This window comes from Cyprinodon tularosa, unplaced genomic scaffold, assembly GCF_016077235.1.
Source record: "Cyprinodon tularosa strain WSP-4 unplaced genomic scaffold, ASM1607723v1 ctg828, whole genome shotgun sequence".
In the NCBI taxonomy this organism is placed as follows: domain Eukaryota; kingdom Metazoa; phylum Chordata; class Actinopteri; order Cyprinodontiformes; family Cyprinodontidae; genus Cyprinodon; species Cyprinodon tularosa.
Genome location: NW_024039594.1, coordinates 24,541 through 96,629, shown reverse-complemented (window position 1 = coordinate 96,629; position 72,089 = coordinate 24,541). Strand labels below are relative to the sequence as shown.

Here is a 72,089-nt window from a genome sequence, read left to right as displayed (position 1 = left end):
AATTTCGATGAGCTTGTGCAAATTGTAGCCTCAGTTTCCTGTTCTTAGCTGAAAGGAGTGGCACCTGGTGTGGTCTTCTGCTGCTGTAGCCCATCTGCCTCAAAGTTCCACGTACTGTGCGTTCAGAGATGCTCTTCTGCCCACCTTGGTTGTGACGGGTGGTTATTTGAGTCACTGTTGCCCTTCTATCAGCTCCAACCAGTCTGGCCATTCTCCTCTGACCTCTGGCATCAACAAGGCATTTCCGCCCACAGAACTGCCGCTCACTGGATGTTTTTTCTTTTTCGGACCATTCTCTGTAAACCCTAGAGATGGTTGTGCGTGAAAATCCCAGTAGATCAGCAGTTTCTGAAATACTCAGACCAGCCCTTCTGGCACCAACAATCATGCCACGTTCAAAGTCACTCAAATCACCTTTCTTCCCCATACTGATGCTTGCTTTGAACTGCAGGAGATTGTCTTGACCAAGTCTACATGCCTAAATGCAAGGGCGTAGGTTTGATTTGAACTTTGGTGGGGACACTATTGGTCTGGTGTCATTGGTGCTGCAGTATGCGTGCCCTTTTTTATGCTCGATGTGAGCATCCGTACTGATAAGACGAATTCATTGTTAAAAGAGAAAAGCATCATTTTGCTACATTAATAAAAATTTTATAAGCACTACACTCATTAGATGCTGTTTATCAATGTTTGAAGTATCACCGGCTCTGATGAATGTGGAATTAGGACTGTTTTCCACTTTGTAAATGGTTTCATTTGCATGACTAATAGAGAAGGTAAATACAGTATTTTCTTTTGAAGATATACAATTGTGCAGAGTTAAACCCCACTCTTATATTTGTACCTACTATTCTCTCTCTGTATCAAGCAAAAATAATACATTCATTAAAATATTAACTTCACTATAAAAGTTGAACATCTGGGCTAGTTACTCTGTATAGCCCATTCATGTATTTTATCTAGGGCTGAAAAAATTAATCGCATTAATTGATTATTTCAATAATCATCAACTAATTTAGTGAGTGATTCATCATTAACTGGAGAATGGAGAATATAAAACATAATATAAATGTAAAATGTCCCTTTCCCCTACAGAGCAATCCAGTTAGATCAGTAATTATACCAAAATTGTAAAAATACAATATATATATATATATATATATATAAGATTAAAAAAATGTTTGTCTGTCAATATTCTCCATGCAGAATTCCCCAAGAGGAAATATTTTAGTTACACCTGGTTTATTTAGACATCACCTAAAGCACTGAAGGACAGCTGCTTCACCTACAAGCTGCCCTGCATCATTATTACTGGATATCTGTGTTTCCTATAATCATATAATGTATAAGTGCATTTTTAATAGTAAAGGATTAAATGAAACACAACCTTTTATCATTGTCCTATATTGCTTACTGTCTGACTGTTTAAATAGCTCCTTATGTCTATTTTCTTTTTTAGTGGCATCATCTACAAACACAACGCTAAGAATGAGCCGAAGTGTATTCAAATATAAAATAATTTTTAACAATTATAAAAGACAATATAACACTATCTTATCTGTAATTTAACATTATCCAAAATAAACAGCCAGATTCCAGCATTTTTACCAGACATTAATGTTTGTACTAATTTACTTATAGACTGTGTGGAAATCTATTTAAGATAAAATCAATGTTTATATTCTTCCTTTTTTTGTTCTTGTCTTTATCCTATTTCTAGAAGTATAAATAGTCAATAAAATAGAACTATTATTATGTGGAACCCTAATTGTGCTTCTTGTTGTTGTACTCTATAAGAGAAATAACACCTGCTAATAATTATACCTGAGCTTTCTCAAAGAGTCATAAAAAATGAAATCAGTAATAGCAACTAAATATAGGTAAAAAGGAAACACTCACTTTTTCTTTTTTAGTTGGCTGTGGATAAGAATCAGAAATGTTGATGGCTTACAGCCTTTATTTGCCCATTTTGTGTCTTCAGAACTCCTGGCTGACTCAGAATATTTCGCTTTATAAAAGAAAAAAAAAGGTTTTTGTTTTTTAGTGTACATGATATTCATTTTTTTTAATTGGGACTAGTTTTGTAGCCTAATATTTATTGTAGTAACCGCAGCATTCTAGTGTGAATAAATTTTCAATTTTGTGCTCCAAGCACACGCGGACTAGAAAACAGCCAATCAGAGAGAGAGAAGGCGGAACCTAAGGCAGAACAACCAATGAGAGTTGAGTTAAACAGCGCAGCAGTTCCATGCACTGCTACATTAAAGGGACAGGAGAGAGCAGGCAGAGGAGCTGCGAGAGGAAAAGAAGCCACTGCTGCAACAACTACTGCTGTAAATTATAAACATGTTGCTCACATCCAATTATTGGTCGGGACAATTAGGTCGGTTCAAAACTTTGGTAGGGACATGTCCCTATGGTCCCTATGCAAACCTACGCCCATGGATAAATGCACTGAGTTGCCGCCATGTGATTGGCTGCTTAGAAATTAAGTGTTAACGAACAGTTGGACAGGTGTACCTAATAAAGTGGCCGGTGAGTGTATGAACAATATTAATATAGGCCATAAAGTTGGGCCTGCTTTTCAGTGTTTAGTCCTGTTTTCCCCAACACTTGGTTTAGGCCAAGCTTTTACTGTGACTAACTGTATGTGCTCTCTTTCTTCCTTTTTAACATTAAAACTGGAGCCTCTATGGGGCTAATTCAATGTTACCTTTCATAACAAACAAAATATTTATGGTTCAGTGCTTCTATTTTCCTTTTGAGTGCCTGCTTCTGCCTCCCTGAACCCCCAGTCTGCCTCGGCTGAAGGTCACTTCACACTGAGCCTGGTTGATCTGGAGATTTCTTTCTTTTTAAAAGGGAGTTATCTCTCTCCACAGTCACTGCCTGTATTCTCCTTGTGTGGGATTGCTATAGAGTCAACGAAACCATGCGAGCGAATGTTTGCTGTAGTTACATGATCATCTGAAAAAAAGTGACTCCTGCATACTCAGTTAATGCAATCAACTGAGATCCTAAAGCCGGGCGTACACTGTACGATTTTTTGCTCTTTTCATGCTGATTCGAGAATTGTTCAATGGGCCGACTTTCAGCCTGATTGTACGTGGTGTAGTGTAGAGGGGTAATGAGGGGCGATCAGAAGCCAGAAGCATGGCGGGGGTGCAATGAGTGAAAACTGACAGACCGTAGTAGCCATGTTAGCTCAGCCATGTCTTTGTCCAAATACGTCGTCTCCTTTTCTTTTTAGGGCTTTCAGCACAAAATTGCCCAAATATCCAAGGCAGCGCGTTTCACTCTAGTGAGCCTCATGTTCCTCTGCTACTGGTTTGGCTTCCAGATAGACGAGTCCGAGTAGCGCCATCTCACTGCGGAGCTGAGTCCCACCTGGTTTTTAGACGTACAGTGTGAGCAGGTAGATCACATCGCACAGTTTGAAAACAAACATCGTGAGCTGAGAACTTTTAAACCCTGCAGTTTCGTCGTACAGTTTGAGCTGTAGCTGCGAGCAGCGATTGAAAAAAATCATCCAGTGTACGTCCGACTTTAGATAGAAAACTGTTAACCAGTCTGTCTGTATGATCTGACTGGATCATCTCTTTAAATACTTTGAGAGGACATGTGTGGTGAATTGGCATTTTAGAAATATACTGAATTTATTTCAATCTACCTGCCATTCGATTTACCACAATGATTATGTCAAAGTAGAGGTTTAAAAACCTTTGAATGACACTGCAATGTATAGTATAATATTTTTTTTTACATCCCAGTTCCTCCCTTTCCACCAGCTCCACTGGGCCTGGTCTCCTCCGTCCAACCAATTTTCAAACTATTTTATTACTGCCTTTTCAGCCCTGGCTTTCTTTGGCCAGCGACTCATCCCTGACCATCAGTTATGATGCTTTCGAACCACCAGACTTTATGAATCTCTTAAAAGGATCTTAAATGATTTTATGAAGCATTTCGAAGATCTTCTTTAGCTTTTTTTTTTTTTTATCCAGCCCTGATACAAAAAAATGACTGCATAAACATTAAACAAAAAGAAGAGAAAAACCACCTAGAGTAGATAAAGAGTCATGTCTTTCAGTAAGAGAGGAAAACAAAGACCTGACTCTGGATGGGAAATCATCATAAAATTGGTTGAATTTATAAAACATAAGAAATGGGGAAAACAATCCTGTTCATTTGAAAGTCTATAGTATTTAAGTTACGATGAAATTTCAAACATATTTGTTAAATTGAAAGCTATTCAAACACCTTTTTTATCACCTGAGTCTAAAAGTTTGTATTAATTCCTAAATGGACATCAAAACATAGGTTAGAGTCACCTGATTTAGGAAACATTAAATCCTGTGGAAATGACTCTATAACAATAAAGAAGCAAACAAAACTGTCTTGGTTTTGGTTCTGTTCAAGTTTTATGTTTGAGTTATTTCCATTTTTGTGTTCTAGTTGTGTTTGATTGTATTTGAGTTCTTAGATATTTCTTGTTTGTGGTCTTGTGTCTGTCCTCTTTTCTCCTAGCTCCCTTCTAGCCTCCTCTGTTCACACCTGCTCCCAATCTGCTAATTAGCCTGCTCTTTGTTTCTCTCTCCCATATATTCTCCTCCTGTTCAGTCACTCTTGGCTGGTTTGTTGTAATTTCTTTGCTCCCTTGTTGTAAGGATTCCTGGTTTTCAGTTTTGATTTCTTGATTTTGTGGATTTATGTTTAGAATTTTTGCTTTTGTTACCCTTTTTGTTAATAAATCTCCAAGTAACCTTCTTCAGCTTTTGTGTCTTCTTTTGGGTCATGTCAAAACTGCACCCCCACTTGACAAAAACCCTCATAAACACCTTGAAAGGGCTAAGAGATAAAGCAAAAACTTTGTCTATGTCAAACTGGATTTCCCCAACCTAATCAAGAGATGCTGCTTCCTTATTTTTTCCACCCCATGTATCTCTAAATTAAGTCATAAAGAGGAAGCTGTAGAGACTCAATGAGGCTAAAAGTCCAGGTTCCAGAATCATGAAGGTTTGTGCAAACCTGTTTAATACCAAAACATCTGTTATGCCTTACTATGAATCAGGAGACTATTCCAAAATGAAGGAAGACGCCCTGCGTTGCACCAGTAATTAAATAAACTGCATCAGTCCTTGATGAGAATGAAACTTTTCTCACTATATAACTCATGATCGTGAGACTCATGCTAGCTCAGCTGAGAAAGAAATCATATTTTCCATTCAGTTTTCTGATTGCCATGCAGCTAGAGCTGAATATGCTATCATAAATCTGCTTCAACATTCCCATTGTTATCTGGAGAGTACCTGCTGTGTGTTTCCTGGACGGGGCCGCCTGTGGAGCTGGTTGACAGTTGCCTTTTGTATCTATGCTTCTTTTTCTATGTCTGCTTCTGTCTCCTTGAACCCCAGTGGGCCTCAGCAGATGGCCGCTCACACTGAGCCTGGTTCTGCTGGAGGTTTCTTCCTGTTCAAAGGGAGTTTTTCCTCTCCACTGTCGCTACAAGCATGCTTAGTGTGAGGGATTGCTGAAGAGTCAATGAGTCGATGCAATCAGCTGGTTTTCCTTAGATAGAAAACTTTGAATCAATCTGACTGGATGATCTGGTTGAACTGGAAAGTGACCTGAGATGACATGATGTGAATTGGAGCTATAGAAATAAACTGAATAGAATCAGTTTATCACAGAGCTTCAGAATAAAAATACAACTGAAAGAATGGCATGACATTTCTGGCTTTCATAACTGAAACTGCCAAAAAAAGAAAATTAAAATCAATCCAATGGACTTTGTTTCCAAGTCTGAAGACGTTTCTCTTCCATCCAGGATTCAAAATGTCAGAAATAGCGTTTAGTTCCAGGTTTTATCCAGCAGCCCAACAAAGCCTGGTTTTAGTTTAGAAAACATGCAAATAGAAACGGATGAACGGGTCCCCCCCTTTGGAACGGGGGTCGTTTTGCTGCTTTGTTAGCCTGCAATGCCCCATACCTGTCTATGTCTCTGAAAGGGGGGGTCATTAGAGGGAATAGTTGGCCTGGCTGAATAGGTGAGGTCTATTGGCACTATAGAAATAAACTGAATAGAATTTGAATATTTCAAACCAATTCACCCAACAATCTGTTTAAGAAGACAGCATTGAGAAGACTATACATGATTCCAACAGTTCTTTTTGATAAAACAAGTTAAAGGATAAGGATGACTTTATTGGGCCAATGCAAAGAATCATGTACAACAATGTACTCTCTTTTACATGCTTAATGTATACGATTTCTGAATTTGGTACCGACCTTATCTAATCACATCTATATTGTTTAATTTTGTTGCATGGATAGAGCCTGCCTCACATACTCTAATTGCTGCTGATATTTGGATGTAGGGAGCAGAGCCACTCATCCATTAACTGGCCAAGCAAAGCTTGATTGACTCTGGACCTCCCCCTGAAATAGCCAGATTGGCTGTTGGCCAAGCTCCCATTTCCTGTGCGTCTGAGAGGAGCTCCAGCCACCGGGGCTAAAATGCATTTCCTGACTGTATAAAAGTTTTATTAATGACCAGGAGTGCATCAGCGGCTACGCCCGCTCCTCCGTCCTTCTCTCAGACTCTCATTCACTAGCTCATCAAGAGAGCAAAGGAAAGAGGATGGAGAGAGAATGATAGAAGGGCGAATGGTAAAGAGCCACGACATGATGCAAGCCAATAAGTCGGAATGAACAGGGTGTGTGAAAGGAGGGAAACAACATCCAATGATGGATGGGTCAGGACATAGAGCTGAGACAAAGCAGGGTCAAGACATTACAAACTACATGGAGGAGAGACAGGGAGGAGTTTTCCCAAGGTATACCGTCTGTTTTCCTACACTAAATAAATTACTCTGGAAGTTACTGAGTTCACTGATCTCCAACATATGACTTACTAAAAAGAACCTGGTGGGACTTGATTAACATTTTTAATCAAGGTATTTACAGGGTCTGTAATTATTTGATTGAAATTAATCAAAAACCATATAATTTAAAAAATAAAACCCTTTTTCAGTTCAAATATTCCTCAATATTGAATAGAAAAATGTAAAAGCGCAACTATTCAGGTTATTCCACCATGAGATTTCTTTGGTCAGTTAATGGATCAGTGGATCTGGTGTCTCTATAGAAACCTCTGATATTTATATGATTTCTGTGAGCAGTTTATTTCTGAAGCTCCAATTCACATCATGTCATCTCAGGTCACTTTCCAGTTCACCAGATCATCCAGTCAGATTGATTCAAAGTTTTCTATCTAAGGAAAACCAGCTGATTGCATCAACTCATTGACTCTTCAGCAATCCCTCACACTAAGCATGCTTGTAGCGACAGTGGAGAGGAAAAACTCCCTTTGAACAGGAAGAAACCTCCAGCAGAACCAGGCTCAGTGTGAGCGGCCATCTGCTGAGGCCCACTGGGGTTCAAGGAGACAGAAGCAGACATAGAAAAAGAAGCATAGATACAAAAGGCAACTGTATAAGGCGACCACAGAAAGTATTTTAGACCCGGTATCAAAGTAATTCAACCAGAAGCTAGAAAGTAGTCGACAAAAATAGAACATATGGGATAATAATTCCAGTTCTTTGTTCCAAGCATCCCTAACTTTAGTAACTGTCAAACTTAGACTTAGACTAGACTTTATTAATCCCTTGGGATTACTCCCTTCGGGAAATTGTATTTCCAGTAGCAGGAAAAATTGCACATACAAGAAAAAAGAGGATGTTTAGACACAGTATATACAATAGAAAAAATAGAATCAATTAAATAAGGTGTAGGAAGATGTATTGGGGGATAAGGATAGACAAATAAATACAGAGGGCTATAGCAAAAACAATGACTTAAATTAACAGTTATGTAGTGTATTGCACTTGAATGGTTGAGAAAAAAAGAGTGTCCAGATTATAAAAAACCACAGTGTAAAAAAGGACGCTGGCAACCACAGACTGGTAGAACATCCACAGCAGTTTGCTGCAGATGTTAAAAGATCGCAGCCTCCTGAGGAAGTACATCCTACTCTGTGTCTTGCCATACAGGTGGCTGGTGTGTGTTGTCCAGTCCAGTTTATTGTTCAGCCCAAGATATTTGTAGGAGTCCACAACCTCCACCTCAGCTCCCCCTAACAGAACTGGTCGTGGTTTTGGTCTGGACCTCCCAAAGTCGATGACCAGCTCCTTCGTCTTAGAAGTGTCAAAAGACAGAAGTTCATTATACATTTAGAAGTGGGTCATGATTTAACAGCTCCTCCCACTGTTGAAATGGCAGTAAGGAGGGGAAAAGAGGAAACAAAATTTTAGCGCAATGTCTAATTTGAAAGTGTGGGAAAAGATGAGAGGATGGGAGATGAAATTCTTCTGAGAGATCTGAAAATCTGCGAAAAACACCATCTTTCTACAAGTCTTTAAAACACTTCAGGCCTTTAATTCAATTCAATTCAGTGTATTTCTATAGCTCCAATTCACATCCTGTCATCTCAGGTCACTTTCCAGTTCACCAGATCATCCAGTCAGATTGATTCAAAGTTTTCTATCTAAGGAAAACCAGCTGATTGCATCGACTCATTGACTCTTCAGCAATCCCTCACACTAAGCATGCTTGTAGCGACAGTGGAGAGGAAAAACTCCCTTTGAACAGGAAGAAACCTCCAGCAGAACCAGGCTCAGTGTGAGCGGCCATCTGCTGAGGCCCACAGGGGTTCAAGGAGACAGAAGCAGACATAGAAAAAGAAGCATAGATACAAAAGGCAACTGTCAACCAGCTCCACAGGCGGCCCCGTCCAGGAAACACACAGCCAGGCAGACGAGCTCCGAGCCAGCTCCCATGTCAGAGGATGAAGAGAGCACATCCAGTTAGTCACAGTCAGAGAAACAGGACTACACTGGAAAACAGGCCAAGCTCCAACATCTAGAAACAAAGGTGTTGATGGCAGCAGCACAGCTGATATTTCTCTCCAGGATGGAGTCACAGCCAAACAGGAACAGACCAGATGAAGCTACTATGAGAAAAAGCAGAGAGAGCAGAACGTTAGAGATTGAACTAACAGATTCTGCAGAGTGGGAGAATAGAGATAGAATGAAGCAGAATGATGAAAAAGGGGTCCCTATGTCCTCCAGCAGTCTAAGCCTATAGCAGCAGAACTATAGAGATAGATCAGGATAGCTTTATTGCTAGGAAAGCTGGATCTGCACATGAAGGTTGAAATACATCTAAATATATTTTTAATCATCAGGTTTTATGATCCAAAAACTTAAAATCTTCAGTTCTCATTTGGACCTGGGCGTGTTAAAACTAAAATGAATCCACAGATCCTAGGTTTCCCTTCAACTGGATGAACTAAATCTCTCCTAAAAATAATCTGGTCTAATCGCAAGACCCATAACAACATAATAAATCTCTGTGGTTGAAAGCAACAAAATAAGGGAAGTTTATAAGAGTTGACCAATCAGAATGTAATGGAGGCGGGCTAAGAAATAAAGGTCAACTTCTTTGTATCAAGAAGGTTTCAGTCAAAATGCACCCATGCTAAAGAGGATTCTTTACAAATAACTTGCGATGTATGAGCTCTCTGTAATATAAATGGATGGGCAGCTAACTTGCAGCAATAAGCTGTCAAATGAGCAGAGGTTGTATTCAAGTGTAAAAAGAAGCAGCAGCCAAGAAACTCATTTAATAGGACAGCTGTGCTCTGCTTCTTTGCTATAGTAACTTTGCCTAATATTCACTGGATTTGATAGAAATGATCATTCTCCTCTGCTGAGCTCACAACAATCTAGAACTTTCATAATATCTAAGTTTTATTGGGAAACTCCATGAGATGCACTAATGAGTGATTTGTCTCAACAGCCAGAAGTTTTGCAAGACTCCAGCTAAGAACAGAAGTATGTAACAGAGGATAAGGTTGCAGCAGGAAAAGCTTTGCTCATCCCACAATAAAATGAGAAAGGAAAGCTTCAAATGTGTAGAGAGGAGCCTAATTACATCAAATGGATGAAAGATGAGAGCTGTCAACACTTTCCTGGCAGCGTGGGGAGGAAGAGGAAGAGCGTGAGGCAGAGCAAGTCATGATGTCTCTGACTGGGGAAACTGAAAATGCACAGATATATCACATGCAGAATATTGTAAAGTAAGAAAATGGTTTTAAGGAAATTGCACACCGCTGATAAAATTATCCTTTTTTTGTCCAATAAATATATCTCCCTCTCATTCACGCCAATAAAGCATATTGATCTCATTAGAGAACGAGTGTGAGCGAGCGCGGCCAACTCCAGTGCATAATGGGGCAGCATTGATTATGCCTGATAACTCTCGCTCTCTGATGTGGATAATGCAGTCTCCCTCTTCCTGCCTCCATGCTGCCTTTACACTCTAAAACCCCCGGGGCTCAGAGGATATTGGGTTTACTGAGAGCGAGATGCAGTCAGCAGAGAGTGTGTGTGTTTGAACATGGTGCATAAGCCACAGTGTGACATAAAGTACTCCTGGAAAGATGTAGGAAGGATGCAAAGCAACATTTGCAAGTAAAAGACCATATGAAAAAAAGTGAAGTGAAAAATTGGCAACATTAAGTAGGATGTCGAACATCTTTATTAAGGATTAAAACAGCAACGGAAATGGTTTTGTTTTGAAGAAAAACCTTAAGAGAGGACTCAGGTTGTCTCTTCCAGGGATGAAGAAGAATATAGTGAACTTTGCAAAAGCTGCCCATAGAGGTCTATATAAGAGTCCTGATTGCATCAGTCATCTGTTGAAAAGCCCATTACGTTGTCTCACAGAGCATCTCCAGCAGGTAATGGGTCTACAGGAGGCTAATCATATATGGCTAATTTATACCCAGTCAGTCAGTAAAGGCCTGGCTAAGACTACCTAGGTCACGATTTAATTTGTGTCCAGCATGTCTTTGAAGATTCTCAGTCTTCCAGGTCAAGTTTAGTTTAGGAAACTGGACGTCTCGTTCTCTAGAACACGTTTCCGTTTTCATCCAAGAGGCTTCTGTAGGTCTAACTAGTGAACTGAGCAGAAAACTTCACTCTAGTTGCCTAAACTGAACTTTTCAAGTCTGTCCTAAATGTTTTTTCAAATTGTTTGAACACCATCAACCGTGGAGGAAAAGTGCTAATTATAAAGATAAGAACAATATGAGCCTAAAACCACCATTTTTTTAGGACGCATATTCATGAATGACTTTAAACATAGGAGGAATATTAATTTAAAAATGTTAAACATACTTTAAAAGCCCTAAATTGTGCATATTTATCCATCCACCCAACCATTTTCTGTCACACTTACCCCATTTGGGGCGGGTCCACCCTTGACAGGTCTCCAGTCCATCTCAGGGCAACACAGAGATAAACAGGACCATTCACACTCACACCTAAGCAGAATTTAGACAATCCAATTAACCTAACAGTCCTTGTTTAGGACTTTGGGATGAAGCCGGAGTACCCGGAGAGAACCCACGCATGCTCAGGGAGAACATGCAAACTCCATGCAGAAAGACCCCAGGCCGGGAATCAAACTCCAGAACCTTCTTGTTGCGAGGCAGCAGTGCTACCCACTTTTCTGCTACCAATGCAAAATGTTCTTAATTGCAAATGGGAATGTTAAAATAAATGTAAAAAAAAAAAAAAAAAAAAGAATTATATAGACAAGTTATCTGCAGTGACATCTTTTGTAAAAAAAAAAAAAAAAGAAGAATTATATTGAGTGCTAAATGCCTTAAGCAAAACTTTAACCTTCAGAGGAAAATGTGATCAGAGAGATTTGCTGTACAGGGTGATCCTCTGTGTAAAGTTCTTCTCCAGGTCGTTCTCTAAGACACGTTTCTGGAATCCCAAGTTCAACCAAGGTGGCTTAGTTGCTTTCAGAGGTGGGTGCAGTACCCAGAACTCAGTACTCAGAGAGTAGACTTCAGCTTTTTTCAATTTAAGTAAAACTAAAAAGTATTCACCCAACAAATCACTGAAGTAAGTACTTGGTTAAAAGGCTTCTGAAATACTGACTAATAGATGGATAACATCCAATTTAATGTTAACAAATGATGCAATCAGACGGATGATATGTCATTTCAAAGACTAAAATACATAGAAAAAACAAAAGGAAACTAGAAAAGCACTTGGAGAACACCAGCCTCTGCAAAGCACCACTTTGTTCCCCTTTTATGACTTAGACCTGTAGCCAAAACTTTAGGATGTTCTGGATCGTTACCAAATGTTCTAAGCTTCTTTATTCACAACGCTTTCTTGTTAGATCTTCAGATCAAGACTTTGAGCGAGACAGGACTCATCTTTCCTGTGTTTCTATCTAGAATACTTCTGGACTTTTTGGAGTCTGATGCTGTAGCTGTCAATAGTCACTGGCGCCACCCTCTGGTTTATGGAGGAACTGCTTGTTCCACCAAACAATGTTAAGAATCATTTAAAAGATTCCTGCATTTGGATTAAGATGTGGCCAAAATGTAATGGATTGTTCCTTCGACTGGGGTGCAGCTTTGGTAAAAATTCCATTCAAATCTGTTTATAACTTTTCAAGTTATCCTGTACAAAGATGGACAAAAAAACAAACACACATAAGCTTAACTCAAAATATGACATCAGTGGCAGAGGTTATAAAATAAGTACAAAATAATTTAATGAAAAAACTTTTTTTAAATCTATTCTATTTCACAATAAACATGCCTTACAGTCACAATTGTATATATGTTACGAAAAAGTAAAGAACTTACACTGACAATATCTATATCTATATATATATACACATAGTTACACAAGTAAATGTAACTATTTAGCCAACTACTGACCTCTGGTTGCCTTCACATGGAATTCATTGGAAGGTTTTTTGGATTGTGCTTACTTTATTCTTTGACCTCAAAACTATTTTCCATTAAAACTTCACAAGGGTCAAAAAAGCCCCGGGTGACTTTGCTGCTTTTTCTTGTAGCATCTCTATAGCAGTGGTCTTCACAAATTGATACAAGTCTTTGGGGGTTTTACCAGGCCAGGGAGAAAGAAAAATAGTAGCATAGTTCATTTTGTTTCTGTCTAACTGACAAACGTCCAAAAGCTGATTTATTGTTGGAAAAAAGGAACAGAACTAACAAAAATAAAAAATTACATCTTTTTGATTAGATACAAATAGTTTCCACTTTCAGTCTTTAAAGTAACCCCCTGGGAGGCTGCTTCTGGACCCATCAGAGACTCACTGGAGAATATTTAAAAGTCCCCAAGTCAATTGATAGATTAGTCTTGAGTAATGGTAGAATATGAATAAAGTAATAGATTCAAAACATTTTAGTTTTTAAAAAAGAGGGGATTTTGTCATTTAAATGAGAGTAATAGAACAGTAATATGAGATATCTGTCTACATGGGGGGTGAGGTTGCTTGAGGACCCAAAAGCAAAGATGAGCGAGGCAGAGATGAGTTCTTGTAGATTTAATTTAAACTGAGACAAACGTCTAAAACACAAAATAATGGGAACCAAAGAACCTGTAAACATCAGGGAAAACTCAGGTGGAAAACCAGAGATTTGGAAGCAACTAACAGTCAACAAGGAACCAGCACTGAGTGACTGCAGAGGGAGAGTATATATGGGAGACAGAACAAAGACTGCGGTAATCAGCTAATATGGAGCAGGTGTGGATGGAAGAGACTAGAAGGGAGCTAAGGGGAAATGAGACAGGCACAAGGGGGCAACAGTGAGTAACTACAGACTGGCTTAAATATAACAGAAAATGGAAAATAAAGCAAAGATCAACAAAACAGAATTACTGAGATAATGAAAACTGAAAATTAAAAACTCAAAGTCCCAAAAGGGGAGAATCGTGACAATATCTAGGCATTAAAAACACTACAATACTTTTTGCCATGGCAAAGACAATCTCAAGGAGGTTATTTTGGTTCCAAATGGGGAAAAGAAATTATGACATATTAGTGTCAAGTGACGTGGGTGAGTGGGGTTTTATTTGAATTACTTTGAACTCCAGGCCAGCTTCACCGTACCGAGCAACATCATGAGCCTGGATAGTTGCTGAAATAAGCTTCTCTGCAGGGAGGCTAGGTACTAACTTTGGAGATACGGTGAGGAGCTTGGCAGTGTTGTGGTCAAGGCCACCTAACCCGAGACAGAGTCAAGACCAAGACCAGCGCCAGTATGTGACAAAAAAATGTGAAACATGATCAAAATCACAAAAATTAAAACATTAAAAACACCTAGATATTTAACACACAGAACTGGACTAAACATTAAGATCTTTATTTAGTACTTCTGTGTAGTTATCACAGAATTTCAAACAATGAATCAAAGTCGATCAAAATAGTATTTTCTCTGCCGTTCATGAACAGTACATACATTTATGTTGTTTTTAAATGTGCTATTTTAAAACAATGTGAAAAATTCTGTAAAATGTGTAAAACTGAAAAAACTAATTTCTCTTGTTTCTCCCTCATATACAGATTAAAGCTATATTATATAACTTTTCTTAAATAAATCTATATCTGTCACCAAGTTGTGAAAATATGTTATGAGACAGATAATTTGTTGAAAAAATAAATTGCATTTACGAATGAGACAGGTTATTGCTTGGATTTGAATCCAAGCATCCAATAAAAAGAAGATTAGCATTATTTCCACAGTTGTGGTCTTGACCGGTCTTGAAATAAAATGCCGAGTCCTCAGCGCCCGAGACAGAGACAAGACCGAGACCAAATGCGGTCAAGTCCGAGACGAGACCATCAAAAAATGGCCTCGAGACCTAGACCGATCTGGAGTACCACAACACTGGAGCTTGGCCATCTGGGAGAGGCTCTAAGTAGAACTGCTTCTCCTTCACATAGAGAGGAGACTTCTTTTTCCGATGTACTATAACCACAATTATATTAAAAGTGCGAACATTATATTTAAATGCACTGTATCTATATGATTGCTGATGCTACATAAAAACATTGAACTGAGTTACATATGCTAACATCCCTAGAAACGATCACTAAACATTGGAGGAACCCTATTCAGATGTAAAACAAGGATGTTTGGGAATGTGGAACAAAATTTAATGAATTAGTTTTGGAACATTTTATTACGGTTTTCTGTCATATGAGCGTACGCGGTCAGACAGGCATACACATAGTCAATACCCGATTATCCCTTTAGTTTTTCCCATTAGTTTTGTATGCAAAATAAACTACCTTAACTGGTGTGTATTCCTTTAGTCATGTACAAAAAAAGGATTTAATTACTTACTTTTTGGGGGGGTTTTTTAAGCATATGATGATCTGACCTTAAATTGTTGGTTTTGTTGTACATGACTAAAGGGATACACGCCTGTTCAGGTAGTTTAAAGTTTACTTTTCGTACAAAACTAAAGGGATAAACACAAATCGGGCATTTTGTGCATGCGTATTGACTATGGATATGTTGGTCTGACAGAACAAATTGATCTTAATTTTCATACTCTAAATTTGAAAATTGCTCATGTTCTCAGTTGTTTTTTAATGACCACATTTTTGTCCGCTGAAATATTTTACATGTCATTCATGAGAAAATGATGCTCCTTCAGTTTTTTTGTTATATCTTCTTTCTTTGATGGTTTTTCTGTCTGTAGCCACGTGGGCTTTGAGAATATTCACCAGAGTCAAAATGGTTGACATGCAGCCAACTGAGCAGAGCCCTACAGAGCTGCATGACCTCATTCTCTGTCTCTTCGCTCCATCAGCTTCACTCAATGAGATGAGAGCGAGCTGCCTCCCTCCCTCTGCTGGACAAACTGGAGCAGTTGGTTTTATTTTTTGGTTGTTTGTTTATTTGTTTCTAGAGCATTTAAATGGATGTAAAGAGGCTAAATCTCCACTGTGCATCTACAAAATATTTACCCCAATTTCTATGTTCACTCTGTTCCTGGAGAACAAATACTTCCACCTAGATCTCTTTACTTTGATTCTCGATTAATCCTTGACTGTTTGTAGGATTTTACTGGTTTTTTTTTGTCAAAAATGCATCTTAAATTATTATTTTTGCTCCAACCACTGTTGTCTGCGTGCATACATGGTTGTGTGTCTTGTCTTTTGATGGATTGATAAACTAGCCAACATTTTCCTCAACCTTTTTAACACCATGAACCTCCAAAAAACAAACTTTTAAAAGTTACAAAAAATTATAACTTGTGGGACTTTTTATAAATTTTTTTGCTCATCGTCATGCTTATAATGTGGTGAACACGGTGGTACACACTAGTGCAGAATAAAAAATAAAAAGATATATAAACACGCTGAATTTGCAGTCATTGAAAAAATATGTAATTTTACCTTACATGTCAAAGCAAAGTAGACCTTTTATCCCCTTTGGGACACAGGAGAGATGAAAAATGAATACAGATGGTGCAGTTCTGGCACATTTGGGTAAAGATCCAATCTGCATAAATATGATTAAACTACTTTTGTTCCAATCTGTTGCAGTTTTAGAGAAGATGTTTTTTTTAATAGAACTGGAGGGTTTTACTTGGAGGATTTTCAAGGTAAGTTTTATTGAAAGAATATTGAAAAATAATTTGAGGCAAAGTTAAAAAATGTAGCTTTAAAAAATATCTATGTCTTAAAAAAAAGTTTGCATTAGACAGAATAACTGATAAGGTGTTTTAGGTTATTTTTATTATTATTTTTTTGTTAAGTAATTTTAGGCAGACATTTTTTCTGAAACCCGTAAAGGCTTAACCTCTTAACCCTTTAAAGCCCGATCCAAGAATAAAACAAAACAGAAAATTACTTTTTTTTGGTTTGAATTCCTTATTTGCCCTTTTAACAAAATATGTAAAAAGAAAAAACAGAAATACATTTTTGATATTAATAATTTTTACTATGCGATAAGTCAAGATTATTTTTTGTGTAGTCTTCTACTGGCTGTTTTCAGGTATATCTGATTGTGTACAATAGGATTTTGAGCAAAGTTTTTACCATTAAATTATGCAAAAGGTGTCAGACGCAAAACATTTCAGAAACTGTATGTATCAAATATGATACATTTGGCTTTTTGGGTTAATAAGGGTGGTTTGGTTTTTTTGGGGGGGTCTTAAATCAGATAGAACCAATATTCATATATGTTTCATATTTGATTTTAATGAACTGTTTAACTTCTGATTTACAAGAAGCATTAAAGTTAAATGTTTCTTTGGGAATGAAATATTCTCAATTAAAAGATTTTGGGGGCAAATGAGTGAAAAAAAAAAAAAAAAGACAAGCAACCAAGAAACAAGAAGACATCTTGCAAAGATATATTATTTTTAATAATCTGATTTTAGTCATGACATTTCTCAGCATAAAGAACAGAAGCTGCTCAGCCTCCCTTTGGCCTTTAGCTCTCTATAAAAAATAAAGACATTTAAAGTTAAGAGTTCTCATTTAGCTTGTTAGCTAGAGCCGGTTAGCTTAGCTTAGCATACAGAAAAATAAAATACAGAATTGGGTTTTTTAACTATACTGTGATAACATGGAACTTAGGACAATTCTGTTATTTTTAGCCTGAATAAGCTGATTTTGTAGACTTTTTAAAGCTAGCCTAACATTAGCTCGCTAACATGGCTAGCAAACATTAAGGATTCCCATGAGAACTAAATCTATCTTAAGGCTTTGTGTCCATTGGATAAATCTTCTCTTACTTTTTTTGTTTATGTAAAAATGTTAAGCGAAAAGTATTTTAACTCTGTGAACAGAAACTTTAGTGTGAATTTATAAAACTACTGGACATAAAAACTCCTGTTTCTTTACACCATTTTAACATGGAAGTTAGGACAATCTGGTTGTTAATCATTATTTTAAAAACACTAATTTTTTAAAAACAAAATGTAGTCTGATAATCTGATTATTAGTATTTTCCCATAGTTATTCAGATCAGGAAAAAAAAACGTACAGAGCTTAAAACCTTTTCTTAGAGTTTCCATGAGGTGAAGATCTAATTTGTGTTGCTAAGAGGGTCGAACCACGCGCCAAAGCGCCTTTATGGCCCTGAACACAGAGGGGAAACATCTGGAAATGCTCCAACAGTCTACATTGTTGGAGCATTTCCACCAGTTTAACTGGCTACGATTCTAGACGGGTTATATCTATAATCTAACGTTCATTACTGTAAATGACACCAAAGTTGGTCTAAGACTAAATATCCTCTTTCTTTAATCTCCTTTTTCAGGTTGAAGCTAGATTATTAATAAAACAAAAAAATGCTAAAGCTCCTAATTATTTATTTTTCAGAATATACTCTAGTCTTTATCAGTAGTAATTAGTATTAATATTAGTATTACTCTTTTCCAGGACATTTAAATAAAGTTTCAATTCTGTACAGAAATCCCTCCTCTACATGTATTGTTTAATTATAATCACTAACTGAAAAGGAGAAACATTAGAAATAACAGAACTTTAAAGAGTATAAATTACACAAGTATTTAAATCTCAAAGTGTAGAATCATTTGTCTTTGCTACATAGAGTTAATCTGGTCTTTATTTTTCAACCAACACATATTTACATATTTTTATTTGCTGACCAGATAACAAAAAGATGAAAACGGAGCACATCTATGTAGAGAAATTGAATAAAAAAATATGAAGTTTTCCAAAAAAAATGTTTAGTATTGAAAATCTGCCAGAAATAAAAAACTAAAATAGAATTATTATACAACTAAATCCAGATGTTTAATATCTAAGTTTGGGAAAACAGCTGAGTAATTCTTAATGCCCACCGTGTTTAGAAGTTAATAAAAGTTGAGAAAGCAGAAAGATGGAGAATTATGTTTTTAATAAAAAAGTACAAAAAAAAGCTTCGCAAATTTGTCACTGTAACCAAAAGATAAGAACTATACAGCATGAGATTAGGAAGAGAATAACATTAATTACAGCCTCCGTCCTACAGGATCCCGGTTACATTAACCCAGTTATTCTGTGACTGAATTTCTGTCCAACTTTGATAGCAATCCAATATTTAGACATTTCACAAAAAGTGGAAATGAATGACTGTTAAGCAGAAATCAATGGTTTGTGAACCTGATTGAGTGTAATCTGCATGCTGGAGCTCAGCAGCTGAAGGAGACTGCCACCTAATGGACACAAAGCCTTAAACATGCTAAATCACAAAAACAAACAACACAAGCATCATTATAGAAAACCAGGAAATATTAGTTTACAGTTTATATATTGTGCTTTAAAATGATCTCTTCCACCATTTTAAATTCCTCCCAATATCATGCCCCCTGTTCCATACATCCCAACATTCACCCACATTATTCATGTCCATCCATGCGGGTCTGTTCCATCATGGATGTTACACACCCCGATCCCACAGTAATATACAAACACATCAAAGCTGCATGAGAACCCACACACCTTTGATTGATATAAAATCTTAAAGTAAAACTACCACAAAAAAAACACCCAATGAGGAAAAAAAAATATCAAACAGCATCAAAGATTGGAAGCTCCTTAATCAAAGCATTTACTGAGCAAAGCCTTCCTCATACATGTGAATATGTACATGCAGCAGAGCAATGGAAAGGAAGCATCCACTTCCTCATCCCCTGGGCAATGCACGGCGGTGGTGGTGTAGTTATATATTAACATGAATTAGTGACAACTGGAACCTGACTTTTGGTTTGTTCTTTAGCTCAAATGTGTTAAAGATAACTGGATCTTAAAGCGTCGATATGATTAAAATATCGCTATGGCATTTTTAGGTTGACTCATCATGCAGAGACAGAAATAAGGAACTAATTGCTTTTTTTAAACAAAATTTTCAAGAAAATCCTTTTTTATTGATTGGCTTATTTTCCAATTAATTGAACAGGTAACCTGATTATTAATTCCATAGATATTAATTAGTCACAGCTCTCTCTCTCGCGTTCTTTGTGTATATTGTGCTTCCCTAACGTTATATAGAAGTTAAAAAAGACCAAATTCACATTTAGGTCATTTTCATCCATACAAAGAACAGTTTGTTTTTAATTTAAACCCTGAAACTGTTAGTTATTTTAGTTATTTATAGAAAAAATGCTGGACTTATCACAGATTGATGATCAGCCAGAAAACTGCAATCAGTGCTCCGATGGCAGAACGCTTTAAAACAAATTTATCTAATCAGCGGCAGAATCTCTGGATCCAAAGTAATTAAGTTTATAGTAACTAACCAGACAAATTAAAACCAATTAGGGGTTCCCAGAGCTCTGCTTATTTATTCTCATTCTCATAAAAGGTGTCAATAATATTTTGTTATAAATCCTCTGATTCTGTTTATTATTTATCTTTTGATATAAAATTATTAGAATAAACCATTTTTCTTATTTCTGTTTTCGATAAGGCTACAATCTAAACACCATCACCGATGGTTAGATATTTGGGTAAAAAAAAATGATGTACAATTGGTAGCTATTAGTACATTTCTTATTTTCTGCAAAATATAAAGAATTGGACTTTAAATTGGTTGCCTGCATATGGCAGAATCTACCAACCATCTATGCAACATTCATTGTTCCTTAAAAATGTATTTTATGCTTCTTCTATTTCCTCTAACTCTATTCAAATAAATCTGTTTGACTTTCATCCTTCTTCACTAAAACCACTTCAGATGTTTTGCTACTTTGCTAATAAATGTGAATTTTCACTTTGAAGCTGATAAAGCAAACTGCATCCGGCTTTGATCTCCCATTAACAAAATATATCTGATAATAAAGTGTATTAATTAATTACTATGTAAAAACCTTTTTACACAGAGTTGATTTTAAGTTATTAGTAAATATAAACCAAAATCTTACCCAGGTCCCAGATGTCATTTTATATTTTACATGGATCAATAAATATTTGGAATGTTTGTTTTTTCATGCAGCTTTCAAACATGTAAACAATAATAATATTATTATTATTAATGAAGCTGGATAGAATTGTACCAAATAATCCGATCTTTGTGATTCGGGGGAAACAACCAACCACCACCAACCCTGTGAGGCCCGGGGGGGGGGGAGGAGCATGCACAGGGGGGAGGGGGGATTGTGGGCGGGGCTTCAGCGTCTTCTCTGTGTTCAATCATTCCTGTCGGAGAGAAGCAGTGTGTCTTTAAGGAGACATAATGATTTCCTGTTTTAAAATAAAACAGACAGTCATTACATTCTGCATCATTGCTTTTCTCTGTCTAAAGGTTGTAGCTTCGTTTTGGACACTTAAAAAAAATATGTTATAATCTTAATCATGTTTCTTCTCCTAAATGTATATTTCTTAAACTGTAAACAGCTCCGGTGATTTAAGGAGATGTATGTTATCAGATTTCATAGCCGTAAAACTTTAGAATTACACAGCATAGATCATTAAAAAGATTATAAGTTAGAGGGGAATACATTTTTTATTTTGCACTTTTCTAACAAGGCAATAGTCTATGAGCTCTGGTGATGTCACTGGATGGTTCTAGGTTGTCTAAACGTGCAGAGTCTCCTTACGCCATTATACCTGTTTGAACATCTCTCCAGTTCTCTCGATGACGATAGTTTTGTCTTCTTTAACAGGCGAGGTGACCTGGTAGTCGTCGCTCAGTAGACCGAGCATCGGGTACTGGTTCCTGTACCTGCAGGGCCAATAAGAGGACAGGTCTCACTTTACGGCTTATTTCAGAGAACGGCAAACTCCCGATGAAACTGTAGTTAATTCAATATTATTCAACCAGAAGTGCCTTACGATGAAGCTGAAAGGTTTGGACTAAAGTTAGGAAGAATGTAAAATCATTTTATGTTCCATTATGATTAGAAAGTAATCCACTGGAATCTCCTGGAACAGATTCAGGCAGCAGCTTCATGGATGTACCTCTTGGTGATAATAGTCTTGGTGACGTTCTTGGAGCTGTCGTTTCTCTCCATCATCAGTTTTCTGATTTCCTGAAGTCAGAACTCAGAGTCAGAAATGTTCAGAAGAGAACTGCTGCAGAATTAACATCATAAATAAGTTAATCACAGTCTAAAAACCCATTTCAGACTTAGACTTGGACAAACTTTATTGTCATTTTGTAGACAGAGTGTATACAAAATGAAATATCGTTCAGTGCAGCTCTAAAGACATTTTCATTTCTGCAGCAAGGATCAAATGTAAACATAAGACTGAAATATCTCTATTCTCCCACTCTGCAGAATCTGTTAGTTCAATCTCTAACGTTCTGCTCTCTCTGCTTTTTCTCATAGTAGCTTCATCTGGTCTGTTCCTGTTTGGCTGTGACTCCATCCTGGAGAGAAATATCAGCTGTGCTGCTGCCATCAACACCTTTGTTTCTAGATGTTGGAGCTTGGCCTGTTTTCCAGTGTAGTCCTGTTTCTCTGACTGTGACTAACTGGATGTGCTCTCTTCATCCTCTGACATGGGAGCTGGCTCGGAGCTCGTCTGCCTGGCTGTGTGTTTCCTGGACGGGGCCGCCTGTGGAGCTGGTTGACAGTTGCCTTTTGTATCTATGCTTCTTTTTCTATGTCTGCTTCTGTCTCCTTGAACCCCAGTGGGCCTCAGCAGATGGCCGCTCACACTGAGCCTGGTTCTGCTGGAGGTTTCTTCCTGTTCAAAGGGAGTTTTTCCTCTCCACTGTCGCTACAAGCATGCTTAGTGTGAGGGATTGCTGAAGAGTCAATGAGTCGATGCAATCAACTGGTTTCCCTTAGATAGAAAACTTTGAATCAATCTGACTGGATGATCTGGTGAACTGGAAAGTGACCTGAGATGACGTTTGGCGCTATGGAAATAAACTGAATTAAATTGATTTATAATTTTTTACATTCAGCGCTTTTTTTTCCCATTTCATTCAACATTCATCAGTCACAGTTGTAATAATTTTCCTATATGCTAAAATAAGTCATGCCTCCTGACTTTCCAGTCACTTGTTTCCAAATGAACTTAAAGTGTGGGAAACTTTGGCGTCGGTATCTCATGTCAACAAATATGGTTTCCCAGGCTGATAGAAAGAAGCGGCTGATTGAGCAGAAAGGAGAAACCTCAGAGTGCAGTTGGACCGGAAAGGCAGCCGCAAACCTCTGAAATAAAAAACCACCCGCTCACAGGTGTTACATTTCTAAATGCAACCTCCCACTAAGGTGGTCAATTTCACAGCCTGCACTGTAAGCTGCTCATCAACCTGCAGGGTGTTTTTATAAGTGGCAGCAAGTTGCAACAAAGACAAAAATCTTCACAACAGATGGGTTAGGGTTCCAGCTGGTGTTCCAACTGGAAGCAGCTGGAACACCAGTTTCCTTTTCTACAAGGATTTTCATAGATCTTCCTACAGCTTAGCTTCATGTTAATAGAGGTTCTTTTACGCCGCAAAAATGATCTAGATATAAGTAAAAAGTTCTTAAATTAAGTGTATTTACCCTTAATTTGAGCAGGTAAATGAGAGTTTGCCAATCGAATGAGTATTTTTTACTCTTTTTTTACTCTTAATATAAATAATTAGATAACATGCACTTGAAATAAGACAATGCAATTGTGTTTTCTTATTTTACCTCCTCAATCCAAGAACAAATGCACTTATTTTAAGAAAGAAATGACTTATTTGGATCAGGGTTTTTCCAGTGAAGCATTTTCTGCTGTTTCAAAGAATAAATGACTGATTTACTGCCTAATATAGCATCCATCCATTTTCCATCATGCTTATCCCAGCTGAGGTGGTCCAGCTGTCAGTGGCGGGTCCATCCTGGACAGAGAGGCGGGTCCATCCTGGACAGAGAGGCGGGTCCATCCTGAACAGGTCTCCAGTCCATCGCAGGGCAACACAGAGACAAACAACCATCCATACACACTCACACCTAAGGAGGATTTAGAGGAGCCAATCAACCTAACAGTCATGTTTTTGGACTGTGGGAGGAAGCTGGAGTACCCAGAGAGAATGGGAATGGAACCTGGAACCTTGTTGCTGCAAGGCAGCAGTGCTACCCATTGAGCCACTGAGCAGCCCTAGCATAGCATAAATATAACATTTATGGAATTTTGTATAACAAATAGCTGAAAGTAGTTCTTTACTGTATTGCACCGCAATCAATACTTTTAATTATGATCAATGTTGCATCATATGTGAGGACCTGAAGGAGGAAGGCTCTGTGGAAATTCTGCATCTCAAATCAACACATAGGCTACGTTCACACTGCAGCCTGAAGTGACCCAAATCTGATTTTTTTTGGCCCATATGCGACCTGGATGTGATCTTTTCATGACTGTCTGTTCAACACACATCCGATTTTTTCCAGTCCGACCCAGACTTCTTCTCTATGTGCTCCTGAATCCGATACGAATCTGATCTTTACAAATGCGATCTGTGTGTGAACGGCCAGGTCGCATTCATCCGACCTGAACGCCATTAATACCCGACAAAGGTCTCTATTCTGCGTCTTGCTATGAAGAAGCGGCAAGAAAAACAACAACCATGGCGTACGATGATGCAGAGAGCAGTATTTATGTTTAACCATCTTGAAAAGATTGTAAGATGGATAGATGTGGCAGTACCACTTATGTTTACTTCCGTAAACACAGAGCACGCTGGCCGATGATGTCATTGCGTCCTCTACTGTACATGCGGTACACTTGTGTCGTATTACTGCAGTCAGGAGATCACATAGAAGTCACATATCTTTGGAAATATGAACGGCAACGCAGAAAAATCATATTTTACAAAAAAATCTGAATTGAGCATCAAGGCCTGCAGTGGAACGCAGCCATAGACGGATAAAACCTGGAAAAGGATCGGAGTTCCAGCAGAAAAAATAAGGCTAACATTTAGCGAAGGCCTCAGCCACAGTTTTAAACAATATGAAAATAAAATGTGCCTGAAAGAGAAACTGCTGTAAATGAACTCTAAAATGAGTTTTATACATTTAACCAAGCATTACTTGGTGTGTATGTATATATTTGATCCACTCCGTGTCTGAATGAGGGAAAACTCCCCAGAAGCTTTAAAGCTGTGCAGCCTGATCTGATAAAGGACAAATATGAGGAAATCAAACCTCCTCTTTTTGCTTGATGACTTTCTCCCTCTGCTCCAGCTTGGAGAGCAGCTCTGAGATCTTCAGCTGCAGGCTGCTGTCTGCGGAGGACCTGCTGCTGCTGGTGGTGCTGGTGGTCGTCGTGGTGATCTTTGTCTGCAGCTTTGATATCTGGGACTGGTGGCCAATTACGGAAGGAGGAAGGGGACAAAATAAGAAAAAAGATTCAGATTTTATTCAAATATGTAAAGGTTAAAAATCAAAGAAATTAAGTTTTTTTTTTTATGTTTGAGTCAAAACTCTTTCAGGCTCAAATTCAAACATTTCATCTTTTAATGCTTTAAAGTAAAAACTCTTCTTAAAGTTTACCGCAGACATAAATTATTTGGTTAATGTTTTAGATAATAAAGACATGACCTAAAACATTATTCCTATTACGGTTCCTCTTTTCCATCCTCTTTTAGTTCCTTACTTCCTTTGTTTATTCCTTTTTTTTAGTTCCTCTGTTTTTCTTTTTTCCGTTCTCTCCATCTTTCCTTTCTATATTCATTTCTTCTATTTTGACTTTCCTATTATTATAATTTGTCTTGATTATCTAAAAAAACAATGTCTGACCTGGATGACTGAGAATCTTCACCAGCTTATTTCGAGATCATTTTTTTCAGTAAACTTTCGACTCGCTTCTTGCATGTTTTCCTTGTTTACTCTCATCCAGCACTTTTATTAAGCAATTAAGTGACTCTACTAGTGGCAAATAGGGATTTGTTTCTATTCTTTTAGAGACTTTGGCTTCGTATGAAAGCTCTGAGTTTATTACCCTCAATAAGCAGTGAGTGCTGCTGGTAGAACCTCCTGCTTATGAAGCTCTGACAGGCTTGTCTTGTAGGAAACTGCCTGATTATGAGATTAGAGCAACTTTCGTTATTCCTTCTTTTCCTACAACTATACAACATACTTTTTATTTATTATAAACTGTTTTTTGTATCTGTTTATATATAGTTATTTATAGTGTTTTCAGAGTTTTATTTATACAAAAATCTACTGATTTTGTACATTTTATTTATTTTGTGAGGTTTTCCCCAAATGTTTAAAGAGAAAACCCCTCAATACTTATTTTTATCTATTAATTAGTTTGAAATTATAACGACAAAATGTTTTGAAAAAGGGGTTTTAATGATGGTATCGTTAACTCAGGAGATTTCAGGCTTTTTTAAACACGCTGCTTCTGTTGGTGTCTTACCCTCAGGTTCTCGATCTCTGCATCTCGTTCTGCGCTCAGGGTCTGGAGCTGCTCCTTGTAGTGCTGCGCCAGCGCCTCCGTTTTCAGGTGCAGGTTGCCGTTGCTGGCTTGTCCGGCCAGCTGAAGAATCCACGGATCAAAACAGGGAGGAGACGGATTCTTAACAATTCTGGATCATCATCATTTACATACTGCAAACCAACACACTACGAATGTCTCATAGAGAATTGTTTCTACGCCTAGTTTCTGTTGCTTCATTCAATAAGGACAGGAAGTGGCCTTTAGTACCAAACACTTGATTACTTTACCATTACGGCCCCATGAGATGACTTATGCCATGTTTTTGATCTCATCTTCACAAGTAGAAGTTATTTAAGAGACGGCTGTTCTCTACCTTCTGTTTGAGCATCTCGTTCTCCTTCTCCAGTGCTCTCATCCTTCCCTCCAGCTCTTTAATCTTGAAGCCGCCGGCCGTGTCGTTGTCTCGGCTGCTCATGAGCTTACTCTCCAGGGAACGCTGGGTGGCCGTGGCTTCCTTCAGAGAAAGCTGTACAGAGACGCACAATAATCCACATATATCATAAACTTTCTTCACTAGGAAATATAGTTCATGCATGGCATTAGTATTAGTAATATTTAGAAGGGTTTACCATTTAATACAAAGAAAATAAAACAGGCTAAGATGTGGACTTTGACTTATTACACAATTCTTCCTGCAGCAAGTTTTACAGTTTTTGTTTTTGACATTTCAGCTTAATTTGTCCAAAGGTCAACTACCCGCTCACATGGTTCATTAATATAACACAATAACAGCTACACTGCTGTACTCCTTCTAAGCAGAAAAGCCTCTAATTAATGATGATTGTTGAAGGATATTGCTGATTTCTTTCCATTCAGGCATGGTGCAGACACACACACATCTCTCAGACATATGTCTGCAGCAGTGGATATATGAAATGGTCTGAAAATGATCACTTATTCTTAACTAGACAGCAAAACAAAAATATGCATGCTCATTGCTGACGTCTGCTTGCCTTGGAAATGTTTTAATAAAAATAACTATTAAAACTGCTAAAACTGATGATCACTCAGCAGCTTCTGGCTGTTTGCTTCTTTTCTGGAATCATCTGGAGTTGCACTATTTTTCAAGCTTGCTCTTTCATATAAGGACCTGGTTTTGACCACAGAGTGCTTGATTACAACACCAAAACACCTTCAACTGAAGAGAGCTGCATTCTGCATTACTTTAATTTTATAAGATCTAATTGCAACTGCAAAAAAGGCAATTTTATCATCTTATAAGTTAAGGATAAATGAGTTATATTACGGTACCTGCAGCTGCCTGTTGTTCTCTCTGACGCCCTCTAGGAGGGAGTCATACTGCCGAGCCTGGTCAGCTTTGAAGTTCAGGTCTCTTTCCAAGGCCTCCTTCTCCACCTCCAAACGCTATGAACACAGACCCCCAAACATCAGCAGCTTTACAGCCCACAAATGTTCTTCATTATCGAACCCGAGTCATCTGTAAAAACTCATTTTACAATAATGCAGAACGATCAGTAACGTTTCACACATCAATCAGGTTCTGCTGTTAGCGACGGCGATGTCTGGTCTGAGGAAGCCTCTAACTTTCAAAGACTTTTATTTTCATCTAATGTGCAACTTTGGTTCATTTTTGGATTAAACATCTCCCTTTCCCACTGGAAAAAAACAAACAAATTCTAGATAAGTCATTTTTTTCTTAAAAGAGCTGCATTTGTTCTTGGATTGAGGAGGTTAGAGAAATATTTTGCCAACGGAACAAAACAATTTACATTTAAAAAAGAAAACACAATTGCACAGTCTTATTTCAAGTGCATATTATCTTATTATCTTATTTTAAGAGTAAAAATACTCATAATCATTGGCAAACTAGCTCATTTACAGGTGCTGGTCATAAAATTAGAATATCATGAAAAAGTAGATTGATTTCAGTAATTCCATTTAAAAAGTGAAACTTGTATATTATATTCATACATTACATACAAACTCATATATTTCAGATGTTTATTTTGTTTAATTTTGATGATTACAAATGACAACAAATGAAAATCTCAAATTCATCATATCAGAAAATTAGAATATTACTGAAGACCAATAAAAACAAAGGATTTATAGAAATGTTGGCCAACTGAAAAGTATGAACATGAAAAGTATGAGCATGTACAGCACTCAGTATTTAGTTGGGCCTCCTTTGGCCTGTATTACTGCAGCAATGCGGCGTGGCATGGAGTCGATCAGTCTGTGGCACTGCTCAGGTGTTATGATAGCCCAGGTTGCTCTAATAGTGGCTTTTAGCTCTTCTGAATTGTTGGGTCTGGTGTATTGCATCTTCTTCTTCACAATACCCCATAGATTTTCTATGGGGTTAAGGTCAGGAGAGTTTGCTGGCCAATTAAGAACAGGGATACCATGGTCCTTCAACCAGGTACTGGTAGCTTTGGCACTGTGTGCAGGTGCCAAGTCCTGTTGGAAAATGAAATCTGCATCTCCAAAAAGTTGGTCAGCTGCAGGAAGCATGAAGTGCTCTAAAACTTCCTGGTATGTGGCTGCGTTGACCCTGGACCTCAGAAAACACAATGGACCAACACCAGCAGATGACATGGCACCCCAAACCATCACTGACTGTGGAAACTTTACACTGGACTTCAAGCAACGTGGATGAAGTGCCTCTCTTCTTTTCCTCCAGACTCTGGGACCTTGATTTCCAAAGGAAATGCAAAATTTACTTTCATCAGAGAACATGACTTTGGACCACTCACCAGCAGTCCAGTCCTGTTTCTCTTTAGCCCAGGCAAGACGCTTCTGACGCTGTCTGTGGTTCAAGAGTGGCTTGACACAAGGAATGCGACAGCAGAAACCCATGTCTTTCATACGTCTGTGTGTGGTGGTTCTTGAAGCACTCACTCCAGCTGCAGTCCACTCTTTGTGAATCTCCCCCACATTTTTGAATGGGTTTTGTTTCACAATCCTCTCCAGGGTGCGGTTATCTCTCTTGCTTGTACACTTTTTTCGACCACATCTTTTCCTTCCCTTCGCCTCTCTATTAATGTGCTTGGACACTGAGCTCTGTGAACAGCCAGCCTCTTTAGCGATGACCTTTTGTGTCTTGCCCTCCTTGTGCAAGGTGTCGATGGTCGTCTTTTGGACAACTGTCAAGTCAGCAGTCTTCCCCATGATTGTGTAGCCTATAGAACTAGACTGAAAGACCGTTTAAAGGCTTTTGCAGGTGGTTTGAGTTAATTAGCTGATTAGAGTGTGGCACCAGGGGCCATCAATTTTGAACCTTTTCACAATATTCTAATTTTCTGATATGATGAATTTGAGATTTTCATTAGTTGTCATTTGTAATCATCAAAATTAAACAAAATAAACATCTGAAATATATGAGTTTGTATGTAATGTATGAATATAATATACAAGTTTCACTTTTTAAATGGAATTACTGAAATCAATCTACTTTTTCATGATATTCTAATTTTATGACCAGCACCTGTACCTACTCAAATTAAGGGTAAATACACTTAAATTAAGATATTCTGACTTATTTCTAGGTCGTTTTTCCAGCACTGTTATCGTTGCGACTCACTGCAAAAACCTTTATAGAAATAAGCTGAACTTTCTTAAATTAGGTGTATTTACCCCTAACGTTTAACTTTTAGCTCTTTAAGTTCATCTCATTTCTATTCTCAACCGAAGGAAATAACGCATTTTTGCACAAATGCCTATCTGCACTGAACCATTGCAATTTGCACACTGTCTTTATCCACTGCACTGTTTACACTTTGACCACTGCTGCACTTTTTGTATAACTCGTGTGTAACAATCCGGAAAGGTATTCCATCTCATTTGAAATATCAATGCAATGTTCATAAGCTGTATGCAATGCAATTTCGTTCTGTATGCACTCTGTGCATACGAAATGACAAATAAAGAAGTCTAAGTCTAATTTGAGCAGGTAAGTGAGATAGTTTCTTAATGGAATCATTACTTTTACTCTTAAAATAATTAGATAATCTGCAGTTGAAAAAAGACAAGGCAATTGTTTTTTTTTTATGTAAATTGTCTTGTTCCATTGGCAAAGTGTCTCACCTTCTCAATTCAAGAACAAAATGCACTTATTTTAAGAAAAATTGACTTATTTAGATTTGAACTTTTTGTGCATTGCTTTCCTTTACGGAAATTAACTTTAGATGTCTGCTTGTTTTGACGCCCCTAGTTAAAAATGAAGTATTTGGATAAAACAGATTAATCTTTACCATCCTATTAAACATATTAATGGTATAATAGTTTTTCTTTAAACTTAATGATGTACTCTTTTAACCATTCTTGATTTAAAGTCTGTCATGTGACTACAATGGAAAAATTATCTAGAAATAAGTAAAAATGCCTTAAATTAAGTGTATTTACTTGTGTTGCACCAATAACGATACCAGTATCAGGTGGGGCACTAAAATGGTGGCATCGGTATCGGTGAGTACCAGCAAATAGGGCACCGATACCAAGAACAAATGCACCTTTTTTAAGAAAAAATAAATAATCTAGATTTCTATTTTTTCCAGTGTAATCATCATAGGGGACACTAGTATTGATTATAATACAGATATAAATCCATTTAAATGACTTCTGTTTAACCAGATTCTCAGACCAACTTGAAGGCATTTAAAAAGTGCTGACTAAGCTTTCTGAGCTCCGCTGAGTCATGCAGGGAGGATGGCTCTTACCCGCATGTCTTCAGCCATCTGCATCAGCTCCTCTCTCAGGCTGCTGAAGGTGGAGAGCAGCAGACGCATGCTCTTCTCTGCAGTGAAACGAGTCTGACACAGAAACAAAGAACAAGTTCATAACCTGGACAGCTCCTCATCGTTATCCTGTCCTCGGTCAAAGCAAGACACAGAGTCTATTTTCAGGACGGGGAATCAAGCCGTAGATTTCCACTGATATATGATGACATGTGAAATAATGTCGTACATTTAAAGTGCATTGATCGGACTGTTTGTTAATCCAATTCAGATGTTAAAATTACTTCCAACCTGAAGGTTTTGGTTCCATTTTATAGAAGTGACTGGATTCAAAAAGAAAATATTCTAATGTGAGTTTTAAATTATACCGTGGCCTAAAGCTCCTGTCACAGCTTGATGATTTAGACCAGCGTATGTCTGACGTAAGAAAAATCTTGAAAAACGCTGGCATACATTGGATAAGGTATGGCTACGCTGAAGTACGCTGAAGTAAGCAAGTATTTTTGATTTTGCTCAAAATTCCTGGCCGTATTCCAGCGTCTGCCGTCCGTGGGCCGTGAGTTCCAGGTCAGTTATCTGATGGTCGACGTCCGTTCAGTGTCAGTTCCTCATCAGTCGTGGCGTCTAGCTGATCCTAAACCTCTGAGAAACTTCTGCGTAACTTATCCAGAACTTCTCTCCAACGCATAGCAACGTATCTGCCGTGTTCCAGACGAGCGCTGAACCAAAACCTTCTTTCTTTCCTTTTTTCTTATTTATTTTATTTTATCTTTTTTGTTTTTTATTTTTTTGGCGAGGGCAGTAAACACCAGCTAGGTTAATACCGCAATCAAAGAAATCTTTTTCTGCCTCCTGGCGCATCGCCGCCCCCCTCAGGACACTGTGCATCATTTCCTGGGCATCAGGCTGCCGTGCGTTATGCAGAAGTTAGACTGTTGGACCGTTGGACAGAAGTTCTGGACTCGTTATGAATCCTCTATGTTTACGCCCAGAATAGAATAAATCCATAGAAAGTTCTTTAAAAAGTTTAAAAGGGTCTACTTCCTTTTTACTAAAACTAAATGTGAAAAAAAAAGCTCTACAGCTAAATCTATGTGATATCTGTTAGAAGAGCTCTAAGGGTGGGGGTGCTCTAAGGGTGGGTTAGCTGCACCTGACCTCTGTTAGCCTTGGCTAAAGTAAATGAGCGGAAAGGTGAAAAAAAGCGGAGATTATTGGCGTTGACTGTCCCCACCCGTCTTTCGGAAGGTTACGCCTGTGCTGGGATCATCGTGCGTCTCACCTGCAGCAGGTAACGCATCTGTTGTTTGGTCAGCTCAGTGGCTCCTTTAGGAATCAGAGAGTCCACCTCCTGCTTTTCCACCTGCACACAGAAAACACTGAAATAAGGAACCAACAGAAAGCGACAAAACTTAAAAGTATAGTGGAGGATTTTCACACATTTTTTAAAAGACTCCACTTAAAAAAACTAATTACAACCCTGTACCCGCCCCCGGGAGGGAATGTCTATTTTACGTGTGTGATGGCGTGCACAAGCCTATTTCTCCTAGTGCACGAGCCTTTTTATCCTCGTGCACAAGCCTATTTCTCCTAGTGCACGAGCCTTTTTATCCTCGTGCACAAGCCTATTTCTCCTAGTGCACGAGCCTTTTTATCCTCGTGCACAAGCCTATTTCTCCTAGTGCATGAGCCTTTTTATCCTCGTGCAAAAGCCTATTTCTCCTCGTGCAAAAGCCTATTTCTCCTCGTGCACGAGCCTATTTCTCCTAGTGCACGAGCCTTTTTATCCTCGTGCAAAAGCCTATTTCTCCTCGTGCAAAAGCCTATTTCTCCTCGTGCAAAAGCCTATTTCTCCTCGTGCACGAGCCTATTTCTCCTAGTGCACGAGCCTTTTTATCCTCGTGCAAAAGCCTATTCCTCCTCGTGCACAAGCCTTTCTCCTCGTGCACAAGCCTATTTCTCCTCGTGCAAAAGCCTATTTCTCCTCGTGCAAAAGCCTATTTCTCCTTGTGCACGAGCCTATTTCTCCTCGTGCATGAGCCTATTTCTCCTCGTGCAAAAGCCTATTTCTCCTTGTGCACGAGCCTATTTCTCCTCGTGCACAAGCCTATTCCTCCTCGTGCACGAGCCTATTTCTCCTCGTGCATGAGCCTATTTCTCCTCGTGCAAAAGCCTATTTCTCCTTGTGCACGAGCCTATTTCTCCTCGTGCAAAAGCCTATTTCTCCTTGTGCACGAGCCTATTTCTCCTCGTGCATGAGCCTATTTCTCCTCGTGCAAAAGCCTATTTCTCCTCGTGCATGAGCCTATTTCTCCTCGTGCAAAAGCCTATTTCTCCTTGTGCACGAGCCTATTTCTCCTCGTGCAAAAGCCTATTTCTCTTTGTGCACGAGCCTATTTCTCCTCGTGCATGAGCCTATTTCTCCTCGTGCAAAAGCCTATTTCTCCTCGTGCAAAAGCCTATTTCTCCTTGTGCACGAGCCTATTTCTCCTCGTGCACAAGCCTATTCCTCCTCGTGCACGAGCCTATTTCTCCTCGTGCACGCTCTATTTAAAAGGTGCTGTTTGCATCTCTCATACAAGCTCACTTTCCAAAAGAAGATTTGCAATTGTTCCACTATGTCAGACTCACCACCGGTAAGAGAAAATGGAGGCGAACAGGAAGGACGGATTTACATAAACAATCACCAGAATGATTGACAGTTAGGAGGACCACTTATTTAGATGATCCACCCGGAAAAACAACATCCTCCACTATAGCTTTAACACATATTTAAACTCCCTCCTTTGATTTGGGCAGGATCTAGAAGCATTATCTTGTTTAAAATAAACTGATTCCGAGCTGTTTTCTGTTTAACAGCTTTTTAAAGTATCTAATTTTCATGATTTAATGTTTAAAAAGTTCAAGCTCATCTCTCACCTTCAGGTCACTGGCGATATCCCGACTGTGTTTCCTGAAATAAGGAAAAAGCAAGAGTGAGGTAGGCGGCATCACCTGGAAGGAGCTTGTTTCTCAGAGTTTGTCCATTTAATACATTTTCTCAGCTCTTTAGTTCCAACTTTGGAGGCCATAACATATCAAAGACCGACCTTTTCCTTAATGCGCCTCTAAATTCCTCTCAGACATCCTATCAGTTGATTTTGTGCAGAGGATCCGTTACGTAAAATAATAAGTGAGGGGAACACCTGGAACTAGAATCCAACTTGTTGGAACAGGCTGCAGGTGAAACTAAGGCAAGCAATCTGCCAAACCCAGAACGCATTCAAAGAACAGCATCTTGTTTATCTGGAATTTAGTTAATTAGTTTTCAGCAAAGTGAAACCATAACATTGGTGATCTCATGTCTGGAGTGAATTAGGGCCAAGAAGAAAAGGAAAAAATCTAATTCATAAAATATCTATGATTTTTGTGCAGATCAGTTACATTTATACAGTTTAATGAAACATGTAGCTTCCTTTTAAATACAAATTTCTTTACAGATAATTTTCCCGTTTTAATGTATTGTTAAATTTGATGTTTTACTTCCTATTGGTTTTCTATTTAAATGCTGGAAAACCTCCATGCTGGCTGAGGAAACTGGGCGCCTCAAAAGGACCATTTAGGTAAGAAAATACTTTACAGAAATGTGCTTTATTTCTCAAAACAGGGTTTATATTGTCCCCCCCCCCATTAGAAGCAGGCACTTACTGTCCTCGGATCCTGGACACGTTTTCAGAGATGTAGGAGTGGATGTCGCAGTTCTTCCTGTAGACATCTGCCAGCAGTTCTCCAAAGTAACGCGTGTCCAGCTTCGTTGGCTCCGGCATGTCCCTTTGCTCTGACACTGAGAACCTCTGCTTCACTGTAGCAGGCTTCTGCTGATAGACGTTAACAATTTCCACTTCTTCAACCTCCACTGATCCAGACTGGTCCTCTTCCACCTCCAGCTCCACCTCTTCCTGCAAAACATACAAAACTTTGATCCAAACTCCAACAGGAACGAAGCAATTCCCCCACAGCTGGAGTGAAGCTTCCCGTTAAAAGAACATGTTGACTTTTAGGCTGAATGAAGTTGGTTCTGACATCCAGGAGCAGGTTTATAGTTCGGCTACTAACCGCTGTCCTGTCAGATGAGCAGACTTGCTCAGACCAGCATACCCATAGTCAATACCCGCTTATCCCTTTAGTTTTATACGACAAACTTTAAACTACCTCAACGGGCATTTATCCCTTTAGTTTTGTATGAAAAAACAATTTCATTACATTTTGGTGTTCTTTGAAGTGTATGGCAATCTGAAATTAAAATGTTTTTCATGCAAAACTAAAGGGATAAACGCAAATCTGACGTTTTGCACATTATTGACCATAGGATTGCTGATCGGACAGAAAACTGGAAATTTGACAGATTTTGCAACACTTTTGAAAAACAGGGTGCAACAACTAGAAAGGAGTTAGTGGAACCAGAGCCTCTGACATGGAAAAGAAGAAAGGAAGCAAAAATGTGTTTTTATGTTTGGTTTGTCTTAAGCTGAACACTGGGGAAAAAAATCAAAATCTAGATAAGTAATTTTTTTTATAAATAAGTGCATTTAGTCTTGGATTGAGGAGGTAAAAGAAAAGTTTTAACAATGGAACAAGACAATTTACACTTAAAACAAGAAAACACAATTGAATTGTTTTATTTCAAGTGCATTTTATCTAATTATCTTATTTTAAGAGTAAATATACTCATTCAATTGGCCAACTATCTCATTTACCTGCTCAAATTAATGGTAAATACACAATTAAATTAGTTTTTTTTTACAGTGTAAAGAATTTTAACTTTAATACTAACTATTCTAACTGCCAAGCAGTTGGATTTCAGGTTTTGATTTGAGATCTAAACTTGAATTCAATTCTATTCAGTTTATTTCTATAGCTCCAATTCCCATCATGTCATCTCAGGTCACTTTCCAGTTCACCAGATCATCCAGTCAGATTGATTCAAAGTTTTCTATCTAAGGAAAACCAGCTGATTGCATCGACTCATTGACTCTTCAGCAATCCCTCACACTAAGCATGCTTGTAGCGACAGTGGAGAGGAAAAACTCCCTTTGAACAGGAAGAAACCTCCAGCAGAACCAGGCTCAGTGTGAGCGGCCATCTGCTGAGGCCCACTGGGGTTCAAGGAGTTTAGATAGACTAAGTGAATTCTTGCTCACCAGCTACTGAGCAAAGTCAGAGAAAATGGAGAAATATACATGGAAATTAAACCGGCAATAAAATGTCTGCTTGAAGACTGAAGGAGAAGATCTATAAGACTGGTACAGATCCAGACCCTGTTCTGTAAAAATCGACAGCTTTTAGATTGGTTAGGCTTGTGCATATACACTGCAAAAACTATCTAGAAATAAGTAATCAATTCTTAAATTAAGTGTATTTATCCTTAATTTGAGTTGATAATTTAGATGATTTACCAATGGAATTAGTATATTTATTCCTAAAATAAGATTATTAGATAATATGCACTTGCAATAAGACAAGCTCAATAAAAAAAATCCCTTATTTTAAGAAAAAAACAAACACTTATTTATATTTTTTGCAGTGTAGTAGCATTGTCATGATTTAATTGGAAAGGGCTTTTTTCCAAAAACTGCTGAGCAGGGGCAGATTTAGGAAATTTGGGGCCCTAGGCAAAGACAGGCAGGGGGCCCTCTGAATAGAGAAGACAACACATAAAGCAGCCCCATTCTCCAGATAGATAAATGTTAATAGAATAGACATCCATTATCTGTTCTAGGTTGTGTCCCTCTCTTCTTGTCCCTTTTCTTCTTGTTTTCCTCTCTCTGTTTTGTACTCAGCTGACTTTTCATGCTGTCTCTAAAGGAATGAAAGATTTTTTCCAAGCACTAAGCTCACTTAGCTGATTGCTCCTTCCTGTGTTTCCAAAAAGGCCAAAGTAAATAACCCAGTCCTTCTTTTCACTGTAGACAAGCCATGATCTGCTTATCTGTTCTCCATTTTTCATTTGGATGAAATAATAGCTGCATGAATCATGACAGCAGACAAGATAGAGGAGAGCAGGAGGCGGGGTTACCAATCTACTCGCTCTGGAGAGCAGAGTTCGCTGCTTTTAGATGTTGTCTCCAAAGTCTCCAGTAGCAGAAAAAAGTCTCTAGATTTGGCGCTAGGAGCTTTTTAGAAATCAAAGTGCTAGAGGGGTCTGAAAAGTGGCTAAATATAGCGACTAAAGCGCTAAGTTGGCAACACTGCTCTTTGCATGGTTTGTTTTCAAATGGTTTGCTGCTGTCTGTTTGGACCTTTCTGAACATGTGCAGCAAATGGACTGATCCAATATGGTGGACACTGAAGGGGGGGGGGGGGCTGAGACACACTTAATATTATCAGCGTTCTGATGGCATTTTAGTGAAAGGATTTTAATCAAAAACATAATTAATGTGCACAAATAGGGAATAGTTGTATTAACCATATATGTAAACAGAGTTTTATGGGGCCCCCAGGAGCTTTGGGCCCTAGGCAGCTGCCTAGTATTGCCTAGAGGTAAACCCCCCCTGCTGCTGAGATAAAACTGTAAAATGTTACACTGGAAATAGCTTAAACTCCTGAGCAGGTCTGGAAATAAATGTATGAAATGATATAAATGGCCCCTTATTTTCAAGAAATAGCTTATTTTCAGTCCTGTTTGTCTTAAAAGCTTAATTATCAATTATCATAACTTGTTCAGAGAGAAAATCATCAAGGCACAATAAGTGATTTAGAATCTAATTTGATTGTTTTAATCTAGGAGTAATGAAATGAAAAAGGAAAAGCTGAAATAGAGCATGGCCTGAGGCGTTAGAAAGAAGGCAAATGAAATTCAGATTCCAAGGGTGAAAGTCTCACAAAACTAATATGGCTGCTGTTTGTTCACTGCAATAACTTTAATACAAACAGTTTATTTTCCCTTCTGACTCTTTGAATCTCCGATATTTCACACAGCCGGCGTCTGATTCTCTTCATGTTCATTTAGTGGTGAAATATACATAAAAATAATCTATTATTAACTTATATTACTAAGATTAATGTATTGCACTAGTTTACCTGCTTAGATCCAGATAATGCTCGTCTCTTTTTAGTAGTTTCTGGTTAAAGCAAAGATCAGCATTCTTCAATAACTCTCCATTTTCCAAATTAGGTCTCTGTAAACGTTGTAAATGTTTGATATGAAAATGTCCTCTGTTCGCCAGTATTAACCTTCTGAGCGCCACCGACAGAACAAGCCGCTCTAAACAACGAATTTAGCTATTTTATATATGTATTTTTTTGTATATTAGCCCAGGCTTCTTCACTGTTTTCCAGGCCAAGGACCCCCAGACTGATGGCAAGATGGAGCTACAGTGAGTTGAATTCATGTTCATGTGGATTTAAAGACATTTCAATTTGTGGAAAAATTGCAGGAGGGAATATAAAAAAAACTCTAATCAACCAAAACTTTCGTGACCCCCCATGCAGTACCTCTGAGGACCCCTAGAGGTCACGGTCCCCCTATTGAAAACCTCCGTATTAGACAATTTGGTATGAATTCTACATTTTTCCCACTTATGCAGAGTAGAAAGAACGTAGATGTTTTGCTCTTCTTAAAAACCAGAATGTCGGCCAGAAGTAGCTGAACAGCATTCCACATGAGCTCGGTAGAAAAGGCCCGTCATTGGAGGAATTTCACACTCCTGAGTGAGCAAATATCATGATGGATCCATGCTCATCAGTGTGACATCTATTCACTTTGAGGTGTATAAACTTTCTTTTTCAATTATTTTGTTGTATCTGGATGCATCTGATTGCATTTGAATAAAAAATTAGTGCCTGTTAAACTGGAAATTCATAGTTATAATTATCTGAAGGTAATGTTGTGTCTTCTAGCCATTGTTCATGAGGAAGACAGGACAACAATAGCAACACCAGGCATCTTCACACATATGAGGAACTAACCTTTAACCAGATGGCTAAAATTCCTGAGTAATTACATGTTTAGTTTAAAGCTTGCAGCCAAATAAGCCTTTTTCAGCTTCAGCGTTTCTGCTTTAATTGATCTTAAAGCCTTAAAATACACTCATAGTTTATCTACATAATCTCCCTATTAAAATTGTACAAACATCTAAACTTTAATTTGGGTCAAGTAAGTCAATACAGAAACACGTCACATTAATATGATATTATTCATAATTTGAAGGTGCAGGAGATCTTTTCTGACGCATTTTTTACCATGTGGCATAAAGATCTCCCCACAGCCGCTTAGCAAGCAGTGGAACAGAAGGTCTGGGAGTGAAACTAGAATAAACGGCCCCCGCTACAGTGAGAAATAAATGAATAGCCCCAACCTATCACAAAAGACAATGTTAAGTTGTTGTACACAATTGGTTCCTGACACGTCAATCACGGTCGTCTGCTTGTCCCTCCCCCCTGTGCGCGTACCCTGGCACATGAACGAATCGACCCCCAAATGCTTGTGCAGGACGCCATGGCTGGAAGCTAGCTAATGTGATGCTACGTTCACACCTAAAGAAGCAAGAGCAGCAAAAACGTGCGTGCTGCTTCATTTTTGATGCTTGTACAAATTTAGTTCTGACGCGCGGCTGAAGGAGGGTGACACTTTTTTTCTGTGCGGCTTTGGGGTGGAGTGATGTGGACTGCTGGGCCTCTGACTGGACTGGACCTTAGCAGCCCATCCTCAGATGGAGGAGGGGGGGCTGGGAGCCACCGGAGTCCAGGCTCCCATCACCGGGTCAGGTTTGGTCGCTCCGTCCCCCGCTGGCTCCCTGCCCCTGCCCGCCGGAATTCCCGGACCAGCCCCCAAGCTGACGGCTCGGTTCGACTGCCCGGCGAGTTTCAACTATGTGCGGCACTGTAGTCAACCAAAATCAGGGACAACTTCGAAATCCAACCCCCCCCACCCCCCGACATTTTTTCAGGTCTGAAAAGTAGGACATGTGGGGGAAAAAGAGGACATTTGGTCCCCCTACCATATCAACTACGTGAGGTTTCAGTGAGTGAGTGCTTGTTGCTATGATGCGTCTTTGCTCAGCAGCTTGGCTCGTTGTAAACCAACCAATCAGAGCACAGCTCATCTAAATATTCATGATCACACCATAAAAGGAAGAAAACCTGTGGTTTCATTCTAGGGCTTTTAACCAGGCTGCATTAGGGCTCTTAGAACAGCTAATATGCCATTTTCAGCCCAACCAATGTTACACACCCTATTAGAGACCTGAAGGACCAGATACCCTATAGAATCATTCTATCACCCTATTAGAGACCTGAAGGACCAGATACCCTATAGAATCACTCTATCACCCTATTAGAGACCTGAAGGACCAGATACCCTATAGAATCATTCTATCGCCCTATTAGAGACCTGAAGGACCAGATACCCTATAGAATCATTCTATCGCCCTATTAGAGACCTGAAGGACCAGATACCCTATAGAATCATTCTATCGCCCTATTAGAGACCTGAAGGACCAGATACCCTATAGAACCATTCTATCACCCTATTAGAGACCTGAAGGACCAGATACCCTATAGAATCATTCTATCACCCTATTAGAGACCTGAAGGACCAGATACCCTATAGAATCATTCTATCACCCTATTAGAGACCTGAAGGACCAGATACCCTATAGAATCATTCTATCACCCTATTAAAGACCTGAAGGACCAGATACCCTATAGAATCATTCTATCACCCTATTAAAGACCTGAAGGACCAGATACCCTATAGAATCATTCTATCACCCTATTAAAGACCTGAAGGACCAGATACCCTATAGAACCATTCTATCACCCTATTAGAGACCTGAAGGACCAGATACCCTATAGAATCATTCTATCACCCTATTAGAGACCTGAAGGACCAGATACCCTATAGAATCATTCTATCGCCCTATTAAAGACCTGAAGGACCAGATACCCTATAGAATCATTCTATCGCCCTATTAAAGACCTGAAGGACCAGATACCCTATAGAATCATTCTATCACCCTATCAAAGACCTGAAGGACCAGATACTCTATAGAATCATTCTATCACCCTATCAAAGACCTGAAGGACCAGATACCCTATAGAATCCTTCTATCACCCTATTAGAGACCTGAAGGACCAGATACCCTATAGAATCATTCTATCACCCTATTAGAGACCTGAAGGACCAGATACCCTATAGAATCATTCTATCACCCTATTAGAGACCTGAAGGACCAGATACCCTATAGAATCATTCTATCACCCTATTAAAGACCTGAAGGACCAGATACCCTATAGAATCCTTCTATCACCCTATTAGAGACCTGAAGGACCAGATACCCTATAGAATCCTTCTATCACCCTATTAGAGACCTGAAGGACCAGATACCCTATAGAATCATTCTATCACCCTATTAGAGACCTGAAGGACCAGATACCCTATAGAATCATTCTATCACCCTATTAGAGACCTGAAGGACCAGATACCGTATAGAATCATTCTATCACCCTATTAAAGACCTGAAGGACCAGATACCCTATAGAATCATTCTATCACCCTATTAAAGACCTGAAGGACCAGATACCCTATAGAATCATTCTATCACCCTATTAGAGACCTGAAGGACCAGATACCCTATAGAACCATTCTATCACCCTATTAAAGACCTGAAGGACCAGATACCCTATAGAATCATTCTATCACCCTATTAGAGACCTGAAGGACCAGATACCCTATAGAATCATTCTATCACCCTATTAGAGACCTGAAGGACCAGATACCCTATAGAATCATTCTATCACCCCATTAGAGACCTGAAGGACCAGATACCCTATAGAATCATTCTATCACCCTATTAGAGACCTGAAGGACCAGATACCCTATAGAATCATTCTATCACCCTATCAAAGACCTGAAGGACCAGATACCCTATAGAATCATTCTATCACCCTATTAAAGACCTGAAGGACCAGATACCCTATAGAATCCTTCTATCACCCTATTAGAGACCTGAAGGACCAGATACCCTATAGAATCATTCTATCACCCTATTAGAGACCTGAAGGACCAGATACCCTATAGAATCATTCTATCACCCTATTAAAGACCTGAAGGACCAGATACCCTATAGAATCCTTCTATCACCCTATTAGAGACCTGAAGGACCAGATACCCTATAGAATCCTTCTATCACCCTATTAGAGACCTGAAGGACCAGATACCCTATAGAATCATTCTATCACCCTATTAGAGACCTGAAGGACCAGATACCCTATAGAATCATTCTATCACCCTATTAGAGACCTGAAGGACCAGATACCGTATAGAATCATTCTATCACCCTATTAAAGACCTGAAGGACCAGATACCCTATAGAATCATTCTATCACCCTATTAAAGACCTGAAGGACCAGATACCCTATAGAATCATTCTATCACCCTATTGGAGACCTGAAGGACCAGATACCCTATAGAACCATTCTATCACCCTATTAAAGACCTGAAGGACCAGATACCCTATAGAATCATTCTATCACCCTATTAGAGACCTGAAGGACCAGATACCCTATAGAATCATTCTATCACCCTATTAGAGACCTGAAGGACCAGATACCCTATAGAATCATTCTATCACCCCATTAGAGACCTGAGGGACCAGATACCCTATAGAATCATTCTATCACCCTATTAGAGACCTGAAGGACCAGATACCCTATAGAATCATTCTATCACCCTATTAGAGACCTGAAGGACCAGATACCCTATAGAATCATTCTATCACCCTATTAGAGACCTGAAGGACCAGATACCCTATAGAATCATTCTATCACCCTATTAGAGACCTGAAGGACCAGATACCCTATAGAATCATTCTATCACCCTATTAGAGACCTGAAGGACCAGATACCCTATAGAATCATTCTATCACCCTATTAGAGACCTGAAGGACCAGATACCCTATAGAATCATTCTATCACCCTATTAGAGACCTGAAGGACCAGATACCCTATAGAACCATTCTATCACCCTATTAGAGACCTGAAGGACCAGATACCCTATAGAATCATTCTATCACCCTATTAGAGACCTGAAGGACCAGATACCCTATAGAATCATTCTATCACCCTATTAGAGACCTGAAGGACCAGATACCCTATAGAATCATTCTATCACCCCTTTAAAGCATCCCTTCAGACCGAGTGAGGTCGGAACCCGAACCCTAAGCCTTTGGAACGATGTGACCCCCCAGAACTTCAGTGAAAAGAAAAAACAGCAGCACACTTTGTTCTGATAAACGCTTTCAAAGCCGTTATTTTATTCCTGGTGATAAAACTGTCAATTTATGACGCATCTGATTAGAGGATCGGATTAGAGCAAACCGAAAGCCACATCAGAGGTATTTTTTTTCAGAGATGAGGTCTAATAATTGTCCACAGATTGAAAGATATCTTCCTTAAAGCCAACTCCCATACCTGGAAAGGTTTTCTGCATCAAGTTATCAAAACAGAACCTGTTCCCAGTGTTGAAGTAAGGGTTTAGCAACAATGGGAAAAAGCTGCAATGACGCACAGCTTTGGTATCCAGCAGCTTATGTAATCTTAACTCTGACCAGCTCCAGACAACATGCTGGTTGTCCTAAAGAGCACAAAGGTTGCAGCGACAGTTAAAAAAAGTAAAAAAATCTTCATTGTATTGCAATAAAATGCAAACAGCAAAGGTGAGAAAAACAAAACATCTTTAAACGGATGAGCAGCCTTCATGGAGATGGGTGGGTCTGCTAGGGCAGCATGCCTTTCATACTCGTAGAAAATGAAATGTTCAGATAAAAACACACGAGCGTGTCTGCAAACAAACCAGCTCCAGCGACACAAGTTAGAATCAAACCAGACAAACCAGTATGTGTGAGTCCTGATAATTATGCTGTTCTACTCAAAACTAACTTAAGGGTCAACAGAACCAAAAAAAACATAATTTCCACTTTATTGACAGAACCAAGAAACATTCTTACATTCATAAATTCTACTCCAACCCCCTATGTGATCATTGAGGGGTCCATCATCCCCACCCCTACTGTCAGTCAGTCAGCAAGAACGGCCCTACGGTGAGATACAGGAGATCATAGTGCAGGTCCAGTTCTTGATTTTGGAAGTTGAAGTTGATGACGCAATAAAAATAGAAAAACAAAAACACTAGTTTATATTATATAGATATTTGGTTAATTATAACAGTACCCATTCTCTGCAGACATTCCTCTGTTGTAGGAGAGACAGCGTGCTGTAGCTGCAGGGTGAGGAGCAATCGGAGGGTAGTTTGCAGCAGAGCAGTTTTCTAAATATCCTGTAGGGGGAGCACGCCTAGAAAATCACTAGGAACATTTTCACAAATTTTTGAAAAGACCTGCCCTCTCCACTTAATAAAAAATGCACATGCACTATCTTGTAGATCCAGAGAGGGAACGCCTATTAAATGTATGTGAGAGCGTGCATGAGCCCATTTCTCCTCGTGCACACTCTGTTTAAAAGTTGCTGCTTGCATCGCTCATACAAGCTTACTTTCCAAATTAAGATTTGCAATCTTGTCCACCATGCCAGACTCACCACCGGTAGTTTAATTCAATTCAATTCAACTTATTTCTATAGCTCCAATTCACATCATGTCATCTCAGGTCACTTTCCAGTTCACCAGATCATCCAGTCAGATTGATTCAAAGTTTTATATCTAAGGAAAACCAGCTGATTCCATCGACTCATTGACTCTTCAGCAATCCCTCACACTAAGCATGCTTGTAGCGACAGTAAGAGAACATGGGGACGAGCACGAAAGACGGCCTTACATAAACACATATCCAGAATGATTGACAGTTAAGAGGACCAATGATTGAGATGATCCACCCAGAAAAAGAACATCCTCCACTACAGCTTTAACTGTTGCTTTGAAGCTTAACTTGTAAAAACCATTTTCCTCTCTGGAAGAATATTTGTCTTAACTAGAGGCAATCTCAATGTAGAGAGATATAGAATACACATGTATTCACTCTGTTTTTTTTTTTGTTTTTTGTTATAAAGACAATGGAATGGTGTGGATATAATGCTATCATATAAAAAACATTATATATATTACACATGTTAAACAGGTACATTTTTTTGGCTTTACTTTTTGGCTTGAAATAGGGATTATAACTTCTAACAATTCTTTAATTCAGTGACTATCCAATATCTGATGCAATATCAAAAAGTAGAAAGGAAATCTGGGATGCAATCACTGCTGAAACAATTAATCGGATTAACTATGATTAATCGATTAATAAAATAAATCAACTAATTTAGTAATCAATTAATTGGATTAATTATAATTAATCCATTAATGAAATAAATCAACTAATTTAGTAATCGAATAATATTTAAATGGAGTCTAGAGACTGTAAAACATGCCTTCAGCAGACAGAGGGACCCACTCAGAGCAGGAATTATATCAAAATTATAAACAAAAGTAAATATTCTGCATTTCACATGAACAACAATTATTCATCAGTCCATCTGCTCTATCAGAAAAGTTTTAGTTTCATCTTTTTTAATTCTGTAAAAAATATTCCTTAAGGAACTTTTTGCTATCTGATTATTAATCAATTAAGAAAAAAATGCTGCTCATTGCCACAGTGGTTAGCACTGCTGCCTCGCAGCAAGAAGGTTCTGGGTTCGATTCCCAGCCCGGGGTTGTTCTGCATGGAGTTTGCATGTTCTCCCTGAGCATGCGTGGGTTCTCTCCGGGTACTCCGGCTTCCTCCTGCAGTCCAAAATAATGACTGTTAGGTTAATTGGCTTCTCTAAATCCTCCTTAGCTGTGAATGGCTGTTTGTCCTGTTTGTCTCTGTGTTGCCCTGAGATGGACTGGAGACCTGTCCAGGGTGGACCCCTCCTCTCTGTCCAGGGTGGACCCCACCTCTCACCCGTAGACAGCTGGAGATAGACACCAGCACCCCTCGCCACCCCAGCTGGGATAAAGCGTGACGGAAAATGGATGAATCGATATTCAATAAAATAATGGTCAGATTAATCGATCAGCAATATAATCATTAGTTGCAGCTCTACACTGACTGACTGTTGGTTACTAATATCAAACACATTTTAACTGACCTGCATTACTGGTTGCCATTTGGTCTAACACTCAAAAAGTTATTTTTCTCTCCTGACTGACTGATCCACATCCAGGAAAGCATCATTCAGATGTTCTTTTTCTCTCTGTGGCCCCGGGGCCTCAGGCCTCTCTGGACTTTGTGTGAACAAGTAACACTAGAGGTTGTTATTGAAGAGAAGAGGAGTCCTCTTTCCACATAGGCTCTTTGTTAGAGTCTCTATGAGTGTCTTGGTGCCAGAGTACAGTCAAATATCTCCAATTCATTGAGCTGTTTCACTCAGGATGTTCTTAGATTCTCATTGAAACTGTGTATTAAAATACGGTTCTGCATTAAAAGAAACTTAAATCATCATTCTGCCAACATACAGAAAAAAATACTAATTAAAAACCTGATGATTGTTAAGCTTTCCTATTTAGAGTCAGAAGACAGAAAAGTAAAATCTCCCATCAGGGAGTCTTTATGCTGTAAGGATCACCTTTCAAGGAATTATGCAGGTGGAGCGATATGTCACTGCCTCAGGCTTCTAACCTACATCCAACAAGCTAAACGGCAAGAATGTGGAGTGATCTGAGTAACAGGTGTGACCTATTTAACTTAAAGAATTAATTTATGAAAAACTATTAAGAAAAAAGGCTGGTTTACACAGAAATTAGTTATAAAAACAAAAAAAAATATCCCATTAGCCTAAAATAATTAGGTTTATTCAAGGAAAAAATGCAACGCTGGAGTTAAAGACAGAAAGCGGCATTTTTACAGGAAGATACAGAGTAATGGATGTAGAAGCAGGTAATCCCAGAGAAGCTAGAAGTGTTCAAATGGATAAAAATGATCAAAAACTTGGACATATCCGTTTCTCAAATCTGGACAAATCTAACCCCCAGATTCCACATAGCCCCCCCATCAGCGTCGCGCTCATCTGCGTCGTACGGAACACTCGTCTGTCTTGTTAATCAGTTAGAGCTGTTCCACATCCACCGACACTCATCGGTCCGCATACGTCTTCTCCGTCTTTCACCGTCAAAATACGGAGCTAAACAATTTTTTGCTGCACTCCGGTCAGGCCAGGTCAAGATCCGCAGTTCCAATCGCACCAAACAGGAAAAAGAACACCATGGAGATCCGGTTTGTCAAATTAAAATATGATAACAACAGATCTGTAACTACAGATCAGAGCGTAAATCTTCTATATTCCCAAAAACTAAGAATGTTTAATTAAATGATTGGATGCAAACTATTGGTCCTTCAACAGACCAGGAAGCAGATTTCTCATCTCAAATCAAAATATTTATTTTAAACCGAGAGGCTTAAAAGTTTAATCAAATCCTGTAAAAACTTCCAAAAGCTGTCATGATCAGCTGTGATAGCTGGCCTTAATAACTCCTGCCGTTCACCTGCTTCTCTCTTTCCAGCTCCTAATTATCATTCATTTCATCCACCTGCCAGCTGCCCTTATATTGGGCTCAGTTCCAGCGATCATTAGATGTCCTTTTCTGTTAGTCGGTCTGTTCAGTTTATGCCACGGTTCATGTCCTGGATCCTAGCAGCCAGTGGAAAGAGGGTTTTTGTGTTTGTCTCGTCTCCTAATCGTCCACTGTTTCTCCCCTACAAAGTCCTCTGGGTTTTAGGCTCTTTACGTGGGGAGGTTCAGTTTTTATCCCAGTGAGCCTGGCTCCAAGGTGGAGACCAGTTTAAAGGTCCTGCATCAATTTCTGCTTCTACGTCCTGTCTCTGCTACCCTCTTCCACTGACCCTGCTCTTCTGCACCTGATCCTGTCTGCTCCTGTGCGTGTCCACCTGGTCATGCTTCTGGACTCTGAACCTGCCTGGAAGCCTGGATCCTGCCTGTTCTGAATCCCTGTCCAGGATCAGCTTCCTGCAAGTTCTCTGGGACTGCAGCACCGGGGACACTCAGTGACGCGTGCTGCATCTGTCTTCAGTCCAGCGGCCGCATTGCGCCCCTTTCCAGGGAGATGGACTGGACTGTTTAACCCGGTAAGTGACTCACTGAGATCATCGTCTCCTGTCAGATGATCGCGGTCACTACCTGTGTTTCTCCCACAGAGTGTCAGAGATTGGGCGGAGCGGAGATGGATGATGTGGGATTTTGGGGTAACATGGATCAAGTCCAGGAGGCTCTGAGCCAAATTTAATATCTCTCACATCTGCAGATTTCTACTGTCCTCCAAGCAAAACTTAATTCATCAATGTAAACAAAACAATTATCGGCTAATATGGAAATCCAACTTACAAAGATAATAAAAGCAGATAAAACTAATTACACTGCCAACAAGGAGATAATTACTTAAGCAGGTTTAGGGGTGTGGCAGCAGATGAAGATCAAACGCAGCCGGATTGGTGGTTGTTGCTTTGAGAGTCGCAGATCTGCACAATTAATTGTCTGCAGAAATGGGAGGAATCAGTTCACTGACAATGCAGCAGCAAAAGGGACACAGAGCAGAAATACAACGCTGCTGCATTTTAGAGCCCAAACCTGTGATTCCTGGAAAAGTTATTTAAACTTGCAAACGTTTAATTACTGCAATAAGCAGCAGAAGGTGAATTTGTAACTTGATTGAGTTTAAAACAAAGCTGTGAAAATCATTAAGTCCTTCTAACTGTAGCAGATCAGTAAACCTAAAACATCTATTCCTTGGGTGATTAAAAAAACTTGATAAAATATGGGAAAAATGTATTTCCTGTAAACGTATAAACATGATGTGCAGTTTTCCCTTCCTTCCAAGTACCATCCTCCTTTATATTCCGCCTGAATACTCTGCATACCCACAAGGGGCGTTAGAAAAAGAACAACAATAAAAAATAAATAAAAGCTGATCAGAAACAGTTTATGAAACAAGTCGCCACTGCTGTAAGCCTCGGTTTACCACACTGATAATCCTGGAATCTGACCAACGGGAGTGAAATCACTGCAGGGTACTTCCCTCTGCTGCAGAAAGAAACTCAGCCGTCACTTAAATTGAAGATTTAAGTGACTTATCCGTCAGCGGAGGTGTTTAAACAAAATGTGAAGGCTTTAACCTGATCACCTTTAAATGCTGAAAAGCACGGAATGTTCCTAAAATCATTTACAGCCAGTTAAGCTGCATTACCTGCCTTCAGGTGAGTTCTGCCTGAAAGCAGGGCAGCAACCATACCATAGTAAAAAAATAGAAAAGTTACACAACAATTTAAAGCAGAAAACTTCAAAGTGGGGATTAAACCAAATAAGTCAATCAGGAACATTTTCTCAGGCCCAGCTTGGCTGAGCAGAGACCAGAGTTCAGCAGTGCAGCTTTATTACAAGTCTGGGATTTAAATATATTGTAGCTTTATTTGCCGAGTCAATAAAATGTGGGAGGTTTGAGTCACCATAGTCTGTTCTGTTGGTGTGAGTTAAGCGCCCCTCCCTTTGCTGTTTAGCTCACTAACAGGCCGCTAGAGCCAAAGGTGTGTTAAGCAAAGTCCAGGCTTGCTACCTGCAGCGATAGCCAGATATTAATCAGCAGAGATCAGGTCGTAGGCGTTCACTTTTACTCTCTAAGAAGCAGAATGACTAGAAGCAACAAGTTTCCAAGGTAACCGGAGTTTTGCTTAATTCTTGTGGCTAGTGTGATCTAAAACATTACTGTAAGCCATTTTAGATAAGGCCGTTTATCACTATGTTTACTCGTGCGTTCTCGTGTCCTCGTGAAACGTCATCAACCTCAGCCCTAGTACTGTTCCAGTTCACTAGAACAGCAGACCGAGAACGGACAAAGTCCCCAGATGTTGTTCTGGCCCCTCCCTCTTTACCCAGCATGCATCAGAGCAGACCTGTCCGTCCTCCAGACTGACAGCTGTCCCAGCATGCACTGCGACAGCAGCAGCTTCAAAAAGTTCAGATGTTGAGAGGACCGCAGCAACCTGCAGACCTCCGAGGCTAATAGTAGCCAGGGCTAACGTTAGCCCATGTGCAGCGGCCAGAGCTAACGTTAGCCCATGTGCAGCGGCCAGGGCTAATGTTAGCCCGTCTGCAGCAGCCAGGGCTAACGTTAGCCCGTCTGCAGCGGCCAGGGCTAACGTTAGCCCATGTGCAGCGGCCAGAGCTAACGTTAGCCCATGTGCAGCGGCCAGGGCTAATGTTAGCCCGTCTGCAGCGGCCAGGGCTAACTTTAGCCCGTCTGCAGCGGCCAGGGCTAACGTTAGCCCATGTGCAGCGGCCAGAGCTAACGTTAGCCCATGTGCAGCGGCCAGGGCTAATGTTAGCCCGTCTGCAGCGGCCAGGGCTAACTTTAGCCCGTCTGCAGCGGCCAGGGCTAACGTTAGCCCGTCTGCAGCGGCCAGGGCTAACGTTAGCCCGTCTGCAGCGCCCAGGGCTAACATTAGCCTGTCTGCAACGGCCAGGGCTAATGTTAGCCTGTCTGCAACGGCCAGGGCTAATGTTAGCCTGTCTGCAGCGGCCAGGGCTAACGTTAGCCCGTCTGCAGCGCCCAGGGCTAACATTAGCCTGTCTGCAACGGCCAGGGCTAACGTTAGCCCGTCTGCAGCGGCCAGGGCTAACGTTAGCCCGTCTGCAGCGCCCAGGGCTAACATTAGCCTGTCTGCAACGGCCAGGGCTAATGTTAGCCCGTCTGCAGCGGCCAGGGCTAACTTTAGCCCGTCTGCAGCGGCCAGGGCTAACGTTAGCCCGTCTGCAGCGGCCAGGGCTAACGTTAGCCCGTCTGCAGCGCCCAGGGCTAACATTAGCCTGTCTGCAGCGGCCAGGGCTAAAGTTAGCCCTGGCCGCTGCAGACTGACTAACGTTGGCATGGCGATTTTTTAATTTGGCAAAATCTTCATTTGATTTGTGTTTATCTGATTGTGTTCATTATTATTCCTCCACTAAATGAAGAAAGTCATAATTTATTATTATCTAGAAACTATTAATAACCGGAGGTGAAATGCAGCTCTGAATGTGGTGATATCATCAGTACGCTTCGTTCCAGTTGACCCAGATTTATTCTGCGTGCTCCCGTTCTCCTCGAGTCCAGATTTTCCTGTAATCTTCTCAAGAACATAATGGCAAGAACATGAGTTCATACTCGGGTTCCAGTGAATTGAGAACCAACCTGTGTTTAGACATTAAAAGCAGAATCAGGAACAGACTCCTGGCTAGAAAACAAGCTAATGTTCGGTTCCCTCCAACTGAGACCAGGTTGTTGTTGCCATGACGCAGATGACAGAGATTTTGCACAGGCAAGAAGATCCTGCAACATCATCAAATTAACTTTTACGGAATGCAGTAGTTTTTAATCAGTCTAACAACATCTAAAGAATATTCTACAATGAGCAAGTGTTTCAGGTGAAACTAGCATTACTTTCTTCATTACTTCCATTTCCTGTCTCTGTTCTGTTCTCTCCCTATCAATGTTTATTCATTGGCAATAACTAAATGTCTCACAGGGTTATTATGAGTACAACACTTGCACACATGACAAGAACAGATTGGCTTATCATTACTTCTTCCTGACTTTCTCTGGAACTTTTCTGACAAAGTTTGATGTTGGAAAAATGGATTGTAGGATTTTAGCAGCAATAAGCAACGGCTGCAATCCAGATGTATGGGAATTTTTTTTACTTTCTTCAAAGAGATGTGCTATAAAATCATGGTGAGAACCGGAGCATGAGAAATAAAATCCTCTAAAAAAAAAGCTTGCCATGTGACACACAAGATGAAACAAGAACTTAGGCTCCGCCTTCTTGTTCTAAAGCTATTGGTATTTTCTTGTGTGAATGCACCAACCTGTTTTTAATCTATATCCACCCTAAAGCTGAGTCTTCTTCAACAATAATAGTCTTTTACTACAGAAGATCCACGTTTTACTGGATCAGAATCAAGCCTTTTCTGAGGACATAACTCATCCAGGTGTGTCGCTGGCATGTACCAACCTGATGTCAGCGTATATCTGCAGGCCAATCTACCATAGAAACTAATCAGCCTGTAACCTCAATCTGTCACTGTTGCATTTGCTTCATTAGGGGAAGGAATGTCAGTCACAACTGCATTTTTAAAGGCGGGACTTCTCAACAGGACAAGTTAAACCTTTGCATGCTAACAAACAGACAGGCAGCTAGTTTCTACTGTTTAAAGCAGAATTCATTTGAGCTAAATTTCACTTTTTTACTGTTTTGTTTAGACGTTCTGGATTTATCTCACATCAACCAGCCTTTGATAAAACAGTCAGTTATTCTGCGTGTCGTTCAGGCTTTGCCGCTCCGCCACACCTTCTCCATTTAGAAATCAGCCATTGTGAGAGAAGCATCTGTTGATTTAAGAAAATATTTTTCAAGAAGGCTTTATTTGAACTACGTTGACACTTTGTTTTTACTGTATTGATCTATTACACAGATGACTGCCTACAGTTGAGATCATTGTTCCTAACTGTAGTGTTTTGATTCAAAGGTATTTTACCGTGACCATCTCCTGCCTCCCCATGTCTGATATATAAACACACTAGGGCTTCAAAACATCGGGATAAACGCAGCTGAAAATACCACACTGCAAAAACAATCTGAAAATGAGTCAAATGTGGTAAAATTAAGTGAATTTTCCCTTAATTTGAAAAGGTTAATAAGATGGTTTGCCAATCCAATGAGGATATTTACTCTTATGCAATTGTTTGTCCTTATTTAAAATGTAAATTGTCTCACTTAACTCCTAAATTCAAGAAAAAATAAACTTATTTTAAGAAAAATAAACTTTTTTAGATTTCAGGTTTTTGCAGTGCAATGTCATAAGCTGATTGTACTGAAAAAACTCTGCCTCGGTTTCCTCTTGCCGTTTCCACATAATTTGGCAGCTAAAAATGTCACAAATCTAAACTAACCTCAACCTTAGCAGTGATGCTTCTCTGCTGGTTTTTGTAATGTGAGATTAAGAATCACTGTTTTTTTTTACTGTTAGGCTACGTTAGCACTGCTGGGTTTAATGCTCAATTCCAATTTTTTGTCAGATCATTGGCTGTGCCTGAAGTGACCCCATGCTTGGAGCAGAGGGACCTGCATGTGCAGAAGATCAATAACAAGAAGTAATCTCTAACGTTCTGCTCTCTCTGCTTCATTCTATCTCTATTCTCCCACTCTGCAGAATCTGTTAGTTCAATCTCTAACGTTCTGCTCTCTCTGCTTTTTCTCATAGTAGCTTCATCTGGTCTGTTCCTGTTTGGCTGTGACTCCATCCTGGAGAGAAATATCAGCTGTGCTGCTGCCATCAACACCTTTGTTTCTAGATGTTGGAGCTTGGCCTGTTTTCCAGTGCAGTCCTGTTTCTCTGACTGTGACTAACTGGATGTGCTCTCTTCATCCTCTGACATGGGAGCTGGCTCGGAGCTCGTCTGCCTGGCTGTGTGTTTCCTGGACAGGGCCGCCTGTGGAGCTGGTTGACAGTTGCCTTTTGTATCTATGCTTCTTTTTCTATGTCTGCTTCTGTCTCCTTGAACCCCAGTGGGCCTCAGCAGATGGCCGCTCACACTGAGCCTGGTTCTGCTGGAGGTTTCTTCCTGTTCAAAGGGAGTTTTTCCTCTCCACTGTCGCTACAAGCATGCTTAGTGTGAGGGATTGCTGAAGAGTCAATGAGTCGATGCAATCAGCTGGTTTTCCTTAGATAGAAAACTTTGAATCAATCTGACTGGATGATCTGGTGAACTGGAAAGTGACCTGAGATGACATGATGTGAATTGGAGCTATAGAAATACACTAAATAGAATTGAACTGAAATGAATAGGAGTCTGTTTCTATGGATGGATTTAAAGCTGTTAAGAAGTGGAAGTAGCCGGAAGAGGAGCAGCAGCATCTCTGATCATCGGTGCAGCATCGCAGTAAACTGACCTGCGACATTATTTCCCCTCAAGCTTCTGTTGGATCCGCCCAAATATTTATCAATTCCCAAATGTTATCGTCCCTCCCATAAGCGTCATTAGACCTATTTAAGGGTGGCTTCAGTCACCCTTTCTTTGGCATTAGCCACCCTATAATTATTTTGCGATTTTAAAAAATATATTTTTTTTTTCTGTATTTATTTTTTCCTCATATTTTCCCAAAACAAATGCAGTAAAGCACCGAGTAAAAGCCATAAAGAAGACAAGTTAATCTGAACAATCATAGGCGTAACTTCCTTAAGGACCGGTGTGGACATGTCCCCACCAATATTTTGTCCACGTATTTTGCTTTCGGTGCTGTGTATATCTGATTAAAACCCCATTCATGCCGCTCCTCAGAAAGAAAATAAAAAAGTTCTCCCCGCTGCTCACCGTCCACAAACCCCGACAAAAAAAACTCAGAAAAAAGAATCTGTTGCCTCTCGCTTTCTCCCCATCACCCCCCTCCGCCCTCTCCCCATAACATTTGAATTGAAGATATCCGCGGGTGACGGGTCGGGTTCGGTAGTCATCCTAACGGGTTCGGGCGGGTGCGGGTTGGTAAAACTCGACCCATGCAGGTCTCTAAGCTACACTACATTCAGTATCGTTGCCATAGAAACAGACAACAGCGCCAATATATCAGAATTATACTAAAACACACGCAAATAATTTCCCACATAAAAAACAGGACTTTCAGTCCATTACAGTTTTCCGTTTTTAGAGGGTTGTTTATGTTGCGTTTATTAAGTGATGGCTGTGGTATATTAGCTTTCACTGCTATAAGCTTTCGCAGCAGTGATTGATTAATTTAAACACCTGCTCTACTGATGGTCTATCGGAGTTGGTGTTTAGGTTGAACATAAAGAACACCTTTTATTTGAAGCTTCTTGTAGCTACTGTTTTAATCCCGGCTTTACTTAAAACTTTTTCCTGACTTTGATAGTGTTGCCATTCAGTAGCAAGCACTGCGCCCCTTTTTCTTTTATACGTACATTTAAGATTTAGCGCGTTATGATGACAACTCATGAGCAAGCTGCTTTTTGCAATCTAGCAGGAAGGTAAGGATAGGATCTTGCAGGTGTGACGTCACTCTGCAGGGGGTCCAAAGATAAAATATTTAAAAAATTTTGGCATTGGAATTTCAGATTTAAGGGAGTTAGAAAGTTCACTTAGTAAAAGTGCAAATAATAAATCTGATTAGCGATTACTTTTAAGCTGGTTGAACATACTGCGACAGACTGGTGACCTGTCCAGGGTGATCCCACCTCTCACCCAGAACGTGGCTGGAGATATGCACCAGCACCTCCTGATCCCACTGAGGGATAAGGTTAAAGAAAATGGATGGTTGAACATAGTCCGCTCTCCCAGATTCTATCAAATCAGTATTGATACCCTCAGGGGCGGATTTAGGAAATTTGGGGCCCTAGGCAAAGACAGTCAGGGGGCCCCCTGAGAAGTAAACCCATAAAACAGACCCATTCTACAGATAGAGAAATGTTAATAGAATAGACATCCATTATCTGTTCTAGGTTTTGTCCCTCTCTTCTTGTCCCTTTTTCCTCTCTATTTATCAGCGTTCTGATGGCATTTTAGACAAAGGATTTTTATCAAAAACATAATTAATGTGCACAAATAAGGATTAGTTGTATTAACCATACATGGAAACAGGGTTTTATGGGGCCCCCAGGAACTTGGGGCCCTAGGCAACTGCCTAGTGTTGCCTAATGGTAAATCCCCCCTGGATACCCTGCTGGTGGATGTTCTTGACAGAAAGACGGAGTTGCTTAATCATATTCTGCTTAAGGCCCCATAAGATCTTGTCCGAGTCCTGGTTTAAAAGTAAATTAATTTTAAAAAGTGACCCAAAATTGACTGTCAATAAATGTTCTACAAAATTGATACATTTATTTGATTTCTTTGATTTGTACTGTCTGTTTAGATTTATGTGATATTTTTTGCACAAAATATAAAAGTGAATATTGTAACAGTGTAAGCATTAAATTGATAAATGTTATTCGCATTTTTTTGGCTTTATCCTTTCCAACAAAAAAAAAGGCGTCGCGCAGGTAGCTCCCTTTCCTTATGAGCCGTCCCCACCAACTTTCAACACTTGTTACACCCTTGTGTTAGACAACGCCTTAGCAGGTGCACTGAAAAAATTCGGCGCGCGCGCGCATTATCTTCTAGGGGCTGAGCCACCCTTGTCTCTTAAACCTAGAGACGCCCCTGGTCCCTCCACTGTCGTCCTCCGTGTTTTTTCTTTTAGAGTTGTTTTGTTCCGTCAGTACAGAGTGACATTAACTCCTTACTAATTCAGGTATGGGTCACATGGCTGGTCAGACCGCAGTCACATTCAGACCTGTATCGGTTTAAATCCAGAAACAATGGGGCCCAGCTCAGACTGGAAATAGTCCGATTCCACATGACTTGGTCTATTCACAGAGTCAGGAAAGAATCTCACCTCAGTCACTTCAGGGCAAAATAATAAACTTAAAATAATAAATAAACTTAAATAAATGTGTATGGGGCCACATTTGTCTGCAGGGTGAAAGTAGCCTTAGTCTTCAAAGAGCTGCGGTTAAAAAGACCCAATTCCTCCTTATCTTTAACCGTCTGCACTCCAACTGGAATCCATCAGACCTGATCTTTTTATCATCCGACTCATTTTAGATTCAAACTTCCAGATTCACCGACTGTTTAATTATTATTCCCAGCACATGCTTGCATCGAGAAGCTTCAACATTTCCTGCAGCTAAACCACAAAGGCCTCAGAAACTGGAACTGCTTAACAATCATCTGGTCTTGATTTTTTTGTATTTCTAATTTTTAGCCTGAACATAATTAAATGTATTTTATTTTAATGACTTTATAACTAGGGTAGAAATATCTAATTAGGAGACAACAGCCTGAGGCCCAACAGCCCAAATCCTTTTCTAAAGGCGTCGTTAACAAGAAAGAACAAACTCCAGACAAGTAACATGAAACTCTTAATGATTAGTCTAATCTGCAGATGATGAAAAAGAAAAGAGGTGATTTAGGGCCTGGTTCTGATTTCAGAAGTTCAAACTTTTAGACTTAACATCATAAAGTCAGGTGTATAAAAAAAACACAAATTAGGATAAAAACGAAAAGAGCAAGAATCCTGTCAGGCTCTCTGGTTATTTATAAAGCTGAAAACTCCAATACCAACTGTCTCCATTACTGTAAAACTAAAAATATATATTGTTTTAAACTTAGTTAATGTAGATTCTGCTTTTTTTCCTGAAAGAATCCTGAAATTACAAAGAACACTAAAAGAAATTAACCTTAAAATATGTTTGTTTCAGATCTACAAAGTTCTATAGATCTGTTTTCTTATGTTTTTCTCCTGGAATAAATCTCTCATATACAGAAAGTAATCTACTACCAAATAATAATAAAAAATAATCCTAATCTGATTGGATCCTAACTCTGCACATGCTTTCTCCATCACTTTCCTCCAATTTTTCATTTCTTTTTTATGGTTTAAGATGAGAAACGAATGGAAACATTTCTGTGCATCTTTAAAAAAACAAATCGGTCACTAAAAATAAAAAGGACTAAATGCATTTAGTTTACATTTTAGTATCCCACCACTGAGCCTTATCAATATAAGAAATTGATTTATTGACCTTTTGGATAAAAACCATTGAAACAAACAAACTTCCATCCTCATTCCCTCCAAGGAGCAATGTCCCAGTTTGGTTGGATTATATTTTAATTTTCTGTTTGATGAGCATCTAGACTAAACATGGCGACGGTGTTTTTCCCTCAGATGTTTCGGTGCGTCGCTTCTTCTGCAGCCAGACAGCAGGTGAGATGTTCGCTCCAACAAAGCGGTCATAATTACTCCTCCTCTATTCATGTGCAGAGTTTAGACCTTTGCGAGTCCATGCCAAGTCTAATGACACCGAGGAGGCATAAATCATAGAGCCTCCCTGTTATGACAACAGCTAAATACTAACGCTGCAGGTTCACATCAAAGGAATGTCCCCCACCTACTGCAAAGGCCTCTGGGAAGCACCCAGACACGCCTCGTTTTTACACCAGCCTTGCAATAGTAGGAGTTCCTGTGATTGTGAGCAAAGCGAGGTTAAGTGTGGAGAACAGGGTGAGGCTGCTGCTGCTGGAGCGGCTCTGAAGTTTCACACAAAGACGGTCAGGTTTTCTGGTTCTGCAGCGTGATTTTAACCCCCTCCCCCCATTTGGTAAAAACTCAGAAATGACCTGAATCTCTTTATTGGCTAAAAGCTTCATCTGGAACGTTTTCTCTTGCTTTGAGTGAAAAACTTCCTCAAACCTGAACCTCTAAATCCTGATAATCTAATTAATACATAACCTATATGTTTAAATTCAGTGTAGAACGGATTTGTTTTAAGTCATTTCCTTTTAAATAACCTTTTCTTTTCTTGAAAAAAAAAAAAAACTGAATTAACTCTCCACCTTCAGATCTGATGCTGACTGAAACAGTCACATTGAGTCATTTCAGGGAACATTTCAACCGTTAGCTGCTTAGTTTCATGGGAGTGGCGTACTGTAAACATTTGTGCAATATCAGTTCAGCTTCATTAAAACATATTATTTTTTCTATTGTTTTTTTTTTTTTTTTCTCATTGCAATCACATCTTTTCCTCCGAGCTGCTGCAGCTCAGTGCAGAGTAAACGACACTCTTTCAGTTTCTGTTTTCAGTGATCCCAGTAATTTTTCCTTGTAAAGATGCTGCATTTAACTTGTTGCAACAAGCTGGTTTACCTCTGCAGAGTCACTCACCTGAGCTCATTAACATGGAGCGTCTGTTGGTTCTGTTTCAGCTTGCAGGAGAACTGATGCTGGCGTCATATTCTTCTAAGAGCCAAAATCTGCTTTATATTCAGTTGATCTTCTAATCTAAATACCAACCTGGTTTTATCAGAACTATAAGAAGGATAAATAAAATGTTGCAACCTTCAAGGTGCCTCTCAATGAATTGGAACTTCAGTGCATTGTAAAAACTGGTCATTTCCTATTTTAATAGTTTTTATATATAATTTTAATAGTTATGGCTTTAAGCTAGTAAAATATTGAGGCTCTCAGGAATTAAAATTACATATAATCAATAAAAAGGTATTTTTCTCTATCTAGAAATGCAGGCCCTTTAAATGGGGCCAATTACAAATCATTAGGGTCTGAATAAAGATCAACCATTAAAGGTCAGGAGACATAATTAATTAATTTAATTCAATTCTATTCAGTTTATTTCTATAGCTCGAGTTCACATCATGTCATCTCAGGTCACTTTCCAGTTCACCAGATCATCCAGTCAGATTGATTCAAAGTTTTCTATCTAAGGAAAACCAGCTGATTGCATCGACTCATTGACTCTTCAGCAATCCCTCACACTAAGCATGCTTGTAGCGACAGTGGAGAGGAAAAACTCCCTTTGAACAGGAAGAAACCTCCAGCAGAACCAGGCTCAGTGTGAGCGGCCATCTGCTGAGGCCCACTGGGGTTCAATTATAATCTGTTACTTCAAACAGAATTTAACGCTGAAATAAAATGAGGTGTTTTTGCATCCAGGTTATACATTGAACTTTTAAATAAAAAAATATTAAAAGAAAAAAATATATATTTTTTTTCTTTTTATTCTCTCCCTGACGCACTAACTGCAGTAGATTCTTCCGACTTTAAACATGTTATCTAAGTGGGCTAACATTAACTAATCCTTCATTTATCCCACGACAAGGTTAGAAGATAGAAGAAGTGGATTAGGAAAAAAAAACATTATTAATATTATTAAGTTGTTACAATAAAATAAAAATCGCAAAAAAACTGAAAGGTCAACAGTTCCATGATCCTTAAAGTTCAGAAGTATTGGTATCGTATTGATATCAGCGATACTGACCCTGTATTTATTGATATCATATTGATTAAAATTCCCGGTATATATTAAATGATTGCTGCTGTTTTTAATAGTTCACCTGAAAACACCTCAGCTTAGAGCAGCCTGCTGATATAGACCGTCAGTTGGACGACTGTCCTTTCTGCAGACTTCCTACTAATTGAGTTTGCAATAACGTAACGCCTCTTTTATTGGTTGTCATTTTCAATGGTTTTCATTTGTTGTTAAACCTCATAAACAGGAAGCAACAACAAAAGCAGAAAGGAAGGAAAGAAGGAAGAACAGGAAAAGGAAAGAAGTAAATGAAATGAATGGAAAACAGTCTGGAGGTGAAAAACTAGCGTCTGATCCGACACTCATCCCAACAAGGAAACATTTTGATTTTATGTCTTCTTCTCCCCCATCAGGTTTTGCAGTGAGCTAAAAAATTGGGTTTAATGTGTGACATCTGCAGGCGCCGGTAGCCTCCTTACCTCATGCTCCTCCTCGTGCACGCTGGGCTCACTCTTGATGGGACTGGATGACTGGCTGAACACTGAATGAGTGCTTTGACTGTCACGCTGGAAGAAACAACCAGAAGAAGAAAATATAAGAACGGCAGACTGCGGATCGAATGATTTGCTGGTTCTAATTTGTAGGAAATGTCAAAACATACCAAAGGAGGTGAAAGCATTACTTGTGACTCACACTAAAGATTAATTAATATAATTTAATTGTAATATTAGTGAGATGGGTCATATTTTAATTTTTATTATAGTTATGGTTATTTTATTAACTATAACTTTATTATAGTTATAGTTATTTTAATTTGTTTGGTTCAGGGTAATATTATTATATTAATGAAAATTAAGATTTCTTTACAAACCAAATCTAAAAACACTGAGAATTTCTCTCATTCCTAAAGTCAGAGCATTTTATTCCAACAAACATTAATAATTAATTAATAATTACTACAGCTGAAAGGTGGAAGTTAACCTCCATGTGGCTCCTAAAAAACTCCAAAAATAAGTTAAATGCTTGGAGGGAAAAAGGTTTAATACATTCCTATTGTCCTCAGAGATAAAAGCTTTGGTATTTTACGCCAGTGAAGCAGGTGCTGGTGACCAACGTTCTACTCTGATGTCAGTCTGGAGGCATTTTGCAAAATAGAAAGCAAAAAGAAAAGCCTGAAACAGCTGCAGACACCAACAGTTATACATTATTCCCTGTTTTTACATTCTCACTCTCTCTGCTGACATGAGTTATTCTAAAAGGTTTGTGTTTGTTGGAAAAGAAAAAAAGAGTCAACGTCGGGTTTAAGCTTGACGTCTAATGGGTGGAGAATAAAGATTTTTCAGATGCAAACTCAGCGTATGCAAAGTTCTTTTTAGACAAGAAAAAATATACTAAATGCAAATACTAAATATTTCCACAGTTTTCCAGGTTGTAATAAAAAAATTGGTGATGGAAGAAAATATGAAAAATTTCAAATGCTTTAAACCCGACCTTACAGCAGCTGGCAGTACGGCTGACAATAGAAACCTGTTCAATATCAATAGAAAATAGGTCTGATAGAAATGTCTAATTTCACTGAACTCCAGCCAGAGCCGCACAGCATTCTGGGGGATGTAGGCAGAGGACAGCATTTTCACAGAAAAAATTACACAAAGTTTTTAAAGGTTAAAGGTCACGTTTCAAAAAGGTTAGAGTAACTATTTCAATTCAACCTTTTTTATGTTAAATAGTTCAAATAAATAAATCTGTAATTATCTAAATTGACTGATATGAAAGGCTTAGATCCTAATTTTTTTTCCAACCATATTTCACAACCAATGGCATCAATAAAAATATGCAAACACAGGAATTATTCACATTTAGGAGAGTTGCTGCTGCTTTGTTTCCAAGTTTGCTGCTAAACCGTTTCCCTTTGAAATGCTAAAAAGCTGTGAAGGTTGATTTCACACAAAAACAAGAACTGGGATACGACAAACCAAGTATGACGGTTCGATAATATGTTGTTCTATGAAACGGGGCGTTCCAATTTCTATGTCTCAGCAGGTAAAACGAAGGCCATGGAACCTGGGATGTTGCAATTAAATTTACTGTTAATAAAAGTTTTGATTATGCAATAATTTATCCATCGCATTATACATCCTAATGGCTACATCTGCAGTGCGAAAAATAGAAATCTAAATATCTTGGCTTAAAATAAGGGGGGGTTTTTTCTTGAATTGTGGAGGTTAATGAGACAAGTTGCCAATGGAACAAGAATTTACATTTAAAATAGGAAAAAAAAACAATAGCATTATATTATTTCAAGTGCATATTATCTAACTTTCTATTTTTAAGGGTAAAAACACTCATTATATTGGCAAATCCTCTCATTTACCAGCTCGATTTAAGAGCAAATACACTTAATTTAGGAAATTTGAACTGATTTCTAGATAATTTTGCTGTGTGAATAGAATAGAAAGGCCTGGTTAGCATTCAGATAAAAATTCAAACTTTTTTGCCTCAAACCTGCAAAGGATTCCAATCACACTCATATAGCCTGCATTTCCTAACCCTAAAGTGAGTGCTGGAGTAACCAGTCCCACCTCCTCTGCTGCTGTGCACTGCCAGTCAGCTTGCTGGAAGAAGACAATAAATGTCCCTGCTTGAAAAGGAGAAAAACGTCCTCTGCCTAATCCAAGGAAAATGTCCCAGGAGTTCAAACTTTAGAGGATTATTTCAAGCATAACAAAATGGCATCCAAAATGGCTTCCTCAAACAGTGGAAATAGCTTCATTAGTAATTGCTTTTCTATGTTTTTCAGCTTCTACCACTGTATATCACTCATTGCTCTGTGTGACTTCATTGGGGTTCAGCTCAGCTCTGGGTCAGTTATTGTTACTAAGGTAAACCAAGGCTGCATGGAGGAAAATCTCGAGTACCAAGAAAACTTATGAAACATTTGGGTCGATATCAGACGCTAATATTATTGTGGCTGATAACTAATATTATATAAGCTGTAAATATGACCTTACGCTTTCAACCTGTTCACCATATTACTGATATTACTGCATTTCTGCTTTAACTAAACATCCACCAGTCCTGATCTGCATCACTATCACAGTCAAATGAACAAACAGATACCTAATGGTAAATGGCCTGCAGTTATATAGAGCTTTTCAAGTCAGAGGAGTTTCCTTGGGTTACGCTTGACGCTACGTTCACCCGTTCACCCATTCATGCTCTGCTGGTGGTGAGCTACATTGTAGCCACAGCTGTCCTGGGGCTCACTGACAGAAGCAGGGCTGCCGTATGTTGGCGCCGCCGGGCCCTCTGACCACCATCAGTAGACAATGCAGGTGAAGTGTCTCGCCCAAGGACACAACGACACTGAACCGAAGCCAGGACTCGAACCGACAACCCTCTGATCGCAGGAGTTTGCCCTGCCGTATTTGCAGTCGCTACGGTTATTTGGCAACAGCAAAAATCTGTCGTAGAAGGAGGGTACCTGAGAGTACCATCCTCTTATTAATTATGAGCAAAAATATTTATAAAAATCTATTTTGAGAGAAATGAGCTTTTAACACAGAAAGCAGAATGAACCACTGCTGCTCCAATAAGCTGGACCTGTGTGTGACTAATGTTGGATCCCGTACAGTCAGACAGGGCGCGGTTAAGGCCTCTTATTAAACACCTTATGAACATTTCGCTCTCAATCCAAGACTTCAAACAGCAGAAAACCGTCTATAATTTTAGCAACCATATAAAAATAAATACCTTCAGTGCCACTGCTCTGAAAACCAAAGGACTGGGTAACCTAGGGAGTGTTTAAAAAGCCTAGCTCTACAGACGGGCTGACAAGTAAGATATGGATAAACTGATAGGGTTCAATCAAATGTTTTACAGCCTGCAGCTGAAACCGCTTGTAAACCTGTGTGAGCACACAGGCCAACATGTCTGGGAAATCATTACTAGAAGGAACAAGTTCTCTGGTGACACAAAAAAGACATGAAGCAGGTGGAAACTCTGAGATCTACAGTAGAATCCATCTGAGTTTATAGGAACAAAGTTGCATCATGTTTTCAGCAGGTTCACTATCGGCTATCGAGCAGTTAATCCACGTGTGTTTTCAAATTCATCTTATTCTCATTTCACTGTCACAAGTACAGCACAACAAATTCACTCTCTGCATTTAACCCCTCCCCTTGGGGAGCAGGGGGCTGCCATTGTGCAGCGCCAGGAGAGCAGTGTGGGGTTAAGGGTCTTGCTCAGGGACCCTGATGGCAGTACTTGGGAGTGGGTTTTGACTCACAACTAGGGATGCACGATATAATCGGCCCCCTATCGGTATCGGCCTTAAAACTGAATATCGGACATCCGCCCCCCCACCGATATTTAACCCGATATTTGATCAGCTTCTGAGTTTCTAAAGTCTAAAAAAAAAAAAAATAAATACTACTTCTTCTTCTTCCTCAAAAACTTCTTTTTTACAGACTTAAAAACTTCTAAAGACGAGGGAAAAAATATTGATCCATTAAAATATCCCAATATCTTCATATGCTGATATATTGCCATTTAAAAACACCATATCAATCTCTTTACTAATGAAATATTGCTATATGTCATCGTTATGCTACGAAATCCCCCGAAAATTCACCAAATGTTGCCATATTTTTATATGTTGATATATTGACGCGGTATCGATATATTTTACTAACAAAATCTCACAAGAATTTGCAAAATATCACGTTCGTGATATTTTGCAAATTAATATAATATCATATCATATCAATATCATATAATAATATCATATATATATTATATCATATATATAATATCATATAATATCATATAATATCATATCAATATCATATATAATATCATGAAATTTCACGAGATTTTGAAAGTAAAATAGATCGATACCGCGTTTTTAAAAATCAATTTGATATCAGCATATGAAAATATATTTGAGTATATTATTTTTCAAAGTGTCAGAAATGGATAACAAAACTGCTATTTTCAATGACTACTTATTTTTGTCCAGCTTTAACATCGGTATCGATATCGGTTATCGGCTACATGAGTTTTAAAATATCGGCATATCGGATATCGGCCAAAATCCCAATATCATGCATCCCTACTCACAACCTCAGGATTCCAAGCTCTATGCCCTAACCGCCATCGCTCCAGAGTGGTGCTGCAACTAACATTATGTTTATTCTGTCAATTATTTTGTAATCTGTTGATTATTATTTTTGATCGATAGATTAATAATCAGGTACCAAAAGGTTCCTTAAAGAAAAGTTTTTACAGAATGTAAACCAGGTGGAACAAACTTTCCCACTTGAGAATTTTAGATAGAGCAGATTGAAAGATGAAAAATATTTTTTCTTCATAAATGCAAAATATTTATACATTTTTTTTTAAACAAATTTGGTATACAGGTGCTGGTCATAAAATTAGAATATCATGAAAAAGTAGATTGATTTCAGTAATTCCATTTAAAAAGTGAAACTTGTATATTATATTCATACATTACATACAAACTCATATATTTCAGATGTTTATTTTGTTTAATTTTGATGATTACAAATGACAACAAATGAAAATCTCAAATTCATCATATCAGAAAATTAGAATATTACTGAAGACCAATAAAAACAAAGGATTTATAGAAATGTTGGCCAACTGAACAGTATGAACATGAAAAGTATGAGCATGTACAGCACTCAGTATTTAGTTGGGCCTCCTTTGGCCTGTATTACTGCAGCAATGCGGCGTGGCATGGAGTCGATCAGTCTGTGGCACTGCTCAGGTGTTATGATAGCCCAGGTTGCTCTAATAGTGGCTTTTAGCTCTTCTGAATTGTTGGGTCTGGTGTATTGCATCTTCTTCTTCACAATACCCCATAGATTTTCTATGGGGTTAAGGTCAGGAGAGTTTGCTGGCCAATTAAGAACAGGGATACCATGGTCCTTCAACCAGGTACTGGTAGCTTTGGCACTGTGTGCAGGTGCCAAGTCCTGTTGGAAAATGAAATCTGCATCTCCAAAAAGTTGGTCAGCTGCAGGAAGCATGAAGTGCTCTAAAACTTCCTGGTATGTGGCTGCGTTGACCCTGGACCTCAGAAAACACAATGGACCAACACCAGCAGATGACATGGCACCCCAAACCATCACTGACTGTGGAAACTTTACACTGGACTTCAAGCAACGTGGATGAAGTGCCTCTCTTCTTTTCCTCCAGACTCTGGGACCTTGATTTCCAAAGGAAATGCAAAATTTACTTTCATCAGAGAACATGACTTTGGACCACTCACCAGCAGTCCAGTCCTGTTTCTCTTTAGCCCAGGCAAGACGCTTCTGACGCTGTCTGTGGTTCAAGAGTGGCTTGACACAAGGAATGCGACAGCAGAAACCCATGTCTTTCATACGTCTGTGTGTGGTGGTTCTTGAAGCACTCACTCCAGCTGCAGTCCACTCTTTGTGAATCTCCCCCACATTTTTGAATGGGTTTTGTTTCACAATCCTCTCCAGGGTGCGGTTATCTCTCTTGCTTGTACACTTTTTTCGACCACATCTTTTCCTTCCCTTCGCCTCTCTATTAATGTGCTTGGACACTGAGCTCTGTGAACAGCCAGCCTCTTTAGCGATGACCTTTTGTGTCTTGCCCTCCTTGTGCAAGGTGTCGATGGTCGTCTTTTGGACAACTGTCAAGTCAGCAGTCTTCCCCATGATTGTGTAGCCTATAGAACTAGACTGAAAGACCATTTAAAGGCTTTTGCAGGTGGTTTGAGTTAATTAGCTGATTAGAGTGTGGCACCAGGGGCCATCAATTTTGAACCTTTTCACAATATTCTAATTTTCTGATATGATGAATTTGAGATTTTCATTTGTTGTCATTTGTAATCATCAAAATTAAACAAAATAAACATCTGAAATATATGAGTTTGTATGTAATGTATGAATATAATATACAAGTTTCACTTTTTAAATGGAATTACTGAAATCAATCTACTTTTTCATGATATTCTAATTTTATGACCAGCACCTGTAATTCCTGCTCTAAGTGTGTCGCTCTGTCTCATAAAGGCGTGTTTTAGAGTCTCTATACTCCAGTTAATGATGATTTGATTACTAAATAAGCTGATGATTAGTTCAATAAATAATTTATCACGAGTAATTGTGTCAGTTGAGAGATATGATTCCTTTTTCAGCACAGATATCGATCGATTGGATGAGAAAAAAGAGGATTGGTGGATGTCTACAGAATACGTAAATTCTAAATATTCCTGGAACTTTTGCCACAACTTATAACCATAAACTCCAAAGTATTCTACACATACCGTAAGAGATATAGAGAAAGTTCCATATGTAATTGTAAAGTAGAGGAGGTATAGTGCTGGTTCGAAGTTTTTCACAGGTAATAATGTGTAAAATAGGTAGTGCATAAGCACTGAGGTCCCTTCATGTAATTTCCTCTCATGGAAAATGTTCCTAGAGGCTCATGCTAGCTCTGGAGGAGTTGGAGAGACACACGGCTCAGCATGAAGAATCTATAGGCAGGGCTACGGTTAGTTGGAAACTGCAAAAATCTCTCCCTTTATTTGAGATTAGCAAGAAGAAATCTTATTTGAAGTTTGCAAACAGGGCATGGAAGAGACACAGCAAACTGGTCAGCAGTTACGACACTGCCCCCTGGGCCAAGACTTGTGATGGGGGCAGAAATATACCTGATAGGGTGTTTAGTCTCTACAAAAGCAAAGCTCAACATTTCTTCCTCCTTCAGAAAACATGTGGTTTGTTTTTAACAACATTTCATTTGTAACTTATAAAACCAAGAAACTGCAGGATGACAATGTTCACTTTATAATCCAAGAAGAAAGGCTGCAATGTGAAGCTGGAACTTCGTTTATCGTATGTGCAAATGAGCAAAAACATCTACAGCTATGTGCAGCTTCACATTACCATATCTCTACAGCTATGATGTCAGCAATAATAAGATAAGTCACAATAATGAAGAGTTCTGTCAGACCTTGCTGAAAAGATTCCAATTCAATGGACTGAACTGAAACATAACCTTCAACTAGTCCCTGATTTCTGTTCATATTCACTATTGATCATTCAGTCTGTGAAAATCCGGAGCCCAGTGTGAGAACTGAGAAGCTGATGCCACATGGGAAACATGCCTGTACTATGCTGAAGTTAGCCAGAGGCGGCGACGCTGTCCCGCTCTGACATCCATGATGGATGGCGACTGGCTCACTAATGAACGGGGATGTTTGACAGCTTGGTGTGAGGCCAAACTGATTTATAAACAGCAAACAAGAGGTCAGGTTGGAGTCAGGGCGGACATTAACGCCACTGAAGCACAATCGGGTCTAAATAAGCAATTTGCAAGGTAGCGCTCAGGTTGTTGGACTCAGTAAAACAAATAATCAAGTTCCTTGAAAGGCCTTTTAAACGTCTAAAAAAATAAGTTAAAGTCACGCTAATTTAGACTCACACTTTGGACCTGTTAGAATATGAATGAGCGCTATAAAGAGTGAAAAGTACCAACTACCACCTCGCTGACAGAGCTTCTCTTTTAGTTAAACATTCCACTTGACGGGTTTTACTGAAAGGTATGAGACAAACATGCGTATGTGTTAGTCTGTTTACACACATGCCCAAGCAAATACCACATGACCAACCCCCCTCCCTCTCCTGAGACTCCGACACAAAAACAGCACGGTTAAAATAACTGGATGGGTGACTAATATTGAAATATTTTTACCTCTGTGCAGAAACGATCAGTTAGAAATAACAATAGAATTCAACTTTATTGTCACTAAATTACAACAAAGCAATGAAATTCCCCCTCTGCATTGAACCCATCGCTTTGGGTAGCAGTGGACTGCCATGGTGCGGGGCCCGGGGAGGTGTGTGGGGGGTTAGGGTCTTGCTCAGGGACCTAGCGTGTCATTCTGTGGGAGCGGGGCTTATACTCAGAACCTCAGGGATCCAAGGCTAATGCCCTAACCACTATGCCACCAGTCCCCAAACATCGGCCCATACCGATCTAAATGCCGATGTTTTGTGTATTTGTTTCAAAACATGACCAAGTGTTGGATCTTTCCTCTAAAGGAACAGCTAAAGCAGCAGATATAAATGCTAATGCTTTTCTTAGGCTGTTCCTGAACTGATGATAACTTTCCTTACCCAAAAGAAAAAGACTTAAATCGCTCCTTGAGCCAAAATCATTCAGGCAAAAGTAGTTCACGGGTAAAAATCAATTCAGGGGAACTTTTAGGGAAATAGTTTTGTTATAGACCCAACATTACTTTAGAGAAGAATTCAACTTTATTATCAATAAATTGTCACAAGTAGAATGCAACCAAATCCAATCTCTGCATTTAACCCCTCCCGTTGGGGAGCAGTGAGCTGCCACTGTGCGGCGCCCGGGGAGCAGTGTGGAGGGTTAGGGTCTTACTCAGGGACCCAGAGTGTCATTCTGTGGGAGCGGGGCTTGAAATCAGAACCTCTGGGATCCAAATGCAATGCCCCAACCACTAAGCCACCACTCCCCTAATTTATGACATATTTGTAATCATCAAAGCAGGCATTCAAAATGGCCCCTCCAAGATAGAAGCCATCTGAATGGCAGCAAAATCCCCTCCAACTTCCAGCCACCGGCCTTCTCCTGGGCGTGCATGTTTTTACTCTGACTCCACCCTTTCACTAAATTACAGGGTCTGATCAGGAGATGGCGCTTCTCTTTAGATCTTAATGTCCACAAATCATGACAGAAAGAATATTTTAAATGTTTAAAAAAGAATTGTAGGGGACCAGCGAAGGAAAGTATGGACATTCTGAATGGTTGCTACTGTAAATGTTAGTTTTGACATTTTAAACTTTAAGTGGCCTATGTTTGCTGTTTTCTATGGATTTTATTCATTTGACTTTAGAAGCAGAAGCTGAACAGTGAGCCTCACCTCAACAAATGACCTCTGCTGCTGCTGCTGGACAATGAATTCAGTCTCATTGCTGCTGGTGCTCACGCGGGGCAGAGTCTGCACGTACATCGGGGACATCATGGTCTGCTGCATCATAGGCTGCTGCATCAGGAAGTAGGACTGCTGGGGCATGGCCTGCTGCACCGGGACCAGGTACCGCACTGACTCATAGGAGCCATTCACAGCAGTGATCGGCAGCGAAGTCACCTGAGAGACCGGAGACACCTGTGGGACCGGAGACATCGGAGACACCGACCTGGTGGAGAACACCTGAGTAGTCACCGGTTCGGTTGTCAACGTTTTGTAAGTCCGGACTTTCTGAGTGGTGTGGACAGACATGGTGAGACCAACTCAGACCGACAGGAAGACAGAGAAAAAAAAAAAAAAAACAGAGCCTGGAGAGTCCAAGAAGTACAAAAAGAAAAAAAACAAACACCTGGATTTCCTCCGTGGGGTTGATCTGTCAACAGAAAGCTGATCCACAACAGACTGATTCCTTCCCCGGTAGGCAGAGGAAAGTCCGGCTGGAGGAGTGACTTGTTTGTGAAGGAGAACCTAAAACCTAAAGAGCTCAGAGCTCTGCCCTGAATGCAAATTCCTCTGAAAGTGGGAGGACCCAGAATTACACCCATCACCAGCTCACAGCTTCTGACGTGTCCGTATAATTATCATTACAAACCAACGCCGCCCTGGAGCGCACTTTTGTTAACCCCCCCACACACACACACACACACACACACACATCCCGGGGAAAAAAATCTACTACCACAAAGTTAGCACATTCCTTCTTACATTATCTTATTTTTCTTTAAGGGGTTTTATTATCCCCTCTTAACCCTGGAACTAACTGGGATTGTAGTAAAACTAGTAAAACATGGACGTCTTCATCGGTGAAATAGAGCTGCACGAACCGTTTCCGCCGCTAGGTGTCGACAAACACCAGCTAATGGCTAAGCTTCAGTCCCATTGCTTTCTGCAGTGTGGTTCAGTGCTGAATGTGCCCACTTTAGAGCATCAGTAAATCAGGATGGGAATATAATGGATGTGTGTGAGAGTGTGTTTATAAATAACCTATCTATTTATACTAAAATGTGACAGTTATCCCTTGCAGGGGTGCCACAAGGGGATGGCTCAGGGTGGCCACGGCCCACTCACCAGTGTAAATTGTAGTAACATCAGTTTAGAATTTCATCCCATTCTGCACAGCCAGCGACTTTACGTTAAAAATTACACAATAAACCAACATCTGAGGAGGTGTTTATTAAAGTGTTTCTGATTTCTACAGTCAGGTTTACCACAATAGTAGATTCACACCCTGAAATTATGGCTTTTAGTTTCAGTAGCCATCCCAAGATTTTTACTGACCCCATCTGGCCCCCGCTATGAAATATTTCTGGAGGCGCCACTGATCACTAGGTGGGATATTGATTATAATTTTCCACTGAACAAACTGGTGAGAAAGGCTGTTTCTGTCCCAGGCTGCCCTCTGGACTCAGTGGCTGAGAGGAGGCTGCTGTCCAAGCTTCCATCCATCATGGACGCCACCTTCCACCCTCTGCAGCAGACTGGAGAGGAGCTGAGCAGCTCCTATAGTCAAAGACTTTTACAGCCTGGTTGGAAAAAGGAGCGCTACTGCAGGTCTTTCATCCCTGCTGCAACTAGACTCTGCAATGTGGCACTAAAAGTGCAATAATTAATGTGCAATTACTATTTAATACCCGTTGCAATAACGTGCAATAATCCTGGTAAATGAGAGAATTCAGCTGTTGTGGTTTTCTCACTGCCTCAATGTTGTTCCTTACCTGGTACCATTTTAATGTACAACACCAAATCCACATGTGTATAAATTAAATGTACATAAGTCACTTTAAATCTCTGCCGTATTTTTTCATTGTTTTTCTTCTTGATCCACTGTGTATATGTGAATGCCCTGTATATAGGCCTACCCCATGCACGTTTTTTTCCTTTTGGCCTCTTCTTTGGACTATTGAGCCGATGTCATAATCTCCACTGGAAGATCAATAAAGTCAATCTGATCTTATCATAAAGCAATAGGTAATGATGATTCCGTTACATATTAATGTGTTTTAAACATTGAGCTAATCTAAAATTGATCATACTAGTAGTGACGCCAGAGGTGCTCGATGGCTACCACCGGAAAAGTCATGGCACCACACCAAAAACTTTTTATATGTTATTATCAAAGGTAACCTTGCTCAGCGTGTGCTTATTTTGGTAACAAACTTAATGAAACA

The 72,089-nt window shown here is 39.4% G+C and overlaps 1 protein-coding gene across 2 annotated transcripts; it reads right to left on the bottom strand.

Annotated features, from left to right (window-relative positions):
• Positions 1-20,321: 20,321 nt before the first annotated feature.
• pof1b (POF1B actin binding protein) lies at positions 20,322-70,384 on the bottom strand. 2 transcript variants are annotated; one of them, XM_038272386.1, is made up of 13 exons: positions 69,814-70,384; positions 60,344-60,430; positions 34,674-34,924; positions 33,906-33,939; positions 32,269-32,349; positions 30,969-31,061; positions 27,541-27,654; positions 26,603-26,755; positions 26,209-26,328; positions 24,990-25,145; positions 21,823-21,893; positions 21,472-21,586; positions 20,322-21,105 (listed from the first exon to the last, which is right to left on the bottom strand). In XM_038272386.1, the coding sequence occupies exons 1-13, from the start codon at positions 70,171-70,173 to the stop codon at positions 21,085-21,087; spliced, it is 1,656 nt and encodes a 551-aa protein (XP_038128314.1). In that variant the 5' UTR covers positions 70,174-70,384; the 3' UTR covers positions 20,322-21,084. The 2 variants fall into 2 exon arrangements, with proteins under 2 accessions (XP_038128314.1, XP_038128315.1); XM_038272387.1 differs by having other exon boundaries at positions 20,322-21,060; positions 69,814-70,383.
• Between the last annotated feature and the right edge of the window lie 1,705 nt (positions 70,385-72,089).

Excerpts from the sequence above, each read along its gene's own strand:
- pof1b (XM_038272386.1), bottom strand. The coding sequence starts at position 70,173 with ATGTCTGTCCACACCACTCAGAAAGTCCGGACTTACAAAACGTTGACA. Across the intron at positions 26,756-27,540 it reads AGAACAACAGGCAGCTGCAG|CTTTCTCTGAAGGAAGCCAC; the intron begins GTACCGTAATAT and ends GTCTCTGTACAG. Across the intron at positions 21,587-21,822 it reads AAGACTATTATCACCAAGAG|GTACAGGAACCAGTACCCGA; the intron begins GTACATCCATGA and ends TTGGCCCTGCAG.